Below are 69,998 nucleotides of genomic sequence, written 5' to 3'. Positions count from 1 at the left end.
TTGGCATTGCCCATGGACACAGACTCCATGTCAGATAGTTTTTTTCCACCGTCGGGTTCAGAAATGCGTGACCAGAGCTGTGGGATTAAGGCAATTTGTGAACACCTCCTCCACTGTTTCCGGTCTTCTTTTCATTTTAATTGCACATTAAGTTGTAAATTCATCGCTGTCCTGTCACCGAGATTCTCACAGCACCGACACCTCAAACACCAGCTCAATGACTTTCCCCTGGAAAATAGTGGATTGGTAATGGAACGGATGTGGTTTCAACATTGCCCCTGCTGCAGAGAGAAATTCCTCTAGTCTGACCATCCGCAGGTGTGTAATTTGTGCTTGTCCCTGGACCATCATGATACCACAAGCAAGGCCTGCCTGCTGTTCCGCTCCTAGAAGACTTTCCCCCACCTTCAAGAAGGGTGCCGGACACATCACAGGATGTCCAGGTGCTCCACGAGGGAGGACCCAGACATCATCAGGGAACAACCCATCCATGCCACCCGCCAAATACCACCTACACCGAGGTTGATGTCAAGACAGGTTGAATCCAATCTGAGGACTCGTCTACATTAGGGTTTTCATACTATAAGTCTATCCGGCTTCAGAAAAAAGCACAGTACGGAAACCGCCCTACTTGCCGCAACAGACGACATCCGCACCTTACTGGACAAAGGAGAAACAGCAACCCTCATCCTGCTTGACCTCTCAGCGGCCTTCGACACAGACTCTCACCGCACCCTAATATGCAGACTCCACGACGCATCCAAGACCCTCGACTGGATCCGCTCCTTCCTCTCCGGCAGAACGCAGTGTGTAAGACTTCCCCCTTTCCTCTCGGACCCTACACGTACCACCTGCAGAGTCCCCCAGGGGTCCACACTCAGCCCTATGCTCTTTAACGTCTACATGACTCCAGTTGCCCCTATCCTTAGAACCTATGGATCCAACATTGTGTCACATGCAGACGACACCCAACTCATCCTCTCCCTATCCAACAAACCCAACACTGCCAGACACAAATTTCGAGAAGGCATGGAAGCCGTCGACAAATGGATGAAAAACAACTGCCTACAACTAAACGCGAACAAAACAGAAGTACTCATCATGGGCCCAAACCCCGACGCCTGCTACGACACCCTGCCCTCGGAAGGAACATGCATGCAAACTGGGAATCATCCTAGACTCAGAGCTCAAAATGGACCACCAGATCAACTCCGTCTCAGCCTCCTGCTTCCACACCCTCCACCTCCTACATAAGCCCTTCAAAAGGATCCCCCTCGAACACAGAAAGACCGTCACTCACACCCTGGTCACCAGCAGGCTCGACTAAGGCAACGCACTCTATGCCGCAATAAACAAAAACCTCCCTGCAAGCTAAAGAACATCCAAAACACCACCGCAAGACTGGTCCTCAACCTGCCAAAACACTGTCACATCTCCCAGCACCTGCGCACACTCCACTGGCTCCCCATCGAGGCGAGAATCACCTTTAAGATGCTCACCCACGCACACAAGGCCCTCCACGGCACCGGACCAGCATACCTGAACAGCTGACTCAAATTCCATGCACCCAAAAGGACCCTATTATCAGCCCAGCTCTCCTACACCGTGGTCCCACGCACCAGAAAGACCAGTTCGGGAGGCCGCTCCTTCTCCTTCCGCGCGGCCAGAGCCTGGAACGCCCTTCCGATCCACCTCAGACAGACATCATCGCTCCACATCTTTGCAAGAAACCTCAAAACCTGGCTCTTTGACAGCCCCTCTCCTTGATGGACTGGAACTGTGACCCCCCCCCAGTGCCTTGAGACCCTTACGCCTGATTGATTGATTGATTAGTAAGACCCCATAGCACATCTGTAAATGGTCAGACAGATTGGCCTTACCTCCTCTACAGAGCGGAGCTTGGGGTCTTGGCAAAGACAAGAGGTTCACAGGGTTGCAAACCCGAAGGTGGGCGATGTAGATCCTGCGGCAAGTAAATGATACATTAGGGGGTGCCAAAGTCCTGCAGAGTGAACCCCTCTTGTTCTATGCAGAAGTATATTATCAGCAGTTACAACTGAGAGAGGCCCAGTGTGTGTCATTCTTCTAACTGCTCCCACAGATCCACTGACTTGGGATAATGTGTGTTACACACATATCTGGACATTCAAAAGTTTCCTTTCGAACCTTCCCCACCCTGGGAAATATATTCCCTTTTTGAGAGAAAAAATAGGTTAGCGTGCCCATTTCTAAATTCATATGCATAATACATGTGTGTATATATATATTTTTTAATTTTTTTTTATTGTTTTTTCCACAAGGCAGTACATAGAACATGCATGTCATCATCAGGTAGCAACCCCGCGCCCCTAACCCCACATCCCGCCCTCCTCCGTCAAAGTGCAAATTTCCATCATCACAGTCCAAATGTTCATCCATCACAGTTCTCCCTGTATTTCCCACCCATCATCTTGATTCTCACGGCTTTCCCCACTTCTGCTGGCCAACTCGTAATTGTTTTGGGTCCCTTCAGAGACCCCCGTCCAGGCCATGATAACGTCTCCATTTACCCCACACTTTACGGAATTTCCTCGGATAGCCTATTGCTTTATATGTAACCCTTTCCGCTGCCAAGTAGATGTCTAGTCCCCTCCTCCATTCCCATAGCTGGGGCGTGTCGGACGCTCCCCACTTCCTAGCTATGTCTCTCTTGGCCACCACCAAGGCTAGCATCAAAAAGATTAGTAGTGGGCGGGCCAGATTTATATCATTGGTCATTCCCAACAGGACCAGCTTCGGTTCCAGTGTATGTCTATCTCAAGTATTTTACTCAGTTCCGTGGTGATTGCGCTCCAATAGGCCTGTATATTTGGGCATGACCACATTATGTGTAGGAAAGTCCCGTTCTCGTGTCTGCAGCGTAGGCAGCTGGGGTCTGACACCCTCCCCATTTTACATAGCCGCACTCTGTCATAATATACTCTGTGTAAAATCTTAAACTGGATTAGGCGTAAGCGTGACTTGATTGCTACTTCTCTAGGGTGCATCAGTACCCCCCTCCCAATCTACCTCATCCATCTCACCCACTTCCTGTTCCCATTTGTCTCGGAGGCCCGCCAGTGTGTTCGGTCTATTATTCATAATTGTTTTGTATGTCAGGGAGACCGCTTTCCCTGGGATCTTTTCTTGCAACAGACGGCCCTCTAGCGGTGCGTATTCGGGGAACGGCTCTCGGAGTGCCCCTTCCGCCAAGTAAGCATGCCTCAGTTGCATGTATTTAACGAATTGAGAGCGCTGTAGCCCAAATTCGGTCTGTAACAAGGCAAAGGGTTTTAGTGCTCCATTTTTGATGATGTCCCCTAGTGTAGAGATGCCGATGTCGTCCCATCCCTTGAACCCTTTCAATTTGCTTAGCTCCTTGAGCCAGGAGCACTCCCATAGTGGTGTTTGCTTCGTAGCCCTGTGTGCCCATCCGGTGACAGTCGTGGCTCTGTTCCATTCCCCCAGTGTAATCTTCGTGGCCGTCAGTAATCCAGCCTGTCCCTTCCCCTCATATATGTAGTGTAGGCTTGAGTGTGTACCCATTTGGAATCGTTCTAGGGCATATGTGGGGTGAGCGGCGGGTGTGTGAAGCCAGTCATTAATGGGGGCTAGGTGTTCTGCCCAATAGTAGGACTCTAGGTCAGGAAGTGAGATCCCCCCGTCATATTGGTGTCTCTGCAGCGTTGCCAGTGCGACTCTGGGGTGTTTCCCCAGCCATAGGAATGACCGGAGGTCCGCATGTATGTCTCGGAAGGTCTTGGGCGGTATCGGGAAATATTCATTTTGGAAGGCATAAAGGAATTTTGGGAGAGATATCATTTTGAACATCGCTGCCCTACCAAGTATTGTCAAGGGGAGGGACTGCCACCTACCCGCGTCAGCTTTGAAATCATGTATGATCCGGGCGATATTACGATCATATGAGGCGTTTCTGTCAGCAGTGACAAATATCCCCAGGTACTGGAAGCCTTCTTCGGTTGTCTGTAGATTTTGTGGCAGTTGAGGCCATTCCTTACGCCCTTGGGGGTCATAGAGTGTCGATTTGTGCCAGTTAATCTGGTATCCTGACCTCGCGCCGTATTTTGCCAGTTCATCAAACAGCGCCGGTATTGTGCTTTCCGGCCGTGTGACATAGAGGAGGACGTCATCAGCGTAGAGGGATAATTTTTCATCTCCTGTGTCTGCTTGGCTTATACAGAACCCCGTGATCCTCTCGTTTTGTCTGACCGCGGAGGCCATTACCTCGATTGTCAAGGCGAATAGCAGGGGTGACCGGGGGCATCCCTGTCGGGTACCCCGTTGTACGGGAAAAATCCTCGATGCCACCCCATTGACCCTTACCCGGGCTCTAGGGCATGCATATAGTAGACTAATTTTCCTCCTGTATTTGGGTCCGAAACCCATTCGTTCTAGTACTCCCTCTAAGAAGGGCCAATGAACAGCGTTGAACGCCTTTTCTGCGTCTAGGGACATGAACCAATGTGGCTCTGCTCTATCTTTTACCACATGTAGCCAATTATGTGTCCTCCTTAAATTATATCTGGTAGCCCTTTCGGGAATGAACCCTGTCTGATCCATATGTATCAGGCCTGGGATGACTCTTCTCATGCGCAGAGCCAATATGGTTGCATATATCTTGGCCTCCACGTTTAGTAGGGAAATGGGACGGTATGAGGCGCAGTCCTCTGGTGGTTTCCCAGGTTTGTGGATCGGGACAATCATGGCCTGTCTAAGATCTAGGGGGAATTGTCCCTCCTCTTCTGCATCCTGGAACATGCCCAGTAAATGTCGTGTCAGTAGGTCGGCCATGTTCTTGAAGAGTTCCGCAGGGAAGCCGTTAGGACCCGCGGCCTTCCCTGTGTGAAGTTTGGCCAGCGCCGCTCGGACTTCCTCTTCCGTGACGTCGGACTCTAGTTCCGCACAATCGGTCTCCTCAAGTACCGGGAGGGTGATGGGCGCCATATATTGCAACGCCTCTGTTTTGGAGCCTAGATCTCGGGCCTTGTATAGATTTTCATAAAATTCGGCAAACGCTTCAGCTATCTTATCGTCGGTGCCGACCCAAGAGTCAGGGCCCAACCTTAGTTTCTCTACCCAGCGTTCGTCTCTCTCCTTCCTACTGAGCCAGGCCAATAGTCTCCCCGATTTATCACCCACATCATAAATGAGGTGTAAGGTAGCCAGCACTTGCGTCCTGGCCTCTCCCGTCACTAGCTGTCTATATTGTGCCTGAGTATCTGTAAGGCGTTGTTGCGTCCCTATGTCTCTTGTGAGTAAATGTTCCTGCTCTAGTTGTAGTATGTGTGCTTCTAGGGTCTGTACCTCAGTCTGGTTCTTTCTTCTAGCCTCTGCTAGTCTACAGTGGGCCTTATCATGAAGCACTACTTTGAGTGCCTCCCACAGGACTACTCGTGAGTCTACAGATCCCACGTTTTCCCTCAAGAACCCCTTCACGTCTGCCCTAAGTCCCTTCCTAATATCCGGGTTTTGTAAATCCCAGGCCGAGAGTCGAAGGGTCGCGGGACACCTCCTCTTTCGTTTACCAATCTGAATCGCTAGGGGGGAGTGGTCAGACACCCCTCGAGCATAGTATTCCGCCGAGTCCGACACTTGCAGCGCCTGTCGTGCCATGAAGATATAGTCCAGGCGAGAATAAACTTTGTGCGCCCCAGAGAAGAAGGAGAACGCCTGTGTGTCTGGAGTATTTGGATCGTATCCGATGTATTGAGAATTATGTCTGATATCACCTTTATAGTGTCTGCCTGTAGTTTGGGCGGGCATAGGCTGATATGATTGTGTATTCCCTTCTTCTCCATGACCCACGCACCCCTACATAGGTGCCCTGTCTATCAGTCCAGATTTGTGTCACTCTCATTGGTGGGTTCTTTTTAATGAGTATTGCAGTCCCTCTAGACCCCGAGGAAAACCCTGCGTGTGCCAAAACTTTGTATTGTCCCCTTGCCAAGAAAGCGCATCTATTGCCTTGTAGGTGTGTTTCCTGAAGGAGTACAACGTCCGCCCCAGACCTCTTGATGTAATTGTTTACCAAGCCTCGTTTAATCTTACAGCCTAAGCCGTTAACATTCCAGGTCATCACCCTAATGCCCTCCTCGTGGTCAGCTCCCCTCTCATGATCCCCCATAGTCATGCTGGTGGTGAGTTAGTGGTAAACCCTGTATCTCCTGTGACGGTGTCCAGTGTGGAGCAGAAGTCAACAGTCGACGTGATGTGCTAATTAGTGTTAGGTAGCCTCTGACGTGTTTTGACGGGATGTGTTGCCTGTCGTGTGTGCCTGCCCGACATATGGTCGTGAGACTCAGATGGAGTGCCTCACTCCCCCCTCCCCACCCAACTGCCCCAACTCCCTCGCCCTCCCCCCTTGCGCTGTCCCCATTCTGCTGCTTCAACATAGCTGAATTCCCCCACCTTCCCCCCACCCCACCTCCCTCCCCTTTCAGTCCCATCCCTCTGCAAGGCAGAACTGTCAGTAGGAGAAGGTCTATCGCCCTCCCAGAGGTCCCCCTCCCGTTCAACCTACTCTAACAAACTCAATGCAAAACATGTAGCGCATTCCCCATTAAATAGTCTTAAGAGTCAAAGGCAAAAAATGCGTACAAAAGAGTCTGTAGCCATTAAAAACCAATAGGTATAAGGAGGGTGTAACTTGCATGTCCTCTTAGCGGCGAGCTGCAATCTCGGCTGCCCAATCTGCCCTTGTTCAGGAGTGCGAGTCCTGCGTGTCTGGACGGGGGTCCGTCGCTTGCCCTGAAGCGTCTTGTTCTAGTTCACGAATCGCCTTTTCCAGTGGATGGACGGAGTGCGCTCCTCCCTCTTCCTCTCCCGATGAGCGGGCTTCGGAGTCTTCTCTCTCTTCTCCTTCCGATCGGGAGGTCCTGCTTAGACGACTGAATCCAGAACCCGTTGCGCCTCTCCCTCCGGGTGATGCCGATTGTCCTTTTCGTCTGTTCACCTGGGTGCGTCCCGGGTAGGGCGTAGTCTGTGTCTGTCTCCTATTCCTTTGTGCCTTTTGTCGCTGGGCCTTCGGCCGTTCCCACTGTGGCCTGTGAGGAGTCGGCCTATCTGGTCCGCCCCCTCTATTGTTTTCCTGTCTGGAATATGGGACGTTCCTCCAGCCATTGCCAGGCATCCTCCGGATGGGTAAAGTAGTGCGCTTTGTCCTTGTAGGTCACCTTCAATTTCGCCGGGAAAAGTAGCATATAGGTAATGTTCATGTCTCTCAGCTTTGCTTTGACTGCGTCAAAGGAACGGCGTTGCTTTTGCACTTCCTGGCTATAGTCAGGGAAGATCATAATAGTTGCGTTCTCCATGCGTATTTCCCCCAGCTTTCTGGACTCTCGCAGTATCAGGTCCCGGTCTGCGAAGTTGAGGAAGCGCGCAATGACGGGTCTGGGTCTCGCTCCCTCAGGTGGTCGTGCCAACAGGGCTCTATGGGCCCTTTCGATGATGAAACAGGTTGAGAACTGCGTCATTGGGAAGGTCGTCGTCAGCCAAGAGTGAAGAAAGGCCACCATGTCTGTCCCTTCAATTCCTTCTCTAAATCCAACAAAGCGCAGGTTGTTGCGTCGCGCCCTATTTTCTGCATCGTCAACCTTCCACAATAGCTGACGATGCGAGGCCTGGAGCTCTGCCATATCCTTCCTCAGCGTGGAGAGTCTTCCGCCTCCCCTATTCGTGTCTCCGCCGTAGTCACCCGGTCTGTCAACTTCCGGAAGTCTTGTCGCAGTAACGTCACCTCCGACCCCACTTCGCCAATTTTAACCTCCAATGCTGCCCTGGACCTGGATGTCGGCCCTGGACGCCTGGATGGCGGCCATCAAGAGGTCTGTGTCTGAGCGCGGGCCGTTTGTCGTGGGCGCGGCCTCGGTGTTCGACCGTGGCGCAGCAAAGTTATCCATGGGGCCCTGTTTGGCAGTTTTGGGGAGCGTATCTTTCATCCCCATGGTTGGTGACGCCCAGCAGTGCCATCCGCGCGGAGCCGTTGTCTTTCTCCACCTGTGCTGCAGGTCTGCGGGCTTGAGACTTTTACCTCGCAGCTCGTATCCTCAGTCCCGTTTTGCGCCTTGTTCTGGGTCCCGACCTCCGCCCGCAGTCCACTGTCTTCTTGCCACCTTCTGCAAAGTTTGGGTCGTATGGCACACACTCCCCTGTGGTATATTCGGATGAAGCGACGTGCGTGCCCGTAGCGCCTCGTTATATCGTGCCTCTCCCCCACCTTGTCCTGTCCCTTCTTACCGGTCCCGTCGTGCCCAGCGGCAGACGTAGCCTGTTGATCGAGTGCCACTCAAGCGCTGCCACCCTTAGGTTCTCACAGACTAGGCCTCCACCTCCGGCCCATATAGATCAGCCCACCTCCAGACTCTATTCCGTGGTCGCAGTGAGGCCCAGGTCTCGTAATCCTCTCTGCGTCACCACCAGATTCCTGTTCCAATGGCCAGGGGGTGGAGAACCAACACTGCTCCGCAGGGGGGCGTGTGGCAGGCCCGCTCAATCTGTCAAGTCTTATCAGGCCCGTGGGGGCTCCTGGCGGGGTCCTACAATGCTGTGCGTATGTTTGTGAGCCAGGCGCTCGCGTTGTTTTAGTGGCTTAGGAGCTCTCCCTACCTCCCGGCAGCCGATGATACTGCGGGGTCCTGTGAGTGCCGCGCCGGTTGTCGTGGGTGCGGTCTTCCCCTTACAGCGGGTGCCGTCTCCACTCCTCCCGCACCCGTGCCACGGTGGGGCTCAGTCCGGTGTCGGCGTCCCCGTAGCCCTTCAGGAGAGGGTGTAGTGGTCTCGACCGGGGTCCGCCGCCAAATACCGGTAATTCCAGGAGCGTCTTGTCTATGGGCGCTGGTCACTTTCCCACATCCGCGATGAGCTTGTAGGAGGCCGGAGGTGCCCGCCTGTAGTTCATTTGCCTATGTATCGGCCAGATCAGCTCTCCTTCTCCGGGCAGAATCCAGGCACTCAGCGCGCCGCCGCCATATTGATTCCCGCGGCCAGGTTTGTTTCGGTCTCTGTTTTCGCCGTATTCAGCTAGTTTCGCCGTACAGCCGGCAGATTGCCGTTCTCGGGGAGGTACAGTGGTTCACTGCTTCTTTAAAAGTCAGTTTTCGGCTTTGTGGCATCAGTTTTTAGTCGGATTAATAGCAGCTCGCCGGAGCTACGAGGAAACACGTCCTAGCTGGCCATGCTGCTGGCCACGCCCCCCATGTGTGTATATTCTTGGATGTGTAAAGTACCTGTGGAAACATGAGGTTATAGTAGGTTTTTACTTATTCCCAGGAAAACCTTTGTGAAGTGCTGGAAGTTGTGCACCAATGAGAGAGTGTAACGCTTGAGCCAGGCCCTTGGCCCTCCGTAGCACTGAGCTCACTCCAGACTGAGTCTCGCAGGAAGTCCTTGAGTGGAAGCACACCCACACAAGGCTCAGAGAGGCCCTCTCTGGTTGACAAGAGAACCACTGGAGAGTGAACATCTGGTGTCGGTTCTAAGGCAAGACTGCCTGACTGCTGAGCCTAGCGGCCACTGCACTAGAACATACTGTGGTACTGAAAATTCTGGACCCGTGTTATAAACATCATCGTATCATGACGATTTTGGTATCAGCAGACCGAGAATGATTAGAATACTATGCACAAGCATTTTCGTCATATTTGGGTGACAAAATCACCCTGAAATCAGAGTTTCCGTCCTGAACCCTCGGGTTCCATTTTGTGAACGGCAGCCATTTTGTGATTGCCCTCACATAGGCCAATGACTAAGGCCAAAAAAGAGTCCGAAGGACACGTACACCTTTGCTGACTCCTCTGTGACCTGGGCAAGCTGACTCCACTGCCTGAAGCCAAACCTGTTCGGCCAGTTCCTTTCCCAGTGGCCGAATGAGATTAGTATCAAGGCACAACATATCATAAACCTTTCATCGCACACAAACCATGCCTAATCTTACACACACCTGTCCCTGTTTCTTTCTTTATGACTTGCTTTACGAGGAGGAGGTGCCCGTTTTTATTGGGGGTCCGTCGATATCTGAAGAAAATACTGGGCCTTGCCGGGTAATTGATTGTGGGCTGGACAAACTGAAATATGGGCTTGTCACCATGACTCTGCTTTTCCTTTGTAGTGAAAATATGTGAATGGTCAACTGTAAAATAAGGAATGTTGCCTAAAGCATAATATTTTGTATAAAAAGAGAAGGCTGGCTTTGTAAGATTGAGCAGTCTCCTGAGAATATACATTGTGTTGTACTTCTAGGATACCTGTTACTGGCTGCAGCCAATAAATACGATCTTTGACTTCACCAAGAAGACTCTGTGTTTCTGTAGTCTGAAACAGGAAGGACTCGAAGTCTTAGGGTGTGTTCCCTGGGACCGCTGGGTTCTTAAAAACCCAGTACTTCAATACATGGCAGGGATCTGTGTATGATTGCATGATCATGGGGTTAAATACTTGCAGATCCTCTATACCTTTCATCCTTCAAGGGTTGATAAAAAATGAGTGTCACAGATCTGAGCCACAATAAAAATCCATTATTTGTAAATAGCACAGAAAATACCCACCCTTCCCTTCCCCTGCCGTGAAGGACTTTGCATCAGATACATCGGTTAGCCTTTCGTGCTGCTTAATAAAGAAATCACAATTAATAAAATAAAGAAATCAACATACCTTCAAGGGAGACTTACTTAGCCTGTCCACTGCAAGTTAAACGTTTATCCCATTGATTTCTCATTGTTCTCTTTTCCAGGTGGTGTCTTTCATTGCTGCGATAACACGGTAGGTATCTTAGCCCATGACCTGCCTGCAATGAACCCTGGTACAGATATCAGCCTGTACCAAAATGGCCGACATGCTGTGATGTGGAGTGGGTCTTTAGTGTGACCCCTTTGCCCTGGCATTGATACCCCAATGATGTAAACCTGGTCTCCGCCTGAACCCTCTCTCGTGGGCTCCAGCTGCAGGTGGGTGCTGGACCTCCAGGTCTGGATGAGGAGCTTGCAGAGTTTGAGGCACTGGAGGTCTGGAGAGGAGGAGACTTTCAGATCCATGTCCTGGCTTTAGGCAGCCTGGATACTGGATTGATCAGTCTTAACAGTCATCAGCTCTGTGGCCAATCAAAAGTTCCTCCTTACACTAAATAACGCAAACGCTGGAACAAATGGGCTAATAAATCTGGAAAACAGAGAGGGGCACCAAGATTTGGACCATACATTCAATAAATATTTATTGGATTCTCATATACACAGTGCACGGTAAATGCCTAAACCAATGAACACAGATGTAAACTTACAAAAAGGAATACATTGCAGCCCAGGAACCATTATGAAATCATGAGAGATGCATATATACATTTACTTGGAGAATTACAATAGCATGTGTGTCAAGTGTCATTTTAACATTGGCTTTTTTCTGAATTGAGCTCTAAATGTGCATAAATAATTCTCTTGTTGATAAAACTCCTGCAGGGTCAGTAACACCGATTTACGAACAAAAGAGGGAAAATAACCACAGCACATATAACATTCACAACAGATGTACACTTGGTGCAAAACAATAGAGAATGACATGCACAATTGGTATTTGCACATGTAATTACCCCAGACAAATGCTATGAAAAGGTAGTTACGCCTAGGTAAAACCTAGTGGCAACTGCCGCTTAAATATAGGAGCTGAAGGCACGTTGAACTCCGCGCCAAATGTAAGTTCGTGCTCTAAGATGCAGAAACACAATTTGTGATAGTTCGATCACTAAATCATGAGGCCTAAGGACACCGGTGCGGGATTCAGCGAGGACAACTGACTTACTTCCTGTTCACAAACCACAGAAAATGGGCGAGAGTATACGTGTGCACAAGAGTAAATACCTGAGGTGTACTTGAGGAGAGTCTCTTTCATTAACATTTATTTTTCCTCAGTGATACTAAATAACATTTCTAGGAAAAAGTAATCATTGTGCCTCGTGCAGTGCCAAAGAGAAAGCTCCTCTAGACACCACTCAACAAGCTTCTAGAAGGTTCCCCATGATGTGTGGGGCTTCCTCCAACATCAAGAAGCAGTGCTGGAAAGTGCAGTCACACATCACTGTGCCTGGGAAGTTCCTGTGTGGCACAGACAAATGTTAGACTCTTGACAAGATTTACTTTTGGAGAAACATGCAAGACACTTTCCACCAGTGCAGGTGAGAAAGTAAAGAGAAGCACCTTTCTTTTTGACCGGTCCCAATAAAACTCCTACTTTGCCTTCCCGGAAGGATGACTGTTTCTGGAGGACGAACCTTTTCGACTTTTCCATATGTCTATTATGTTAGCAGCATGTGAGAGCCCTTCCCCGACGCCTCGGATAATATCCACAATAAAGTTCTTGTTCTTGGCTTCGCTGACCTCGTTCCTCAGGGTGGAAAGTTCACTCTCCATCATCTTGGCCTTTTCTTGGAAGCCCTTCTCCAGCATCTCCTCATGGAGCTTTAGTTTACTCTCTAGTGCCTTCTCCGCTTCCTGCTTGATGTTCTCTGCCTCCTCCTCCATCTTACGCTGCAGTTGTGCCACGCTCTCCTGGTGGCTGCGCTCCTGGTCTCTCAGCAGCTGCTCCGCCTGCAAATTCTTCTCCTCTGCCACCTTTTTCTCCTGCTCGATCAGAGCCACCTTCTCCTTCTCATCTAGTAATGAAATGGTAAAGAATGAGAAAAGACTGGTGAAAGCAAATTTCTTGAATCTTCTCAACACCAGAAAGGTCATAAAAGGATGTATAATACACAAAATTGCTAGAATTGCATAGAGTAGTCAAATTTTACATTCAGAAACTTTGCAACACAGAAGTTGTACATTGGAAATAGAATAGTTTGCTGTTAGGACATGGCCCTTTCTGCAAGGTCATCCCCATACGTTTTGCCTTCGCCCTCCTGTTTTTCTTGCCTTGTAAGACTGTACGGTTTACCACTGCTCAACAGTGGTTAAGTGCTTGTGCTCTCTCCTTAAAACATTGTAGAATTGGCTTACACTCATTTGGCACATTTAATTTACCTGAAAGCCCCTAGTAAAGTGGTCCTGTCCATAGGATAACATCGGAGTTACCTTCTTACATTTAATAACTTGTAACTTCCCATTGGGAGCAGGTACACAAGTCGAGTTTGGTGTCTAAAGTATTGTAAGTAAAGCCCTTTTCAATGGTAGTCAGATTTGTAATGACCGTTCTGAAAATGCCAATTTTAGAAAGTTATTTTCTAGTCCTTACCATTTTGTCCCTGCAACCTGATGCTGGGTCACATGACTAGGTGTAGCCAGCAGTTTGGCTTTGTTTATTGCGCCCAGACAGTGAGACAAATGAAAGAAAAATGTTGGCAAAATTGCCACTCCGAGTTAGCGAGGGGGACGAGCTGTCACCCACCATACTTTCACGTCCCAATGGCTATGCCTGAGCATCCTCATAAAGGGTTAGTCACCAGTCTCTTGTGACCACAGATTAACTGGGGCCAGGACAGGGGTGCCTGACACCATAAGGGGATGGAAACCTCAAGAAGTGTCCTCCACTTCAACGTGGAAACCAGGTACAAATATTAGACCTCAGACACACACTTTTCAGTACACTTCTGAAACTGTGGGGATTCTTCCAGGAAGAAGCTGTTCTGTGCTGCTGTAAGGACTGCCACTCTGCTGGATTGCAGCCAGCTGGGTAGACCTGCTGTTCTCTTACCTGGGTGAGGACTTGACCTGCATCTGTTAAATCCAGGATCCCAGGGTGAATTCAAAGGCTCCAACCACCTTTAATCCAGCATCTGGACCCTGCCATCTGGGAGTCCTACTATGACAAGTGGTGCCACCCCAGTCCTGGACCCTTGGAAGTGGGCCTGAAGGTGCTCTTCCAACCCACCTGTGCAACACTGAGCAGAACCGACACATTGTCTCTGCAGCAAGGATTGTTTCAGTGCAAGGACTCTGCATTGACCTCACAGCCTGCATTGGAACCACCACTGCATAACGTCTTCCCAATGCAGGCGCTCGCATCGCAAATCTCATATTGGATGCCAACCTCAGCGACGACACAGGTTCTCAAATCACAGCCTTTCAGGTCCTGTGAACAAACACACCACCTTGGTTGTGCAACATGATACCAGACACCAGACTTCACATCGCAAATCCTTGCCGATGGGATCCTCAATGACAATGCATGCTGTACCTTGCATTTCAGCAATTGAGAACTGGTGCATCACCTCAGCTGAGGGACACATACTTGACGCACAACCTAGCACCGCTTTGCAACCAAGATTTAAGCTACTCTTGTGCAATAGGCCTAGCTGGGACCCTGAATCTGGCCTCCACTCCATCACAATATTCTGAAATTGTGACTTTGTCTCGCTCCGATGCGACCAGTTATCCATATTTTGCACTTTGTGCTTTTTGGGGCTATTTTCACTTAAAACTTGCATATCTCCTGTTCTACTGATTGGAAGTTTGTTGTTTTGCTCTGGTTTTATTTATTAAATTGTGATCTATGTTTCTACATTGGAGTGAGATTTTCCTTGAGTTTTGGTTTCACTTATTATTGTTGGTGTGCTGCATAAATACCTTACACACCGCCTCTACGTTAGGCCCGTATCCTCTGTGCCAAGCTTCCAGAGGGTTGAGCAAAGGTTAATCTGGGGCTTGCTTGTTCCTCACCTTGACAAGGAGTGTGGTTGCTGCTTGAGTAGAGTTTCACCCCCCTCAACTAGTAACCCAATTTCCTACATTAGCCTACTGTTTATTCAAGTTACAGACTCCTGACCAGTGATAGGGTTTAGACAAATGAGCCAGAGTTACCTCAGATGCACTGCACCCTCAATTGATAACAAAACTGTTTGATGGCCCAGGTCTGATAATACCGTATCTGGGTCAAGAGGGGGGTCACGACATGTAAATCTAAAATGAAAAAGATCCACAGCAAGTGGTGAAGAGTCAGATGCAATTTGGTTGGAACATGATCACGACAGTATTGTTCCCTATATTTATATCTTCTGCAGTCTTGAACATTTTAATCATTCCATCCTTCTGACTGAAAGAAATGGGAGCAAACAGTTTGCTCTGGTTCCGCATCAGTCATTCTTGGCCGCTCCGTCCCGGTCAGGTGCTCTACCATTTCACTCTTTCTGTACTGAGTTTTGCCCCAAGATGTCCTCCCGGGATCTTCCTGCTTTAGAAATATATTGCCCTGGTTAAACTCTTTCGTTCATGGTGACACCAGGTTTAGCAGAGGCTTCATGGGCCCACCAGCATTCACCACCTCTGTTTTTCAGCTTAATAAGCACATTTGAGTGTGTATTCAAGATTCCCGCCACCCCTTCGAGGACGCAGCATATAGGAAATGGCCATCAGAATATATACTTGGAAGGATGAAGGCAGCACCCCTGAGTGGATAGGAAAGAGTGCAGAAAGACCACAATGTCGGTCAGCATATCTTCCTCATCTGAAACAGCTACACTGGCTCCCAGTGATAAAGCAAATTAAATAGAAAGTCCTCACATTGGCTTTTAGACCAATCACAGGATTGGGCCCTCTTTACCGGAGGAATAGATTGGGCCTCTCCGAACAAGAGAGAGTACTGAGGTATAATAATCTTTGTTTGATGCGTATTCCTAAATTCTTTAAGGCCCGATGGGGAGGCAGAGCCTTCACAGTACTCACGCCAAGCTTTGGAATGACTTAAGCTGTGTAGGGCTGAGTCAGCAGCCATTTTTAAATGAGCGATAAAAACCATGCTGTTCAATGTGGATTCGTTTTGCGGATGATGCAGTGTGATTTCAGTCTTCACTTTGAGAGCCATGACTGTTCTGCTGAGGCAGACGCATGCTTAGCAAATGCTTTTGATTGATTGAATATGAGATTAAGAGAGTTGTCATTTGATAATATTTGTTCATATTTTGTGTTCTAAAGATGTATCAGCATCTCTAAAATCAGCAGACTCTAATTTGGCATATTTTGAGATGAGATCTACAGTTCTGTGCTTCAGACATTCATCCATCTTGTTAGTCGAATATAAGTTCATGCGTTTCATTCTTTTTCCCACCTCAACAACTTACCAGCAAGTTTTTTCTGAGATTCACTAAGGCTTTTATCTGCTTTTAGTACGGCTTCGGCTTCTCCCCTCTTACTGACCAGGAATTCATCCAGTGCCTCCTGAGCCTGTAGAAAAAGTCAGATATGTCAGGGTACGAGTGCCTGTACATCGATCACTTCTGAAGCTTCATGGAACGGGGAGAGAGCTAGAGAGTCAATGGACCAATTCTAACTAGTTCTGTATCACCTTATTTAGATCTTCAGTTCTCAAACATTCTGAAAACATACACTTTAAATACAAATTAATGTTCAGTAGGAGCTTATGAATGAACATCCATGATCCTAAAATATATCTAAGCATATACTATAAAGAATGTATTTTTAATGCTCGCCACAAACCTGGTCAAGTACATCACCACAAAGTATGTCATTTCCTACCTCTATTCTTTCTTGCCACACCAGAAACCCCACCCCATATGTGACAGGGTTATTGAGCTCAAACTTAGCTCACTCAACATCTGGCAAGAAAATCAATCAACAGTAAAGATGTTGATAAAAAATATATACGTCAACTCTATTAACTTTATATTTACTTTTTTAATATCAGCAATCTCTAGTCTACAATCATCATCAAAAAGTCAAGATTTCAAAAGATTTTTGCAATATTTCTTTAAAGTATTTTAGCTAATGGCAAGGGACGCTCTAGTGCTTGCGTTCCCTGCCCTGGCGGGCCCTTTAAAGAGAGACTGTGGAACTCGCGTGTTCAAATACTTGAACAGTTAGAATTGCGAGTTGCTCCTGCTGCTGACTACCATTTTGCACTCTGCATCCTTTTAATTTTTAATGCCTCCGTGATTTGTAACCTTTTAAAAAACTGTGGGAAATATTGCCTTTTGGAATTTTTATACTTTACCTGTGTGTACTTGTGGGACTTTCGTTTTTGTCCCCCCCCCCCCCCGCCGGTCCATCGCAGTCAAGAGCTGACTGTTTGAGTGGAGGGAGGCCAAGGGGAAACTTTGCGCGCTAATTTTTTTACTCACTTCCGGGTTGTGCCATTTGCTGCCACCATCTTAGGCAAGGGACACTCTAGTGCTTGCATCCCATGCCCTGGCGGGCCCTTTAAAAACAGCCCATGGAACTAGCCCATGGAACTAGCGCGCAGTAGGCGCGCCAAAGGCAAGCCCGTCCGCGCCAAAGGCAAGCCCGTCTGCGCCCGTCCGCGTCAGGCCGGGACCTGGGGCCCAAATCCCTGCCGCTTGTAACCCTCAAAAACAATACCAAAATCAAGTTCTCCTCTACTCAACCTTCGCACTTACCCCCGATCAATGTGTGTCTGCTGGGATGCTGACACCAACATCTCAGTCTTCTTAAAACCCCCCCACTGACTTTAGTCACACCACTACACCCAGCACTTATGCATACATGCCTATCTAATCAGCCAAGAAATGTAAGCCAGCTATCCCAAATAATTTCCTATTTTTTAACATTAATTGGCGATCCCTCCCCAAACATCAGGCAGACATCTTTGATCTCTTGGTGGATCTCCAACCCAATGCCATCTTCTTAACGGAGACATGGCTCAACAGTTATTCGGGACCTGATGTGGCCAGAGCCCCGCCCCCGAACTATGTGATTGTAAGAAAAGATAGAGGAGACAGGGTGGGCGGAGGAATCGCTATTATTTTTTTTTTAAATCTGTGCTGCAAATTTGATGAACTATCAATTCCTGATTGTGAAGCTGCAACTTTTAAACTGACTGACACCACAGTTCACCCTGTCTGGACTAGTGTATCGCCCTCCAAGCCCTGCTGGTTCATGGGCTTCTAATTTCCCTGACTTTGTCGCCCGCTTCTGTTACACTAATTTCACAATCATTGGTGATCTCAACCTCCATCTAGAGGATCCCAATTGCACTATTGGTAGCACCTTGGTTTCTGATTTAGCAGCTTTGAACATTTTACTTCAAAACTGGGGGCCTACACATAAAGCCGGCCATCTCCTTGACCCTATTCTCTCCAATTTGCCTTCTTTACATTGCCCAGCGGCCATTCCACTTAGCTGGACTGATCACTTTTTAGTGGGCTTTAATGTAGTTGCCCCCCACCTCGCACCTACAAATAGCAGCCCCATGGCTATACCCTTTAGGAATTGGAAAAACCTGGACATGACTAAGTTTAATTTATTGCTGTCCAATAATGTCCCTAAGCCCCATAATATTTTACTTTGGACTTGTCAGCGTTTCGCAACTGGATACAGACTACCCTTGATATCTGCCTCCCACCTTCGACCAAGAAGCTAAATAACCACCGCCCCCCGCCCCCTGGTTCAATGATGAACTAAAAAGGGAGAAAACTAAATGTAAAAATTCTGAACGTCGATGGCGAAAAATGTACTCATCTGAAGCAAAATTTGCTTATCTTACCATTAAGCGCTCTTACCATTCCCACTGCAGGGCTGCACGCGCTAACTATGTCTCCTTGTCTATTACGCAGGTGAATAATTGTGCTAAAACCCTATTCAACCTTGTCAAGGATTAATCGGGCGCTACCACCCTGCCACCACCTCCTATTCTCAATACCACACAATGCGAAGAGCTTGCTCAATTCTTTCTTAAAAAAGTAGACACTATATATTCGGCTCTGGCTAGCACTGCCAACCCCCCTCCCTTCCTTTGCTGAGTCCTCTATCTGCTCTTCCTTAGCACCTGATAATAGCTCTGTTCCAACACAGACAATGATTAATCTTGACGTCTGGCCACTTCTGGACATGAAATCTCTCATTCAACATCTCAACAAAATTAAATCTGGATCTCCTTGTGATCTATTGCCTATTACAGTTCTGCGACAAATTGAATCACCTTCTCTTGATCATATTCTTCAGTTGCTCAACTCATCTCTTACGAACTCAACTGTTCCTCCCGACCGGAAACATGCTATGGTTGTCCCATTATTAAAAAAGGCTAATGCCGACCCTTCTCTTCCTTCCAATTTCCGCCCTATTTCACTTCTGCCTTCTCTCTCTAAGATCCTGGAGAGACATATCAATGGAACTTTATCTAAGTTCATTGAAACGAATGGGCTTCTGCACCCTTCCAAGTCCGGTTTCCGGTCCGGCTATTCCACAGAGTCCACTCTCCTTGGAGTGACAGAAATGCTGCGTCTTAAGATTGACGCAGGCGAAACCATGGCCTTGATACTACTTGACCTTAGTGCGGCCTTTGATACGGTTTCTCATACGTACTCATTAAGGCCCTTCAATCATCGGGTATCACCGGGGCAGCCTTAAACTGGCTTAGGTTTTTTCTCACTGGTCGCACCTTCCAGGTCTTTTCCACCACATCAAAATCAAAGACTCATCCCTCTCCTCACGGTGTCCCCCAGGGTTCGATTCTCAGCCCTCTACTATTTAACATTTATGTTAAACCACTGGCGGCTATTGTAGAGGAGTCCGGTCTGTCGCTTTTCTCCTACGCCAACGATACCCAGATTCTCTCTTTCAGCAGGTAACACCACCCATCCCTCTGCTCTTAGATCCGGCCTCTGTAAAGTTGTGACCTGGATAAATGCCAATTTTTTTTTTCCACAACCAGTTTTATTGAGCAAATGAGCAGTGAGAACGTGGCATCTCCAAAACCGAAGATCACCACGACAATATCAATACAGCAAATCACGTAGGCAGCAAATGATGAAACAGACTCAAGAATAGGCTCAGTATAGAAACCCCCCCAGTGGCCCACCATATGCCACAACTCCACCCCCCCAGCTCCAAACCCCCCCCCCCCAACCCTCCCTACCACACGTGTATAGAAAGCAATAGAGTAAAATATGCAGGTGTAGTGCCACCAGAGCGTCGCTGCTTCGGGCCAACAATGTCACTGTGGTCAAATGTCCTCCTCTCGCTCCGCCGGGGGATCCAGGGACAGACCCCGGTAGTCGGCCCATCGCTTCCATATTTTGTAGTGTTTGCGCGGGCAGCCCCTCGCTTCAAAGATCGGCCTCTACAAACCCATGAAATAATGCAGCCCAGCCTTCCATGCAGACAAGGGGGGGGGGGGCCCTCACCGCTTTCCATGCCCGGGCCAGATCCCGCTTAGCCACGACCAGCCCCAAGAGCAACAAGTGGCGTTTATATATGTTACCCCCCGCCCCCTCCATAATGTGCAGCAGTCCTAGCCGGTGGGTACGGGGAAGGTCCCATCCCAGGACCTCGGACAGACAACTCCACACACCCCTCCAGAACCCAGTCAGCCGGCCACACATCCACACAGTATGCATCAGGGACCCAGGCACCGACCCACAGCGCAGGCATTCCGGAGATGCAATCAAACCAGCTTTCCACAGTCGTTCACGCGTGTAGTAGGCGCGGTGCAAGTATTTAAATTCGATGAGCCGGAGCCGGACAGCAATGGCGGTTCCACGTGGGGATTCCAGCGCCTCCCTCCAATCGTCCTCATCAAGAGGGCTAACGTCCACTTCCCACGCCGCCCGAAGAGAGTGCAGGGTAGAGGAGCAGTGGATAACTAGCGTCTGATATATCCTGGGGACCTTTCTGTCCCCCAGATCTCCCATAAACACTTTAGCTTCGACCGGGCTAAACTCTGGCAAGGAATCGAGACCGGCGATGCTCGGGGTGAGGGCATGGCGCAGCTGGAGGTAGCGGAAGAACTGGGACTGAGGCATTTGGAACTCCGTGCGGAGCTCCTCAAAGGATTTGAGGGTGGTGCCGGACATGACCTGGCCCAATTGTGTAACACCTATGGCTTCCCAGCCCTCAAAGCCGGTCAGGGCCGCCAGCTCCGGGAGCAGACCATTATGCCAAAGCGGCGTTTCAGCCATCAACTTGCCCCACCAGCCCATGCGGCGCAGTGCCTGTCGCCACACAGCAAAGACCACCCTGGTAACCGAAGGCAACCCACGGCGCAGGCGAGCCGAATATAGGATGGTGTGGAGCGTGCGATCACCCATGAGCGATCGTTCCAGGGCGTATGCCGGGTCTCCTCTATCGCCGTACCACCATTCGTTAAGAACAAGCAGTTGGGTAACCGAAGGCAACCCACGGCGCAGGCGAGCCGAATATAGGATGGTGTGGAGCGTGCGATCACCCATGAGCGATCGTTCCAGGGCGTATGCCGGGTCTCCTCTATCGCCGTACCACCATTCGTTAAGAACAAGCAGTTGGGAAGCCTGGTAGTAGGAGAGGAGGTCCGAGGTGGCCAGGCCACCACAGTACGTAGACAAAAAGCACGTCTTCAATGCCACCCTGGCCGCACCGCCATCCCACAGGAAGCGGCCCAGCACTGAGTTAACCTGACGGAACCACTCCTGGCCAATGGGGTATGGGAAATTCTGGAGTTGGTATAGGAGACGCGGAAGCGCCACCATCTTGAAGATGGCCGATCTCCCAAAGATAGTGAGCGGCATCCTGGACCAAGTCTTGACATCAGCCTGGACCCGCTCCCACACTGGCAGGACTCAACGTGCCCAGGCCACGACCCGCGACTCCGAGAGGAAAATGCCCAGATATTTCAGGCCATTCGTCGCCACTCGCAACCCGTCAGCCCAGGGGTCAGCAACCACTCCGCCACCCAGCACCCACAGGGTCGATTTATTAAGGTTAAGTCGAAGACCCGAGACCTCGCCAAACGCACGCATGATCTCCAGAACCCGGGGACCCGAGAGCCGTAGGTCGGTGAGAAAGAAGAGGACGTCATCCGCATACAGCGCAATCCTATCCACCAGGTCCTCATTCCAGACAAAACCAGGCAGCTGGGCATCCGCTCGCACCCGCGACGCCAGGGGCTCCATGGCAAGGGCAAATAGGTACGGGGACAGAGGGCAGCCCTGTCGAGTACCCCGACCTATATGGAAGCGCCCAGAGGTAGCTCTGGCCACTCGGACCGAGGCTGTTACGTTAGTGTAAAGCAGGCGGACGTACGACAAGAAAACCGGGCCTAGGTTGAGGCGGCTAACAGGGTAAACAGGTATGCCCAGCTCACAGAATCAAAGCTCTGTCCATATCCGCCAGTAGGAGTGCCGCCTGCTCATCTCTAGTACTCATAGCATCTACCGCCGCCTGTGCCCGTCGGATATTATGCCGAGTGGCCCTACGAGGCATGAATCCAGCCTGGTCGGGGTGGACCAGGTCAGCAATGTGGGGCAACAGGCGGTTCGCCAAGGCCTTAGCCAGAATCTTGGCCTCGATGTTTAAAACGGAAATTGGCCGGTAAGAGTCGTGCCTGTCTGGCGCCCTGCCCGGCTTCAAGAAGACCACGATCTCGGCATGGCGCCAGTCCGGTGGCAGTTCCCCCTGGGTCCGCGCCGCCTCCAGTGCGCGCCGATAGTGAGGCCCCAGCTGGAGGTGAAACTTTTTATAGAATTCGCATGGGTAGCCGCTCGGGCCCGGCGCCTTTCCAGTATTCAATTGACCAAGGGCCTCCCCGAGTTCCTCAGCTGTGAGCGGGGCGTCCAGAGCGGTCCTGGTCTCATCGGGGACGGCCTGCGGTAGCAGGTCATCAAGATAGGCGGAGATCTCACCCGTCTCCAGGTGATCACGGGGGGCGTATTGCATCTCGTAATAGCGGGCAAAGCTGGCCGCGAGCAAGTCCGGGTCGGTCATAACCGAGCCGTCTTCCGCCGTAAGACCCGGCAACACAAGGGGCTGGAAGGTCGCCTGGCACAACCTGTGAAGCATAGTACAGGACTTGTCGCCCCACTGATACACCCTGCTGCGCGTGGCGAGCCACGCCTGCCGGGCTTCGTCGTAAAGGACGGAGGCGTACAACTGCTGGGCTTGCAGAAGCTGCCGTACTATGCCTTCGTCGCCCCCAACACGGCCACGCTGCTCCAACTCTTCCACGCGGGCGGCGGCGGTCACAATGGCCTACCGATGCTTCCGCCGAGCAGCCACGCACCAAGCGATATCAATGCCCCGCAACGTGGGTTTCAGCGCCTCCCACACCACCATTGCATCCACATCTCCCACTAGGTTCTCTCGCCAATAGTGATCAATCGCCTCACGCAGGTGATGCACATACTCAGGCTGTTGCAACTGCCAAGACGACATCCGCCAACGAAACGGCTGTCTCTTTGAGGGCAGGGTTATGGTAGCCAGAACAGGAGAGGGATCAGACAAACCTCTGGGGAGTATCACAGCATCCTTGACTCGACTCAGACAGGCACCCGGCACAAACAGATAATCAAGTCTCGAGAAGGACCCATGCACCGCCGACACATATGTGAATTCACGCGCAGCAGGATGAAAATGTCGCCACACATCGACCCAGCCCAGGCCACTCACAGTTGCACGCAGTTTGGTGGGAGCAGCAGCAGGGGGGGGATCCACTACAACCGGCACCCGCCTCAGGCGATCCAAGCCCGCATCCATAACCTCATTCCAATCGCCTCCTACCAGGGTCAGCACCTCCGGAATCTCGTCCCACAACGCAAACAGCCGCTCAGACAAGGCCCATTGCAGGGGGGGGGGGGCGTACACGCTACCAAAAACCACCTGCTCGGTACCCAGCAGGCCCTTGATGAAAATATAGCAGCCCTGAGGGTCAATCCAATGCTTTTCATGCACGTAAGCCACCCTGCGATGGACCAAGATAGCCACCCCCCGCGAGCCCCTCGTAAAGCCCGCATGGTACACCTGCTGAAAGCCGAACCTCTGGAGGCTAAGGGCCTTAGAGCCCAGCATGTGGGTCTCCTGAAGCAGCAGCACATCCACCATCTCTCTTTTCCCCCAACGTAGCACGGCCCCACGCTTGATTTTATCCAGAATCCCTCTCACACTCCACGTCACAACACGAAGGGTCTTATGAGGAGACACAGTCAGCCATTATCAACACAGTGCCCAGCACCCGGCCCTCCGCACCACCCCGGCGCACCCCACAAATCAACAAAATCAAAAGCAATATACACGTGTGGACCCACCCCCCCAACCCCAACACTCAGCAGACCCTTCCAGACCCAAACCCCCCCAAACATCAGCAACAGAAGAACACCCCCCCACGCCCCGCTCCCCCCACCCCAATACCTCAGAGAACATTGAAGTATCTGTCGCGGCATGGAGAGACCCGGGTCCAAAACGGAGAACCCAGGGCCCGCCATACCAATGGATCCCAACACCCCGATTAGCACACACTCACCACCCCCCCCACAACACCCACAACCGTGAGGGTCTGAGGCCCACAGAAGGCGCCTCCCGAGCCCCGTTGCGTTCCCGCTAAAAGTCATAGGATTCCTCAGATGTGTATAGACTGGCATAAAGAAGTCATAGCAGAACAGTCTCACCAGCCAATGTAGGGCAACTCAGTACCCGGCAAACAAGGTCCAGTCCCCTTCTATGTTCAGCTGCCAGTATCAGAGTGTTCCGAGTCCCTCACACCATCCGTCTGCGATGCACTGGCGGAGGCCGACCTCTTCCGCGATAGAGACCTCCGGCGTCGACCCTTCCGGTTCGGGCGGTTCGTCCGCTCCGGCGACGATCCCCGGGACCTGCCCGGGTCCAGCCCCGGCTGGGCATGTGGCCTGAGTCGCACCGCCTCGTCGGTCCAACGAAACACCTCCTCGGGCGAATCAAAGAAATGTGTCCGGGACTGGTACACCACTCGCAGGCGGGCCGGATACAGGAGGGAGTATTGGAGCTTCAGGCCCCGCAACTTGGCTTTAGCGGCCAAAAAGGATTGTCTCTGCTGCTGCACCATCTTCGTGTAATCGGGAAAGATCATGATGGTATGATTTTCAAAGGTGAGCGAGCCTTTGTTCCTCGCCTCCCGCAGTATAACATCGCGGTCATGATAGTTCAACAGCCGGGCGATGACTGGCCTAGGACGCTCACCCTCCGGCAGCCGCTGGGTCAGGGCCCTGTGCGCCCTCTCGATCACAAAGCACGTGGACAGCGCCCCTTCGGGGAGCCAGCTCTCCAGCCACTGGGTCAAGAACCGCTCCATGCCGTCCTTCTCGCACCGCTCCGGAAAACCAATGAAGCGGAGGTTGTTCCTCCGTGCGCGCCCTTCGGCGTCCTCCACTCGGGCCGCCAGCGTCTTCTGGACACACTCCACCTCCGCCATCCTCTTCTTCAGGGCGCCAATGTCCGTTTCGGTCACCGTGATTCGGGATTCGGCCTCGGTGATCCGCTCCACCGCATTGCGGAGGTCCTGGCGCAGCAGTGTAACGTCCGCTCCTACCGCCCCAATTTTAGCATCAAGCATGTCCCGGGATTGGGTGATGGCCGCCAGGATCGCTGCATTGTCTGGCCCAGGGCCGCCGCTGCCACCAGCCGCCCCAGAGCCACCACTAGGCCCTGTGAATTTATCGATAGGGCCATGCTTAGGCGGGCCGCCTCCTCCAGCCCTGGTCATGGCCGATCGCGGGCTCGCCGGGACCGCACACTGGGCAGGGCGGGCACCACTCCCAACAAGGCTCAGGAACCCCTGGGAACTGCCACGAGCGCTGGAGGCCCCAGGCCCCGGGATGGAACGTCGATATAGGAGTCCCCAAGAAGGAAGTGGGCAGGCCGGCACAGGCCCGAGGTCGCGAAACTCGAGGTCCCGGCTTCTCCAGGGCGGGACAGGCCTCCACCAGGCCTCATCGCCCACGAGTGTCCGCCCAAGGCGCAGGAATGAGTGGCATCGCTGTGGTCCGTGGGCAACCGTAGCAGTAGAGCTGAGCCAGGAGCTGCGCAGTGGATGCCACCACCACCCGCGAGCCCGCAACCACCACCGGGCGTCTCGAAACTCGAGGACCCCGGTCTCCAGCCGGTCACTAGGCCGCGCGTCGCCGTCGCCTCTTCTTGATCTCAGGAGAGATAAAAGCGCAGGATCGATACACCGGAGCAGGCAGGGGACTCCACCGGATCGGTGCCAGTCACTGGGTACCAACTGCGGGCTCGGGGGCCAGGATAAATGAACGGATTAAGTCCGGGCCGACGGGAGCTCTACAAGGCTGCGACCGCCATCTTCGCCCGCCAAGCCACGCCCCCCATAAATGCCAATTTTTTAAAGCTCAATGGTGATAAGACTGAGGTCCTGCTCCTGGGTAAAGATCGAGACCTCTGGGGCCCCCAACATTGGCCACCTGAGATGGGTCCACTCCCACAGCCGTCCACCCACGTACGCAACCTGGGCTTCATTGTGGATGACTCTCTCTCCATGCGACAGCAAGCCACCAAGGTTGCTGCCACATGTTTTACCATCCTGAAATGGTTGAGTAAGATTGTGTGGATGCTCCCATCTCACGCCCAGCGTACCGTAGTCCAAGCCCTTGTCACCTCTAGGCTGGACTATGGGAACATACTCTTCCTGGGGGTTAACAAAGAGGTAATACGAAAACTACAGCGAGTTCAAAACTCCGCGGCTAGACTACTCTGCCGCACTCCCAAATTTACACCCACAGCCGGACTGCTGGCTGACCTCCACTGGCTGCCTGTGGAAAAACGGGTCAAATTCAAAGCCCTAACCTACATGTTCCGCATAAAACATTCACAGTCGCCCAGCTATTTGCAACTTTTAGTTTGCCCTTATGTTCCCTCCAGTAGTCTTAGATCCTCTACCCAAGGAAAATTTCGAATCCCAAAAATCAAGCTTTCTCGCATGGGGGGGGGGGGGGCGCTCTTTTGCCTACTTGGGCCCCACCCTATGGAACACCCTGCCATTGCCCCTCCGTCTGCAACCCAATCTTCTTTCATTTTACAGTTCCTTGAAAACATGGCTTTTCAGCCAATAGACTGCTCTACTTTTCTGCTGTTCTTGTACAGCGCCGGGAAACCCTCTTGGGTAGCTGTGTGATGATATACAAATTCAAAAATAATAATAATAATTATGGATGAAGCCTTATACCCGCTCTCCTTATTCGTTAGTATAAGTGCCACAGGGTGGCCCGAGACAGTGGCACAAGCACAAACAGATGTTATGCTACTTCATATTCTAAGAACAGTGGGCCCACATGATATGAATTGTTCTGTTCAACAAGCTATTGATATAAGACCTGCCAGACTGGAGAGTGGATGCCTGAGGTAGCATCTTTTACTTGCCCTTCTCAAATTATAAATGTATTCTGCTGTAAGCATATGTGAGCAACATCACTTCTGCCTGAAGCACCAAGTGCCCTTGATCCTGTACATAAAAAAACCCAAAAGTTTCACTTGTTTGGTTATCCCTGCAGGTCTCACAACCACGCCAACTCTACACAAACTGTAGCTCTGCAGCATGATAGTTGAGTGGGTGTCTTGGGCTTATTTAGACTATGGGGCGAAGGGCCTAGTGTTGCCAGGCTCCCATCATGGATCCCAGAGGTCTTATAAACAAAGAAGACATCCTAGAATATGGTTCATTGGAATGCTAAAGCAAGTACAATAAAAAGCAAAAGTAATATACAGGACCTACTATGAGAGACTGTGTGTAGTCAGTTGTATTCCCCCTCTGCTACTATTAGTAAGTCATATTTAATTACATTACAGCTGATGATGTACTAGAGTTAGGTCTCATTAGCTTGGAATGCACTACATATCCTTCAGGGTTACCGAATCAAAAACCAGGGTCTGACACACAAAATGTAATTTTTAAGATGTGAAAAAGATGTGATGTTAACTGAAAAGAAACTAAACGCTTCGAGCTAAAGATTGAACATGCTGAAGAAAGATACAAAGAGAACAAACTGCATATTTATGGTTTCCCTGAAGGAGCTGGAGATTCACAGATGGAATAACTGATGGAAAATTACACAGGCCGAACTGATGGAAAATTTATATATGTAACAAAAAAAGGGTTTGGAACAGATTTGACAGCTCCAGTCTTCAAAAGAGAACATACATCATTTCTGCTACAAAGTATATGACCTGACCTGTTTCAATCTGTTGTTGTCAAAAGGCTTTTCTTCAAAAACAGGGGCATTCTATTGATGAGAGTTGAAAGGACGACGCTCTTACAACCCAGCCAAAGTATGCACTTTCTGCGACTACGCACAAGCAGATGTACAAAAGTAATAAATAAAGCCAAAAAGGAACACAGGAATCGCACGCTAAAAGATGAGGTTTGCTCAAGAATTACTGTCATTCTGTGCTCCTGAGCACCATACAGAGACCTAAGATGGCAAATTAGACGTATGGGAGCGGGAAATAGAAAGATCAAGAAGGCAATAGACCATAAAGAGCTTGATTACAAGTGGCCAGTTAAATTGACACTCCAGTACAAACACCTGTATGCTTTATTATTGGATGTATAGGTGGTGAAATGTTCATCGTAACTGCTAATTGCCAGCTGCGATAAAGTTTGCACTGAATATTTTTGCCCATCTAACCTGTCGCAATTTAACGAGAAAAAAGTTCTTATAATCCAGACTGGAAACTCTTGAACTCCTAAGGCCATTAGCTATTATCAGCAGAATGTGTAAATTAGGGAGAAAACAAACAAACACACACACACACACACCTTTTCTTTGTAATTATTGAGGGAGCTTATACAAAGCATATAATTTACATAAATGGATTTTTAAATTAAATTCAGTAACTCCACCAGTTAAAGCTCTTCCCCAGAAAGGTAAAGTTAGCTGCAGAGTAATACTTTACTAGTCCGGGCTTTTACAGCAAAGTGGGAGCGTGTACTATGGGCAGAGGAGTTGCATTGCCCGACCTGTGTGGATCAAAAAGAAACCATTGAGCACATTATCATTTTCTGCCAAATCTATGTGTCGCAAAGGAGGTATTGGATTATTTAGCTCTGTCAGAAATTGGGAGTTAGGGAACATAAGGAAGCACTCAGGACTCTGAGATACAACACACGCAGGTTGTCAATCTTTGCTATCGCTCGTTTTCTGATGAGTGTGTGGAGAATAAGGTACAAGTTAAGCAGCACTTAAAAGAAACTTGTATACGTGGCAAAAGGTAACATTGCAGCTTTACAATCGTTGGAGAATAGGAAGGGTAATACTGGTTGTATAACAGGATTAAGATTAGAGTTTCATATCCTTTTAACCTTTTAGCAGGTGTATATCCTATTTTATTGCCTAGAAAGTCACATTCGCTTAGCTTCAGGATAGCTGAATTTGTAATTATGTTAATAATTAATTTAAGCCTAGGGAGGTATTAAGCACCACCAAAGAAATTGCATTAAATCCTTGCGCTGTTCACTGGTAATATTATTGTATTGAATTTTGTACATTTATACTGTGAATGTTAAATATTTTATGTATGTTTTATTCCACATGATTTTATGGCTTATAAGCCGAAATGAAGTTTAGAAAGTAATACTGGTGCCTGACCTTTGGTGGGCGCAAGGTGGGGTAGAGGGGAGGAACCTTCTTGTGCTTGAAGTAGCCTGTGAGAGAAATGTACCCAATAGTGGCCCTTTGAACAGAAGCAGGTTGATGGGGACCAAGCCTGCAAAGCCTACAAGCTAGGTCGTAAAATATATTGTGAATGTCAGTCACATCGGGTTTTATAGAAGATCACATCTTTTGAGCATATCAAAGACGAATTGGGTTTGTCCCACGAAGATTTTGTCCTTGTAGCTCAGACATGCTCTGTGAGTACTGGTAGGGTAAGAAACATATCTCTAGTCACTGACTGTAAGGGCAGAAATTAGAGAATTAAGCAGAAACGAGAGCTCAGCGTATCTCCCTTCAACCAGAAGGATGAAAAGCAAAGAGCCTTCAAGGTGGTATCCATTAGCATTAACCGTGATGAAACCATGCAAGGGCAACACTTTATGTTCATAAGGAAACATAAGGAGGGTGAGATCGTATTGTCTTCCTGTGTTGGATGGAGTAGTGCTCCTTTAAGAAAGTTTGGAACCTGCATGGATCCTTCTTATAGTCTAGGATTGCCTAAACTGAGCCTCTTGAACATATTAACAGTAACAAACATTCCAAAGCATCAGCAAGTTTTACTTTTTGCAGAACATTTGGATGTCAGGAAAATGTTGGGGGTGAAAAATCAGACACTGAAAAGAGACGATAGACCTATGTTGTGGTCTCTTGTTAAAGATGAAAAGAAAGACAAGTAACAATTCAGGCGTATCCCCGGGCAAAAATCAGCTGCTCCTGCCAAGAAAATGGGGAGAGGAGCATTTCCGGTGGAGGCCTGCATGTCCAACCAGAAGTGAAATTCAGACAAATAAGCCAAGAAGAAGAAGAGTGTGTTTTTAAGGGCCTGATGTGGTTAAGACATCTGTACCTAAACATGGCTAAAAATGTGGGATCCTAAAAAAAATTAAAAAAATTGAACAAAACATAGGAAGCTGGTTTGAAAATGCTATTCTTCCTTGGACTGAAAGTGACACAACTGGACAAACATGTCTTAAACTGGGTTAAATGTGAAAATAGAAAAGAAGAATAATGGCACAGAAATGAGGACAAGGGAGGTGATGCGACAAACCTCATGAAAAGACTAAAATAGACTAGAACAAAACCCATTCACTACATAAACTTTTCGATAGAAGTAAAAATAAAGGCACATTTAAGAAGAGGGCAGCAGATTAACAAAAAAAATGTATTGCCTGCAGACAGAATCCACTCATCAATGTGCCCATGCTACCCTCCGAGGGGGTGCCATAGTAACTAGCGGACATGAGTTCATTGATGCTCGATTCTGCCCATGCCACCCTCTGAGGGTGCCATAGCAACTAGCGGACAGTAGTTCACCGATGCTCGCTTCTGCTCAAGCCACCATGACAACCTCCTAGGGGTTCAATAGGAACTAGCGGACATTAGTTCACTGATGCTCAATTTTACCCATGCCACCCTCCTAGAGGTGCCATAGTAGCTAGCATACATTAGTTCATTGATGCTCGTTTTTGCCCATGTCCCCCTCCTAGGGGCTCCATAGTAACTAGGAGACATTAGTTCATTGATGCTAGCTTATGCCCATACCACCCTCCGAGGGGTGCCATAGTAGCTAGCAGACATTAGTTCATTGATGCTCGCTTCTGGTAATGCCATTCTACAAGGGGTGCCATAGTAGCTAGCAGACATTAGTTCATTGATGCTCGCTTCTGGTAATGCCATTCTACAAGGGGTGCCATAGTAGCTAGCAGACATTAGTTCATTGATGCTCGCTTCTGGTAATGCCATTCTACAAGGGGTGCCATAGTAGCTAGCAGACATTAGTTCATTGATGCTCGCTTCTGGTAATGCCATTCTACAAGGGGTGCCATAGTAGCTAGCAGACATTAGTTCATTGATGCTCGCTTCTGGTAATGCCATTCTACAAGGGGTGCCATAGTAGCTAGCAGACATTAGTTCATGGATGCTCGCTACTCCCTATTCACCCTTCTAGATTTGTAGTAATAGCTACGGATATCAGTTCATCAATGCTCACTTCTGCCTATGCCACCACTCCTACGGTTACATCGTAAAAAGCAGACATTAGTTCATCGATGCTAGTCTGCTTGTTCTGGCTCTTTTCACCCCAAGTCCTTCAGTTCCTCTTACACTAACATGTATCTTCAGTTGGAGACAAAACCACTGGTCTCTCAACTCTTAAAAAAGCTGATCTCTTCTCCATGGCTTGACTCACCTTCACACCCTTGTTGGGGCTGGCTTGGAACTGCATCACCACCTGGTCTCGGTCACGGATGTAGACCTCATACCCACCAGGCTGGGCGTAAGCACCACCTCTCAGGTTGGCCTCAAGGGTAACGGAGAAGTCCCGGAGCAAGGAGCGGCATTTTTGTAAGGAGATATCTTCATTTTTCCCTAAAAGGTTCCCATAGTGAGCTGCTATTTCACACTGAAGAAAGCAAATAAAGCCAAGTCAGACAACTGTCTCCTCATGAAAACATTTGTAGATACAGAGGAAGCAGAAAAGATCACCACTTATAATGTGCTAGAAAAATAAAATTAAAGAAACTAAAAATCTAAAATCTGAAAATAACACTGGTGTTAATAAATTACTATAGGGTTATACAAATAAAGTTTTTTGTTAGAAGACATTAACAGAAATGCAGATAGTCTTAATTGTTGGGACGTTTCATAATATTCATAAAGATTTACAAAGTATTTATTGTTTTAGAAACTTTTGTTTTTTAAAGATTTTACTTGGGGGATGTACAGGAGTGCCTTAGTCCACCCCCATCGCCTCCATCTGAGACCTTTATTCTGCCTTCTCAGCCCTATTTTACCCTTATAGATTTGCCAGCGGAACTAAATAAGAGGTTAATCTGCTTCATAGGTGGACCTTGGGTGTTTATTACATTTATTAGAAAAATATCAGATCAACACAAAATCCAGGCTTAGGGGACTGTTTGAGATTTCACGAAATTGACAAACCAGATTATGGTAAATGTCATCCACACCCAGCCTTTTTAATTATGCATTTGATTTTTAAGCTACTTTTTATAACATTATACAGAAGTTGTATTCCCCATCTGCCACTATTAGTCAGTCACCCTTAATCCTTACACAGATGCAGGATTTACCCATCTTTTACAGTGGTTTGAAAAAGCAATTTATTAGTTAATTTTATTTTTTTAATGGGTTTTTATTATTTTCTTGGCTGTGTTAACAAGAACCCAGATAAGCACTTTACACCTCACAGACATCGTAAGAAACCAAACCATATGTTAACTTTTTCTACAGAGGTGATCAAACACCTACCTGGCCAAAGAGCAAAGCGGTGAAGAGGAGTTGTGCGGTGAGGTAACTTTGGAAGCCATACTAAGGATGACAGGCCAGACATCTCTTCCTCTGGAGTCAGTGTGGACAAGTGCAACCTGTACTGTCTCATGCTAAGAGGCATCCAGACAACCCCAGAAGCCTCAGCCACACAGCCAAAGCAGCTGCAATTGTATATGGATGATGAATTGTAGACAGGTGGGGTCTCTGCATGCTTTGCTTGGTTGCAGCTTTTTTGAAAAAAGCAGGGTCTGATTCCCTTCATTAAAGCTTTATTTGCAGAAATATACATTCAAATAATTAAGGAGGTGCTTTTATAGTTTTATAGCTCTAAATGGGTCAATATTTGTCATTGTGTTTTGAATTTTTAAAAACCTTTGATATTAACTTTTCTAAGGAATTTGTAATATTAGATATTTACCCTACAGTATTTTAGTACAATTGACCTTGACTTACTTCTGGAGAAGGTCGTGCTAAAATAAACTGAATTGATAAACATGTATGAACCTGATTTTAAGTTATCCTTTCCTCCATCACATCCCCCTCTGCTGCCTAAATATATCATATCAGTCTGCCTTCTTTAACATGGTATTTTAATGTTCCTTGTTTTTTGTCACAGTTTTGCTCTCTGTACTGAGACCCAATAATTTATATCACGCTTAATAAATACCTAAATAAACAAATAAAATATATAAGGGACACACTGCAAAAATAAGGAAGGGGGCACTGAGCTACCACTTATCTTCAAACCGTCTGCTTCAAGGAACATTTAACTCCTGCAATTTCTATTTATGGCCATTTTTGGGTGATGTTGACACGATTTTTTAGTCCAATTACTATGTTAACCTGTAAATAGGTCTTTAAAAATGCTGCAGAGGGGCGTGGTCAAGATGGCGGGGTGAGCGGACGCTTCCTCCCGTAGCTCCTCCGGCCCGGCTCAGCTCGAGCCCCGTTTTTTGCGCTTCTCTCCCCCCGCTGCTGCTCAGCGGGCGAGAGGAAGGTGCCGGAGTTCCTGGTGCACACATTGATGCCACTTTGGCTCTCATCGCCTCGGAGGAAGCACTTCGAAAGTTTGTTCAAAGATCGCAGCACGGAGGAGAGCCTAGGGGGCGGAGCGAACTGCAGTGCTGTCCAGGCGCCTCGGCTGGGCCTGGTGCTGAAAGCTGACGATCCGGAGGGGATCGGACCCGCCGTGCTCCAGGGAATAACAGAGCCCTCCGGCCGGTGTCTTGGTGGCCGGTGTCTTGGTGGCACAGTCGACTTTGGATTTGAGTTGGCGCTTTGGCCCTCCACTAGCGACGGAGATACACGGTGCGGTGCGTGCCCCGGCCCCGGGGGCGACGGCCGGGGGCCTCGGCACGGGGGCCGGCCTATATGGGCCCTTCGGTGGAACTGTGGGACATTGGCTGCGGACTTTCTTTGATCGCTGTATCCCGGGGGGCCGCTGGTGGTCCTGCCAGCCCAGGCCGCTCTACCTGGCCCCGCCCTGCCGCCATCTTGCCCCTGAAGAGCTGGCGTTGGGGACCCCAGTCCGTGCCTCTGGCTGGCGGGTGCTTGCTCTCGCCTCTGCTACTGGTCTAACTTCCCGAGAGACGCGCTGCGGAGGGACCCCTGCTTTGGCTCCCGGTCGCCGCCCTGGTCGGGTGTCGCGACTGGCAGTGCCCGGGCCGGACCGCCATTTTGTCGCTTGTGACGCAGCACTCCTGCTTTCAGTGCAGTCTCCACATCTGGCGCCCACGGGCGACTGGGCACCCCTGAGGCAGTCTGACTTGAGCCTTGTCCACTGCAGCAGCCACGATGTCTGGGAGAGGCGGCTCGAAGAAGGGGGATCGCACCCTGCCGGACATGCTTGGCAGGGCCCAGCAGTTGCGGGATAGAACACAACCGTCGCCGGGATCCTCCCGGGCCTCGGCAGATGTGGCTGGGGGCGAACCACCGGTCACGAGGTCCTTTATGGAGGAATTATTTAGTTCCCTCAAGGAAGACTTTCAGACATTGAAGAGGGAAGTGGCCAGCGAAGTCCGCGAAGTGCGCAGGGAGGTGGAGGGCCTTGGCGAGCGAGTTGAAACTGTGGAGACGGCGGGCCAGCGCCGAGATGAAGAGATAGTCCATCTTCAACAGGACGTTCTCCGCCTCCGGGAGCAATGTGTCGAGCTCCAGGCCCACTCCGAAGACCTCGAGAATACGTCCAGGCGGAACAACATCCGGGTGCGGGGTGTCCCGTCCGCGGACGAGGGGACCGATCTGGTGGCCTATCTACAGGACTTGTTCCGTGAGATCTTAGGGGAAGATACAGACTTCCCGGTCCGCATCGACAGAGCGCATAGAGTGGGCCGACAGCGCCAGTCATCGGCGCCCCCTCCGGACATTTTGGCGTTCTTGCCCGACTTTCCTTTGAAGGAGCGCATCATGGCGGAGGCCCGAAAGAAGCAGCCTTTAACTTTCAGGGAGCGGCCTGTGGCACTCTACCAAGATCTGTCCGCCATCACGCTGCAGAAGCGCAGGTCCTTCAGAATCGCCACTGACTTTCTGCGCGAACACGAGACGCCCTACTCCTGGGGACACCCTTTCCGCCTGATCTTTAGATGGAATGGGGCGCTACACCAACTGCGCTCCCTACAAGACATCTGCGGAGTGTTGGGACTCACGGCCACGGAGGAGGACGGGGCTACGCCGACATGGAGGCGTCCAGAGAGACGGAGCCGACGGAGGTCGACGAGGAGACAGTCACCGGCGGGTGCGAGTCGCCCTGATTCCCCCACCATCAGGGCGGATATGGCGGACGCTTTGAGAACAGCGGCCAGGAACTTGCCCGACGCCAATGGCGTGGCCATGACGGCCTGACTTCACTCCGGGGGGAGAGATTCTTAGCCTCTGCGATGCTGAGTTGGGGCCGGGAGTTGGGAGGGAGCGGTTGGAGGTGAGTGGCTGAACGTCCACTTTGTTGGTTTCTACGGACTTGCCCGATCGGGCCTGACTGAGAAAATGGGGTGTTTCCATTTGTTTTTGTTTTTGGCTAGTTGCCATGAGTGTGTTTTGGGAGGGTGTAAGGGTTGTTTTGTTGTTGGGGGGGTCCCGTCCGATGTTGCCCATGCTCACGCTCGGCCTGCTCTGGCCTTCCCCGCGCGCCTGCCCCATGCGCCCTGCCCGCTGATCCCTTGCTTGCTGCATAGCGCTTCTGTTCCCCGGGTGGAATGCCGTCCTTAAAGGTAGTGACCCTTAATGTTAAGGGTCTGAATAACGCCGTGAAACGTAGAGCGATCCTATCCCTGTTGGAGGGGACGCAAGCGGATATATGCCTTCTGCAGGAGACCCATTTACTACCCAAGGATTGCCATAGGCTGCGCTCTGCCAAGTTCCCCACTCAGTTCTTCTCCTCAGCAGCGACCAAGACTGCGGGCGTAGCCATTCTTTTAGCTAGCTCCTTTAGAGGCGAGGTTCTGTATAAATATGCCGAACAAAAGGGGAGGCTTCTTGCATATCGCATGCGACTAGGGGGAATAGCTTTTACGGTTGGCTCCGTTTATAGCCCAAATGATCACCAGGATCGCTTCCTGGATTCAGTGTTGGTGGACGTCACTGCCTCGCCCGATCGCCACGTTGTCCTAGGGGGAGACATTAACATCGTCTTCGACTCGGCTATGGACAGGTCGGCGCAACGCTCCCCGCAGACGGGGGAACTCTCCCGCGCAGTGAAGGACCGGATTGTGGAGATGGATTTGCACGACCTCTGGCGCACTATGCACCCCACCGATAGGGACTATTCCTATTTCTCCCATGCGCACCGCACTTACTCGCGGCTGGACTACCTCCTGGTGAGTGGCCCACTGCGTACTGCCGCCACGGCGGCGGACATCGGGGTCCTGTCCCTGTCCGACCATGCACCAGTTTCCGGCGTTTTCAAATGGCCAGCGGCCTCTCCCTCTCGGGGGACGTGGCGGCTCCGTGACACTCTTTTACATAAGAAGTCTGCGGTGAAGCGCGTAGGAGAGGTCATTCAGGATTATTTGGTTCACAATGGCAACTCCGACACGTCTCAAGCAACGCAGTGGGCTGCCTTGAAAGCGGTCCTCCGCGGGGAATTTATTTCCATCTCCTCAGCCGAGAATAGGGAACGGCAGCGTAAGAGGGACGAACTGACTGCGCAGGTCAGGGAGCTTGAGCAGGTTCACCGCCGCACACGGGCTCCTCGAGTTTGGAGGCAACTGAAGGCGGCGAGGAAGCTCCTGTCGGCGCTAGACCTGGATAGGGCGGAGTATGCCGCTTTGCGCCTGAAGCATGCCTTTTACTCAGGGGGGGACAGGTGTGGTAAGCTCCTGGCCCATCGGCTCAGGGTTGCACAGCAACGTAATGTTGTGAAGGAACTGGTGGGTGCGGACGGGGTTACTGTTTCTGGCAACGCGGGGGTGGCGGAATCCTTTCGTAGCTTCTACGAAGCATTATATGCTGCGGAGCCCTCCTCGCCGCGGGATGCTGAGGACTATTTGGAGTCAGTGGCCCTCCCGGCGCTAGAGCCCGCCCAGGCGGACCACCTAGAGAGGGACATCCATGTGGAGGAAGTCATCTCCGCTATAGCGCGACTGAAGCACGGTAAGGCCCCGGGCCCGGATGGCTACACGGCCTTGTTTTATAAGACCTTCTGCTCCGCTGTGGCACCAATCCTGGCTCGACTGTTCAACTCCTTCTCCGAGCCTGGCGCTATCCCACCGGACCTTCTTAACGCGACGGTTTCGGTCATTCCGAAACCCGGGAAGGATCGGACCTTGTGTGGTTCGTACAGGCCCATTTCCCTTTTAAATGTTGACCTCAAACTATATACGGGGATTCTAGCGTCCAGGCTTGGTCTACACCTACCGGGACTGGTGGAGGCGGACCAGGCTGGCTTTGTACCCGGTAGGCAAACGGTGGACAACACTAAGAGAGTGACGCACGTACTGGAAAAGGCCTCAGGTGTCCCGGGGGAACGGATGTTGCTATCAGTTGATGCGGAGAAGGCCTTTGACAGAGTTCATGGGCCGTACCTTGAGCTGGTACTCAGGAAACTGGGCATCGGTGAGAAGTTCCGCACCATGGTCTTCAATTGTTATAAAAGACCATCGGCGTCGGTGCGGGTCAATGGGTGTAGCTCTGGTAGTTTTGCCATCGAACGCGGTACGAGACAAGGTTGCCCCCTCTCGCCGCTTTTGTTCGCCCTCTACATGGAGCCGTTTGCCCAGAGGATTCGCAATAATCCTGATGCTATTGGGGTTAAGATGGGCCACTATGTCCATACTGTCAGCCTTTACGCGGACGATGTCCTGCTGACCCTGGACGACCCCAGGAGGTCACTCCCTGCTTGCGTCCAGGAGCTAGATGCCTTTGCACGTGTGGCCGGCTTTAAAATGAATATGGCCAAGTCGGCGGCATTGGACGTGTCACTAACCACGGACACCAGGAGAGACCTTCAGCGTCTTTTCCCCATGCAATGGTCCTCGTCTACGGTGCCATACCTGGGGATCCTGCTGGCGCCCTCGCTGCCTGAGATGGTGACAGCCAACTACACTTCCCTCGGAAGGAAGATCAAGGAGGAACTCGGCCGATGGAGTAAGGGCCTGCTTTCGTGGCTGGGCCGTATCGCGGCGGTGAAGATGACGGTGCTGCCCCAGATCCTGTACCTCTTTCGCGCTCTGCCTCTCCAGCCCCCTGTGGGTTGGATACAGCAAGCGCAGGCTGACATCTCCCGCTTCGTTTGGCAAGGCCGCAGGCCGCGGATGAAGAGAGTCCTCTCCACGCTTGCTCCGGAGGCTGGGGGTCTTGGTATCCCGGACCTCCGGAAGTACTTTCAGGCGGCGCAACTGAGATACTTGGTGGAGTGGAGCAGGTGGGAATCCGACAAACACTGGCTTTTTCAAGACCAGGCGGTGGCGGGCCGTACCCTCCAGGAGGTCCCGTTCCTGCGCCGCGCGCATCGCCCGGCTAATCTTTACGCCTCTTTTGTCACGCGGGTCCCCCTGCGGGTGTGGGATGCGGTTTGCGAGGCCCGCGAACTGACTACCTTCCCCTCGCCGTTCACGCCCATAGTGGGTAACCCGGACTTTGCCCCAGGCTTAGAGCCGGGAGCCTTTTCCCATTGGGTGAGCGCGGGCTGCAGGGCACTTTTCCAGATTTACGGACCGGAGGGCGTGATTCCTTTCCAACAACTCCGACAGGAATTCGGCCTGACGGAGATGGACAGACTGCGCTACATGCAGGTCCGACACTGGGCTCTTCAACCCCAGGTGCGCGATGTCGCAGCCCGCCAAATCACACCATATGAGCGGTGGCTGGTGACCCGGGCCTCGGACGCCAAGCTCATTACCGACTTGTATAAATTCCTTCAACCCCCGACGTTCCACTATCATAACCCGGGGAGGGAGCGCTGGCACAGAGAACTGGGCAGGACACTAAGCCACAAGGAATGGGACAAGATCGCATATCGGGCGAGGCATTCTGCATACCACACTGGGCTTACGGAGACCCTTACTAAGGTGTCTACTTATTGGTATTACACCCCGGAGAGGCTATTTGAAATGCATAAACATACCGACAAGGGGTGCTGGCGGGGTTGCGGACAAGAGGGTACCCTTTCGCACATTCTCTGGGCTTGCCCGGTGCTGACTGCTTATTGGAAAGAGGTCTTGGATGAGGTAGATAGGCACTTTGAGATTGAGCTGCCGCGCTTCCCAGCGTATGTTTTGTTAGGCCTTCCCAATGACCTGATGTACCCGTTGAAATCTCGCAGGGGTAGACAGATTGCTATTGCGCTAGGCTCAGCGGTCCAGAATATTCTTGTCCACTGGCGCACCGCCACTGTCCCCTCCATTACTGGTTGGCTACATAGACTCTGGCAGGTATTAGGTATGGAGAAGATGTCGCTTACACTGGCTGGGAATGTAGATCAGTTCGAGGAGCTATGGCAACCTTTCCTGGCACTACTGTCCACAGAATTCCGGGAACTCACCTGCCCGAGGTACCTTCGTCTTCTTAGGCTGACGCCACCGCCGACTCCGGCGGATTAGAATGAATAGGGGATAAGATCTTGGGGGACGGGGTGCGGGCTGTTTGGGGCGGATTATTCTAATACGGGCCATTGGACGGGGGAGTTGGGGTGTAGTTTCCTTTCCCTTTTTCTTTTCGGGGGTGAGGGGCTCGGAGGGACTGGGTTGTGCTCTGACGGATCGCTTTAGCTACTCGTGCTCAGCTTTGGGTGGGGGGTTGGGGTACATGAGAGGGTTATGTGAACTGCCTATTGCCTTACATTTGATGTCTTCCCCTCTGGACCACCAACCTCCCTTTGGATCAACGCTTCTGAAACACGCTTCTTTACTTCACTGTACTGTATGTAACCTTAACCTCCTATTCCCCTTCCCCATGTTTCTTTTGTCTTAATAAAAATGCTTTAAACCTAAAAATGCTGCAAAATTTTAAAACCAATTTTAGCCTGTATACACTTTTACAGAATTATCTTTGCCTCCCTGTCCAGGATTAGTAGCTGTTAATTCAAAAACAGGCCCATCATTGCTTAAAGAGGCTGAACAACAATGAATAAATCCCCCTAGGTATTGGCTGAGAACATCACCATGAGCCGCTTCTGGTACTGCCCGTTCTCATCTTTGAAGGAGCGCTTCATGTAGATCTGGAGGGCTTCAGCTTCACACTTCCCATGCAGATGTGAGAGCTCTTGGACTTCTGCGGGGAACTCCACCAGCTGTTGCATCTGGGAAGCGTAGTGCCCTACTGCTTCTTTGACAGCCGCTTCGTTCTCAATAGTGGCCAGCGAAAGGACGGCGTTCTCCAGGCATGGAACCGCCCCGCTGAGGATGGTCTCCACATAGGTCTTGACTAAGGAGCTGAACACTGAAAAGAGAAGCAAGACAGGAAAATGTACACAGCAGGTCTTTTGGTAGCATCTACTGGTATTAACATCAGAGGACGGCCCATACAGCTAAGGACCTCATCACCGTCCATGGTTGAACTTACAAACAAGAGTGGAGTCTAAATCCAGTGGCTGAGCAGGAAGCCTACTCTCTATTTGTAGAACACAAATTACAATGAAGATTCAAATCAAGACTTTGCATGAATCAATGAGCAGGTCTGTTTCATTAAACAACTCTAATTGATGATATACTTTTCCTGCTTTCATTAACTTACTTCTTCCGTTGAGTTGATAACCGCCTTTCACCCTCTTCACTTCCGCCGTCTGAAAGACAAAGTCACAGAACTTGCGCGTCTGCTGAATGAACTGTGGATCCAGCGCACTCTCTGGAAGAGACTCCATGACATTAATGTCCTTCCCAGATGCAGGGCGGACAAAGACGAAGCAATTTCGAGAAGGGAAGAAGTTCCGTATGCATTCACGAGGAAGGTTATAGTCCACCACTTTCTTACCACAGCCTGGAGGAATGAAAAAAAAGGAGTTTGAATAATGAGCTGCAGTGGGTGCAAGGTTTGCAGACTGGTGCGAGAAAAGGTCTGCGATAGAAGATTGTGTTTAATGGTTGCTCTAGGAGATCTGAAGGCAAAAAAACTGAAATTAAAGGACAAAGATGCAGGGCCCTTTCCTGAAGGAAGTGAGAGACCCAATTCAGATCTGAACAAAGAAAAAGGGTTTCTGCAGAAACTGGCTGCTAGGTATGACACATAGATGGTATTTGTATGAGGCTGGCTTAGTACATGGTGCTCACTTATGTAAGGGGGCACCCGGGACTATTCCAGACAAACCGTCTGGTGATTTTAGTGGTCTCGGACAACCTTAGAAATCTCTGTAAGTGGTAGCTGTGAAGAGCAGCCTTTAGGCTTAGTCCAAAAGGAGTGCAACGCAGCTTGTTTTACCAGCACTTAATTTTATGGTATGAGTTCAGTGAAAAAGAACCACACGGTGTAGTTATAAAAAATAGGTAAATATTATTAGCACTCACTAACACAATGTATTATCCCTTTCCCGTAGATATGAATACAATACACACAATACTTTGTCAATAGAATACATAAATGGCACATAATATAGAGTGATCTACGGGGGGAGGCCAAACTATATACTAAAATAGTGGAATTCAAACCACATCTGAAGTCAATAGTGGAGCCAGAAGAATTAGAAGAGTTGGGCAACCAAGGGACCACCCAAGGTGAATATCTAGGAACCCCACGGGCCGTGTGAAGTGTGGGAACATGACAGCGTACTCAATGGAAGTCTATGGGTAAATTGCAGTTGCTATTTTAAAGAAGGACACTTCCCAGTAGAGCCTGAAGAAACCCCGTGAAAGATGGAAGTTTTGAGAGTCACCCCACCCGAGGATACCCCAGGAACCAGGATACCTACACCAGGGAAACGGGGTGCATAGGTGCAAAGTGACGTTGGAAACTGCCATAGACCACAATGGATGATTTCAGGAAGATGCCGCTGGCAAAGAAGGTGAAAGTGTCCAGTGGAACCAAAGGTTGATTCCAGATAAGAAGTACCTGCAAGCAGAGGAAATAGAGACTATACCACTAAGAAGTGACCAGCAGGCACGGAAGACGAATGCCCACTAATGTCGGGAATGCAGGAGAGTTGACGGTGCCCTTGTAGTTGCAGCTGTATGGACCAGGCGATGAAGAGGAAGACCAGGAGCTGTTCATGAGCTGTTCCACCTCTGATGTAGAGAGCCATGGGGTCAGTGACCGGAGGGGAAACAACAAGCCTTGGCAGTGGCAAGAGGCGCAGTTGTTGAACAAAGTGCAGTGTCCAAGTGACTTACCATAAGCAGGTAAGTCAGAGCAGGCTCCGAGCAAGCAGAGGAGTCCACTGGAGTCGAAGAAGACCCTCAAGAGGACCCACAGGCCAGAGGCACAGGAGTCGCAAGAGGACCTCGAGCAGCTCACCAAAGGATGACGGCTCACGGTGCAAAGGATGAGGTGCAGGTGAAGATCTTGGCTGCAGGAGAGGCTTGAGGCTGGAGATTCTTGGTGCCCAAAGAACTATGGAGGAGAGAGTTAATAAGCCTTAGCAATGGCAAGCCGATGCGGTGCACAAGGGTACTGCTCCAGTGGTTCCGACAAGGGATCGGAGTCCGTAGAGGTTCAGAAACAGCAGACCGACCAGCTGTGTTGTGGTGCCTACAGATGAAGAGAAGTAACTCCCTCACTCCAAGGGAGATGCCTTCAGGTGTCTTGGATGTTCACAGGTCTTGTGAAGAACCTGTTTGAAGCACAACCCCAGATGTTTGCCGCAGAGTTGCATGACGACGAGACCAGGAGCAGTAGGAGTCTTCCAAGTTGCAGTCTCGGTTCCCATAAGCGAAGTCCGAGTGCCCAGATGGTCGAAGTTGAAGTGGTGTTGGATCTGGATCTTGTCCCACAACGAATCTAGGGCCACACCCACAGGTGCCCTAGGGAAAGGGTATTAAGAGCGTAGAGAGTGTTGGCATCGTATCGGAGTCTGGCGTTGTGGTGTGCGCAGGGTCCAGGGGTTCTGGCGCCTGGCACGGGCCAGGCGCAGACGGGCTTGCCTTTGGCGCGCCAGGGGCGCGGCCGCACAGCGGCTGCCATTTTAAGGCTGGGAGGAGGTAGGAGCAGCTGGGAGGCGGGAGCGTGGCGGCGTGGCTGCAGGGGCAACGGCAGGAAAAGCCGGGAGCAGAGCAAGAAGGGGGTGAGGGGAAGAGATGCGAGCAAAGAGTTTAACAAAAACAGTTCAATATGGCAAAATACACAGAATTACAAGGAGGAATTACAGACTGAAACAAACCACAAGACACAGCGGTGATAGCAGGGCACAGGGCACAGCAGGCGCAAACTCGTGCTCGGGGCAGCAGCGGGCGGTGAACAGGTGGAGCTGTTAGGCGGTAGGGGGCGACCTGGCCTGCAAGCAGCCATAGTTTCTAGAAGACTGGTACCAGGAGCACTGAGGTCCTCCCAGAGGAGCTTTACAGTGCATGGAATCATACCTCCCACACCGTTTACTGTGTGGAGGTATGATTTCAACATGTTTGATACCAAACATGACAGGGTTTGTGACAGCCAGTTTAGAGATGGTCATCGCGAATGACACATGGCCACTCTATGTATTGAAATGGCTGATGCATGTTCAACCTGGGAGATTGGCCTTCAAAGGTTGTAGGGGTGCCCTGCTCATGCAGGGATACCCTCAAACTTAGAACGGAGTACCCTGCCTTCAGAATAGAAAGGGCTGCCTCAGCGATGAATTATAGGTTTTAAGTGCAGTGACCTCAGATACAAAGAAAGTTATATCTGCCATAAGTGGTGCTAGCACCAGCTTACACAGGCCGCAATAGCACACCTGTAGTCACAATTTGGGTCTCTCGTGGGTGGCATAGTACATGCTTCAGCCCATGGTAGATCCCTGGTGTACATACGCCCTGCGTACCTTAGTACCATATACTAGGGACTTACAAGGGTACTCCAATAGCAAATCTGAAGGGTACCCAAGTACTCGCCATGTCCAATTTATGGGAGAAAGCACAGAGACTGGGTGTGAGAAAGTGCCCTCTTTCTGCATGGTTGCCCACACTTTTTGCTGATTTGCTGATGTGCTTTGCCTGAGTGTGCCCTGGGCTCCTGCTAACCAGGTACCCAGGGTCTATGTTCTTTCCCTAAAACTGCACTGAAGCCTAAACCCAATTGGCATCTCTGGCCACAGGTCAGTCTAGGTAAATGGTACCACAGGTACCCAGGGCACTGTGTCTAGAAAAGGCCTCTAGGGGCTGCAGCACTTATTGTGCCACCCTTACAGGGAGGGCCTGTATCTTCACACTCACACACTGCCTTTGCAGGCTACGTGTTTTGGTGCAGAACAAAGTGAAGAGTCGATATGGCACACATCCCTGTGTGCCATTCTAAAACCCATCGCCCTGGCATAGATCAGTCACCCCTCTAGCTGGGTGCACTATACCAGTGGTGAGGGTACAGGTGCATGAGCCCTGTACCCTTACAGTGTCTAAGTCCATTCTTAGACATTGTAAGTGCAGTGCTGCCATTAAGAGTATATGGTGTTGGGGGTTTGTCATTATGAACCCCACAGCACCATAATGGCTACACTGAAAACTGGAAGTTTTGTACCAAGCTTCTCAGCATATTAAACTTACATTGATGCCAGTGTGGGATTTAATGGAAAATGCACACAGAGGGCATCTTAGAGATGCCCCCTGCAAACTAACCTACCACTAGTGTCCAGGCTGAGTAACTGCTTTCAGCTGCCACCATCAGACATACTTCTGGACCCCTGGGTCGAGAGCCAGCTGCTCTCGGGAGCCTGAAACTATGCACATCCTGGGACGAGGTGCCAAGCCTCCTCCCACAGGATGGGCAGAGTCCACAAAGAGGAAGCTGCAAACGCTTTACGCCTTTGTGAGTTTCCCCAGGGCACTTGCTGCTTTCAGAAACTGGTCCCCACTGGTTCTGACCCCTACTTTGGGTGGGAAAACTGGCATGAAAAAACAAGCGAGGAAGAGAGGTGTGACCACCTCTGCCTACTCCATCCCTCAGGTGGGGAGGCAAGGTGAAGCACAACTCTCAGCCCTGCCATCTTGCAGATAGAGGGACTCAGCCAACCAGGGAAAGGCTTATGCCCCCTCCTACTGGAGGGTGGCATAATAGGCGGTGTACCCACCCCAGGGAAGGGTTCCATTAGTCCCAACCTTTTACCTACCTGTAATGCCGCATAATCTAGTATTTAGGGGCAACCCTGAACCTCGCGTCCTCAGACCATAAGAAACTACAATAAAAGAAGAAGGACCGATCAGCCGTGCCGAAGCTAACAAGAGGAAGACGCCCACCGACTTGGCCCCAGCCCTAAAGGCCTGTCTCCACCGTGAACCTGCTCCTGCGAAATCCCAATGTGTCCTGCAGCCAGCAGGACACATTGCCCCACAAATCCCCCTTTAATAATGTTTTAATAATGTTTTAGGTTACCTCTCTTCAGCACCAGAGAGTTCTCCAAATACTCCTTTTCCGTCACGTCCCGTCCATCAATCTTCAGCTCCAAGGTGAAGTCTCGCACCACCCAGACGAAGTTTGGGAAGAAACGTGCAAACTGACACTCATCCTCAAAGTCATCATCTGCTTGATCTGGGGTCCCCGTGGACTTCACTTTAATGAGGTCTGTGAGCTCAGACACAAAGCTGGTAACAGTGTTAAGGACTGTACGAAGTCTTACATATTTCGTGTGAACCTAGCTAGGAGGTGATGGAGAGCTGCAATAATCGCATCGTATTGTAAGAACCATGTGACATTCGTTTTAATGACGTCTGTGTGCCTGGATGCAAGGTTAGTCATGGTGCTATGGAACGTATAAGATAAAGAAGTCCAACGTCTGAAAAGATATCCCCTTTGGGTAAATGTCACATGCCAAGCATCAATTTGCCAAGACACTCTTCACACACCAATAAGATGAACAGAGAGGAAATGTAAAAATATAAAATACAAAAAAATATACAAATGTATTCAGTAGATCATTAAAAACATGTAAAGCATAGTATATAATGTAATCATCAGGTCCTTGAGGTCTTTCCCTAGCCCAAATACAATTCTAATCATTAAAAAATAATGACAATAGTTGATCAAAACAAAGAATTTCATTAATATAACGTACACAAAGACATCACAAAAACACTGTACACAATTGGGAATACAATAAGGTAGAAATGGTTCCTATTTATAGAGAGAAGCTACAATAGTCAAACAGGGATCAATTATAACTTATATTCCAATCTTAATTCAATATAATTGTCTCCTCAGACTTAAATTAGTTTCCACTCTCAAAAGCATCAAAAGAAGTGCAAAGAGTTCAGAGTTGTCTATGTAATGAGGTATGTGAACCATTACCAACTCCATATCCAAGTTCACAGACCTCATTACATAGACAACTCTGACCTCTTTGCACTTCCTCTGAATTTCTCTGTTTCTCATGATCTCATAACTTGTACCAGTCTGCTAGAGAACTGCTACTTAAGGTCATTGGATCCTAAGGCTGGATAAAAAAAAAGGTTTATCATTCCACCTTCTGGGAATTCCTCTCCTCAGCAAATGCATGTAGGATTCTCCCCCCGGGGAGCTCCTCTCCCTGGCGGAATACAAGGATACCTATGGAGGAGTCGAAATGGTAATAAACATAACACCCCCTGGAAGAGACACTGAGGACCGAGTGTGCATAACGTATAAAGAAGCGTTTAGAGTGGAGGACCGGATACAATGTGATCACAAAGCAAGCAGTGACTGGCCAGAGCCAGAAAGACCTCAGTTACTCACCCTTTGCTCCCTCGCCCGGTCCCCAGAGATTGCACAGACGTAAGGATACTGCAGCTGCTCCAGTGCGTACTGGTTGATGGTGCCCATACTGTTGTAGACAAAGGTGCTGCTCAGCAAGACGGCCAGTGCGAAGACCCAGGAGTCATTCTTCGAATCACCCTTGAAAATTGACAAACCATTTTTATGAGTTGGGTAGGCGAGTAATGTTTGGCCAACTTTTAAGTGTTAATTATTATACATCTATCCTTATAACTTCTCTCAAACTAGAGGACAGTATGCACTGACACAGCTAGGCCAGCATGCAATGGCTACAACCCCATGTTCTAGTCACATTCTCCCATTCTTACCTTCTCCACGTCTCCCAGCCCCTCGGTGTCGAGAAGCACCAAGGTGTGGTTGGGTTTCTGTGGGTGAGGAACACACCACATCCAGATCCCTTTGGTGTTAGACTGGATGGTGGATCCCAGTGCAAATCCTGGAAAAGACACAACAGGTTTGTGTAAGGAAGGAAGGCACTGAACCCCAAGCAAGATGTTACCTGGGGCTTATTGTTGGTGTTTAGAACAACATGCAGTAGAAACCTCACCTTTCTGCTGTCCAGCAAGCTTGTTCATGAGGTAGGACTTGCCTGTGCGGTAGAGCCCCACAATGGCCACCACCACCACAGGCTGGGTAATGCCTTTGAGAATATCTAGGGCACGTGGGTTCACCTGCAACTGGCAATCGGCATTGTTGTCGATGAGACAGATGGGCGCATCCATGTGCATCGTGGAGGCCATTTTACATCAGTGAGATTAACCTGTGTCAAAAGAAATGGAATGAGAGAACCAGTGAGAAAACAGAAGTTTAGAATCCTCAAATTTCTAACTTCCACGAGGCCGTGTCAAGAAACAAGAAGGGGACAAGCAAATAAGACAAGAGGAAGAAAGCAGACAGGTGCACTGAGGCACCTCACTTTTAAGATAAAACGTCTGATTAAATGGAAATCTGGATTGTGCTGCGATGATCTTGGAATGATTTCCAAATTCTTTCAAGAAGAGGTAAAAAAAAAAAATCGAAAAAAGTGACAGCCTACCTGCAAGGAGAAGGGAAGTATTAAACAGAAAATATTTTATTGTGACAATATCCTCTCAAACATAAGGACAAGTTTAGGGGTGTAGAGTAGTTGGGTCTGGTTGAATACAAGTCAGGCAGGACAGTAAAGCGAGTTCGAACATGTCAAAGGGACAATTCTGGAGAAAGCCTAGAACTCTGCTTTTCCAGCTCACATTAACTACGAATGATTAAAGACAGTTCTTCATCACAACCCAAGTGAGACTAACTGTATCCCTTTGAACTTCTACAAACTCTGCAGGCCCGGAGCCTTTTGTGGGGGGGGGTGTTGCTAGATGTCAATAACCTTGTTCAGATCTCTTGCTTGTATGTTTGTTTCCATGTCTTGAAAAATAATTAACTCAGTCCAAGGATGAGAACACTTACCTGCAATGCTCAAAGAAGCAATTTGTGTATAATTGTATTAATCGTCTGTTATGCAGACAAATGAGTCTTACTAGTCTTTCTAATAATACAAACTGATTTTTTTTATTTAATAAGTGACTATCTATAAAAAGCTGGTAGGGCAACCTTTTTTAGTCACTCCTGGCTTATTATAGCTTGCTTCTGAAGGCTATACTAGTAATTAAAGGCCTTGAACCAGGGTATAACCATGGAGAAGGTAATGGTCCAGTCCATATCAGTCATTGGCTCTCTTGCCCTGTGAATGACGGCATTTTCAGATTACATACGTACACCGGCCTGCAAATGAGTGCGCTTCATTGTCAGGGCTGCTTGGCCAGACTTTTCGTTTTAAATGTTCTCCTTTTATAGTTCCCCTTTCATTTCTTTACTCTCTTCTGTATTGTAATTTGCTCAAGAGGATACTACACTGAAAGAAAGGTGAGGGCACAAAATCCATTGCTTAGTAAGTTTCACCCTGCGTGTCACTTGAACTGGAGTGCAAGCGGGAGCATCTCCCTGTAGTCACACTCCGTAGCATGGAATAAAAAACACACAGACATTAACACATTGACTTGCTCTCTGGTCACATCAAGTTATTCAGCCCTGAGCGCATGCGTCCAAATTCAATTCAATTTTCTTGGTAAGTGACAGATTTTGTGTCCTCACCTCTCTTTCAATTGCACTTAGCTTCTGGGTGTTGATTATGAGTGGTGGTTTATCGATGAAGATGGGCAGATATGGGCAATGAGATAGACCATATGTGCAATATATGGATCCCTTCGAAGGGAATGAAAACCTGCACAGAGTGTGAACAGAAAGCAGGCATCGTTCTGTGGGGAGGAAGACCAATTGTGTTACAGGAAAAATGTTTTTGTATTGTACTTATTTAGGTTGTTTGTCATTTCAGGAAATCAGAGTGTGTATACAATACAAAGTGATGAGTAACGTCATTATAACTTCGATAAATATATCTTGAAAACGTAATTTAATCTTTAAAAGGAATGAGGTAAGTGGGATCTCTAGTCCTGAGAAGGCCGAACGACCCTATGAAGGCGATGGATAACGGCCGAAACATATCGACAAAATGAGCAATAAAGAGGTATGAATGGGCACCAATTACACTCCGAGTCATCCCCATTGTAATTTTATTTTAATCCTGTTTGGGGACTCCAAAAATAAATATAGGTTAAGGCATCCCAGATATACTTTTGTCAACCTTGATTGTCTTTTTGTTCTGCTGCTTGGATCCCAAAATTTGTGTTTGTATTGTCTTCTCCCATATATTTGCTCCATCCCAGGCATTGATCCACGCAAAGATGTTGTAGAAGACCTATGATGAAGCACGCCACTATTAGTGGGTAAGGACATTTTATAAAATACTTGGGTTTTCCTAAGTGTTGCTTCTGTTGTTTGAGAACAATCACATTTCCTCCTTTTCCTCTTTTTGTGGGTATATGAGAATGCCATGGCATGTTGCGGGACACAATGGGGCACACTCGTTAGATTTTGAGATGCAATCACACCTGGGTATGAACATTCAGTAAAGGTCCCATCTATGTTGCAAAAATTCAACAAGTTGATAGTGCTTACCTGCGGAAGAAAGCCTGTGATCGCCAAACTAATACTGGGCAGTTAACAACCTATAAGTTTTACACAACACATGTGGATACTGAAGGCTTCCAACAATACCCAACAACGGTTACTAGAACCTCACACTGTTTCGTCCTCACTAGAATGAGATAGGTATTGTACATCATTTGGTCGCATTTCCATGTATTAAAAAGTACCCCACTGCCCCATGTCCCTGTGATGGCGTCACAAAACAGAGTACCCTCCATTTCCTCCTCATATGTGATTTATATTTGCACCTTCGTATCGCTTTCCTTAAAACGCTGTTCAAAAAGCACGGCACTTTATCTGTTAACACTGCTATGAATTTGCTGCTTTTATTACATGATCCTGATATCTTTTTTTCACTGCTACATATATTTTAAAATCAATTGCTGCTAGAAGGAGTATGCTTTTTTAATATTTTAGCTTTGATGCGGTTATTCACATGTAATGAACTGTAAACGATTTAACTGTTTTTTTATGTGCTTTTATGATTGTTTTGCAATAATCGAATAAAGCTTACTGAATTGAATTGATAGTGCACCCATCCACTTCCAGAAGAAATACAAGGCTGCACCTTTGCCAAGTAGTGTGAGAATTTGGCAATCCACTTGCTGATATTCTCACGCTAGGAAGGTCGCTAAAACTATCATCAATGAGAGCCTCACACATGGAAATGACCCTGACAAAGCCCATAATTGCAGAACCAGTGAACGTAGTTACAAGTGGACTACCCTGTCCCGCAGTCATGGTGTCTGGAGCAAAGGAGAAAACCTGCCGGTAATGTGAAGGGGCTACTCACACGCTGGAGATTGCCCAGCTAAAAGAAAACAATGCGTACACAACTGGAAGTGCTTCCACTTTGCTAAGGCCTGCTGCTCTGTGAATGCGAAGATAAGAAGAACAAATCTGAACAAAAGGACATTCAATGCTGTTGACACAACCCACGCGTGAGAACTCAGCTAAGACATGGATGATGGATATCAGGACAAAGCCATACATGTGGTCTACACCATGGAACAAAAAAAGCAAAGATCTGTCGCCACTGCCAACATGTCAAATCAACACAGGCCAATGTGCCATCTTAGACCCCATTGATAGTGGAGTCACGACTAACATCATGGCCAAAAGCCACTATGAACTTTTCAAGCCTCTACCAGTACTGGGAAAAGCAAAAGAAGTTGCATACAGGAGCACAGAGCCACAGTCAGTATGTAGAAGTTGTGCTTGCAGTTGACTCATGCCAAACACTTGGTATCCACCAAGAGCGGCGTCACAGGAGAAGAGGAAGGGTCGCTGTTAAGCTGTGAATATAAAGAATAATTACGACTTATCCGGTTACTTTAAAGAGTGCACTCACACAATCTATACAGTCTCATCAAGAAGTATAGATACCTATTTAAAGGCATCAATGACCAAGAGAGAAGAATGTAAAAAGACACCTATAGAGGTCTGTTGAACCGATCACCCTTCGACAACAGCGAATAGCCTGAATGTGCTGATATGCGCTTGCAGAACGACACCCAGCTCCCACGGAAGACAATTTGGTCATAGCAGTCAGAGGGTCAAGGTGGTTCTCTAAAGTAGACCTCAGGTCAGGATACAACCAGTGCCTCCTAGAATCAGTTGTAATGTGTTGTTATCTATTCAAACCAAAATTGTCCATACTGCTACAGGAGGCTGAGTTTCCAGCATTTCCTACGTGTTTCATCCACAGAGGCGCAACTAGAGCCAAATTTCGGGAGGGGGGCTAAGAAAAAAAATTCGGGGGGGGGGGGGGCTGAACCTTTAATCAGTAGGCAGAGTGGAGCTGCAGGGGCTGTTAGAAGGGGTGAAACAACTGCAAGACCTAATTCACATTTAAATGGTCCTTTAAAGACCTGTGAAATGTTCGGGTGCGGCTCTGTGTGTGCCCGGGATCTGTCTCAGCCGGGGCTGCCACACACGACGGGGGGCTGATGCCCGGTGAGTCCAATGGGTGTTGCGTGCCTGTTCATCCATAAGGTACTCACAGGGCTGGAGGGCAACACAAATGTCAGCAACGAAATTTTGGTACACAAAGTGACGGTGGAAGAACACCAAGCTCGCCGCAAGGATCTTCTGAGGCGGATTGACCAATGCAGGCTTCCCTAAACTAGAAAAAGTGTGAACACTCCAACATGACATGTGATTCTTTAGCTAAAAGGTTTCTGACCACACAGTAACCTACCCTAGCTACAGGTCTTCCCCCTCTGCCGAACCACGTTACCCCGCCTGGTTGTCTACAGGCCAACCACACCTCTCCTCCCTGCCCACTGCCAACACGTATTCCCCCATCTTGCCCGGTCGATCGCCGATTGGTTTGGACTCACACCCCTCCCGTCCCCGCGTTCATGACCAAGCCTCCGGGCCCCTGCTTTATTCTACTTCTTTGTCATGACTACGCTCTACTGGGTCTGTACCCTGAATCACCACCCCGGACAGATTCTGACCCACACTGGATCTCCCTTTCAACACCTGCCTCCAGCATGGGCTCCCTTACCCCCGTAGCCATTGTGGTTGCGACAGTGTAAGTTCTATCAGCGCTTAGTCCTAGTCCAGCCGACCGGGGCCCCTTTTCTCCCGCATTAGCCAGTCCAACCAGTTGTTCCTCCCGAGCTATGCCTTGCGCCCCTTCACCCCTCCCCATTCGCATGCCCCCGTCTGCAGCAACTACACAGCGTCCCCTGTCCGCCTCCCAGCCCTCACCATTCCTCTTCTCCCCATACAGCACTACCCGAACCGGCAACCCGGTCCTGATGAAGATCCTGAATAAATAGGATTGAAACGCCGTCGACCCCTTTACAGCGTGACTCGTGGCGCACCATCAACTCTGGTTCTCAAAACAAATAATCATCACTCATTGATAGAGGACGAACCATTGTCATTGTATATATTGTTTTTGTCACATTGTCGCCTTGCATCCTTCTCTGTACTCACACACATGTCACTCTTTGCTTCACTATCACCAGTGCACAAAGTCCCCTTGGGTTGCCACCGCATTTTGTGCCTACAGTGCTGTTCCAACTGTCTTGTATGAAATGAGTTTTCAAATATATGATGCTACATGCACTTTCTAAAAACTGAAATTCATAGTCTCTCTCCCTTTTTCCCGGCGCTCTCTTAATGTCTTGTACATATATTTTTATTTGTCCCTCTTATTGAACCCGGTTGAGATATTGTTGTTTAAGAATACATGTATACCCAGATCTCAACTCGGTCTATGGGTTATACTCCTGTCGCTTTACCCTGATTTCTATGTAGCATGTATTCCCGTAGCCCAGCCTGCTGGTGACGAGGGCCTGCGTGATGGTCCTTCTGGTGTTGACTGGAAGCTGTCTGAGGTTCTTGCAAATCACGTGTAGGGTCTAGAAGCAGAGGCAACAAATTGCCTCTCTTTCCCCTCTATTGTGGATTCATTATCTAGTTTCGACTCCTAGAGATACATTTTGATCATTGAAATGAGTCTCTAGAATGTTGCGGTTGTCATAAAGAGTGAAGGAATGACTCCGTAATCTAATTTGGTTGCCCTCCATCTTTTTTCCGATTTAACTATCTCCCAGAATTTCCGAGTGTTTTTTTCTTTGAAAGATGTTTACATCCTTTCCCAAATTTTATATTGCAGCTGCAGTTTGTACTTAATTATGTTTTTGTGTACTTTCCTTTGTTGTTCTCAACTCATCTCCCCTTCTGTATGTCTCAATCTGAGAGCTACGAAAAGAGATTTTCAAAGGCAAGAGGCTGGCACCAATGGCAGAAGGATCAGCTTTTTTAGGTCTGCGTCATACAAGGCCTTTTGATTTTACTGAAATTATGTGTATGACAGATACTTACAGGGGTTTTCAGCCACACATCTTCCTTTTGTCTGTAGTTGTGTCATTCACAACTTTCTTCAAACCAATCGAGCATGCATCAAGGGGCAACGCGTCACCCCTTTTCAGCCATCAACTGACTTCACTATGAGTTACGGCATGCTGCCCTTTCACAAGGAGAGAGAAAAACAAACAAACAAATACACACACACATACATAATGTTCCTTTTAGACCCAAAAACATGTTTGCCTTTAATGTTAAGATTGATGAGCAATCAGCCGCTTCCCAATCAATAAAGTTCTGCAAAAACCATGACAAAACAAAACTGTGAAAAGGCTGGCAGACCTATTGGCTTTGCCAAGGCTTGTTTATATTTGTCTTTACTGGTGTGCCTGTCCTACTGTTTATGAAAGTTTCTAGGTCTCTCAAAGTTAGAGCGCTGCTGGTATTGTGACCAGCAGGTAAGGGGACATTGAAAACTTCCCTTCTCCAAGTCTCATTTCCAAGAATAGAGGGGGCTGTAAGGTCAGTGTTTTGAAGGGCGTAAACTTTGACCCCTACTGCAGGTCCCACAAAAGTCCAGACCGCTTGGACACTCTTAGGTCTGCCAATGCTTGATTATATAGAAGGCACACAATAAGCTGCAAATACATCCATGAGTGTCCCTTCTAGAGCACAGGTCTCCTGCAAAGCATATTTCAAGAGTTTCATGGACACCAGTGACTGGGTGTCATGGCCCCCCCGACACCCCGCAGCACCCTAAACTATTCCTAGGAGGAACACCTTACTGGTTGAGTGGTGGTGGACATGGTTGGTTTGGGATTTGTAGGGATCACCATCATTACTCAATGAAAATAAGACTATTTTTTGGGCTGACACTTTTTAGTAAACCCCATCTTTGGGTATCAGGGGTGACTTGAGCAAAGCAGGGCCTGGGTACCTGTATCCCATACAATGCCAGTAGCCACATGGCTTCTGTTAGACGGACCGGGAGGGTCGGCCGAGGACAAGGGGAGAGGTCTCCGGGGAGAGCCGTCTCCAGCGATCGTACAGACAAGTAACTTCCCCCCCACAGAGGTACACCACACAAGGATAAGGTTCAACGTTACTTTATAAGCAATTCTTTAAGTACGGTGAAATGGTACAAGGAGGTCTGGACTCAGGGGTCCCCTCTATTCTAGTCTCTTGGTTGGGTAAGGGGGTAGCGGGACAGTCTCGTTACCAATCTGGTGGATATGGTGGTAGATGAAATAGCTCACAATCCTCGAGCTCGGCGTTCTAGATGATCGGGCCGCGGCGGAGCCAGCAGGTCCCGGGATGGTTGAAGGTAGCGACGGTCCGCGGCGGAGCCAGCAGGTCCCGATGAAGGAGGTGGTTACAAACGGTCCGCGGCCACGCCAGCAGGTCCCGACGACGATGAAGGTTTCAGAAGGTTGCGGCAGCGCCAGCAGGCAGGTCGATAGTTCGCAAGGCAGGGCTACGGTAGCGCCAGTAGTCCGTCAAGGATGAGTTCTTCACTGCGTCTCTCGACTCCAGGATACAACTGCCTTCCTGCTCTGGAGCTGCCCCAGTTATAGGTCTGGCGCCCTTTGATGTCCGGACCCTCGCACTTGGAGGTCGGGAGGTCCGGGATGAGGGAGTCCAGACACCCAGCAGGGGGGTGGAGCCAGCGCCTGGGGGAGCTGGGGGCGATCGGCACCTGGCGGGGGAGAGCCATCGACACTTCTCTCTCCCATTGACCTGCCAAGTGGTCCGTTCACCTCCTGGGTGGATGGTGGTGCCGGGATGTCGGGGCCTGGCCAGGCCCAGGGTTAGGGTCGATCGGAGGCCACGCGGCCTCGTGGTGCAATGTCCAATATGGCGCCCAGGCCGGGCGAGGGGGCCAGTAGTGATTTGGGCCCATGATGCAGGGATGTCCGGGGCCAGGAGTCCCGTATGAGACGGGGAGCGGGTGGTTACTGTGGGTTACACCTGGAGGGCCGGGCTCGGGCCTTGTCGTGCGGGGAGGGAGCAAGCCCTTCACGTGGCCTGTCCAACATGCGTCCCCCCCAGCTGAAGGCGGGGAGAGTCACCCATCCTCTTGGGGACTCTCCTCGTCGAGGCGGGAAAAGCGTGACAGGCCATCTGCGTTGGCGTGGTCTTGCCCAGGTCGATGTTCCACAGTGAAGTCCATCCCCTGCAGGGAGATGGACCAACGCAATAGTTTTGGGTTTTCCCCCCGCATCTGCATCAGCCACTGCAGGGGCCGATGATCTGTCTGCACCCGGAAGTGGGTACCAAAGAGATAAGGCCGGAGCTTTTTGAGGGCCCACACTACTGCGAATGCCTCCCTCTCGATGGTGCTCCAGCGTTGCTCTCGGGCCAGGAGACGTCTGCTGATGAAAGCCACTGGTTGGTCAAGTCCTTCGGGATTCAACTGGGAAAGGACGGCCCCAATGCCATGGTCGGAGGCATCCGTTTGGACGATGAATTCCCGACTGTAGTCGGGGGCCTGGAGCACAGGGGCGGAGCACATGGCGGCCTTCAGCTTCTCGAAGGCCGCTTGACAGTCTGGGGTCCAGTTGACCTTCTTTGGGTGGTTTTTGGATGTGAGCTCCGTGAGGGGCCCCACAATGCTGCCATAGTCCTTCACGAACCGCCGGTAGTAGCCTGTGAGTCCCAAGAAGGCGCGGACCTCGGTCTGGGTGATGGGGGGCTGCCAGGACTGGATGACAGCGATCTTGAGTTGCAGAGGGGCCACCAGACCGCTTCCCACCTGGTGTCCGAGATAGGTCACTGACCCCTGGCCAATTTGGCATTTGCTGGCCTTGATCGTGAGGCCGGCTCGTTGGAGGGCCTGCAAAACCTCTCGGAGGTGGTTGAGGTGGTCGGACCAGTGGCGGCTGTACACAGCGATATCGTCCAGGTAGGCAGCGCTGAATTCCTCAAGTCCCGCCAGGACCTGGTTCACTAGCCGCTGGAAAGTTGCTGGGGCATTTTTCATGCCGAATGGCATGACCTTGAAGTGGTAGTTGCCATCAGGAGTGGAGAAGGCAGATCGTTCTTGGGCCCGGGGTGTGAGACCGATCTGCCAGTAGCCCGCTGTCAGGTCGAAGATGCTGAGGTAGCGGGCAGCTCCCATGCGGTCGACTAGTTCATCTGCTCGGGGAATGGGGTGTGCGTCTGTTCTGGTGACCGCATTCAAGCCCCGGTAGTCGACGCAGAACCGGAGCTCAGGCGTGGTGCCGGGGGCGGCCGCTTTGGGGACCAGTACCACTGGGCTGACCCAGGGGCTGTCTGAGGGCTCGATGACCCCGAGCGTGAGCATCTTGGCCACCTCCTCTTGGATGCAGGCCCGTACCCGATCTGGTACGCGGTAGGCCCGATGGCGGATAGGGGGACTGTCTCCAGTGTCCACGTCGTGTAAGCACCAGGGGGTGACCCCTGGGGTGAGGGAGAACAGGGTGGCGAACTGCAGCAGGAGGTCTCGGCAGCCTTGGCGCTGTTCCAGGTTGAGGGCCTCCGAGAGTCGGACCCCGTCTACGGAGCCGTCCTTTTCCCGAGTCCGTAGGAGGTCAGGGAGGGGTTCGGAGTCCTCCTCGGCTCCATTGTCTGTTGCCATCAGGAGGCTGAGCTCTGAGCGCACAAAGTGGGGTTTCAGTCTATTGGCGTGGAGGACCCGGAGAGGGTTCCGTGAAGATTCCATATCGATGAGATAGGTGACAGGGCTCTTGCGCTCGACGACTTTGAAGGGCCCCGTCCACTTGTCTTGCAGGGCGCACGGTTCGGTGGGAGACATTACCCACACTTGTTGGCCGGGTTCAAATTCGATGGAGGAGGCATTTTGATCGTACCACCTTTTCATGTCTTCCTGACTGGCCTCCAAGTTTGCTTTTGCCATCTCTCTGAACCGTCTGGTCTGGTTGCGGAGGGTTAGGAGGTACTTGAAAACATCTGGAGGGTTCTTTAGAGGGGGCATTTCCCAGCCTTCTTTGACTAGGCTGAGCGGCCCTCGCACAGGGTGTCCATACAAGAGTTCGAACGGGCGGAAGCCGAGGGACTTCTGGGGGACTTCTCTGTAGGCAAAGAGGAGGCACGGCAGTAGCACATCCCACTGGCGACGGAGGGGCTCTTCCAACCCCCCAATCATCCCTTTGAGGGTGCGGTTGAACCGCTCAACTAGTCCGTTTCCTTGAGGGTGATAGGGGGTCGTGAATCGGTAGGTGACCCCACACTGTTGCCAGAGGGACTTCATGTATTTTGAAATAAAGTTTGTGCCCCGGTCGCTGACGACTTCTCGGGGGAAGCCCACCCGGGAGAAGATCCCCATCAAGGCCCGGCCGACTACCGGGGCTGTCACAGTCCGCAGGGGAACAGCCTCGGGGTAGCGGGTGGCGTGGTCCACCAGGACCAGGATGAACCGATGTCCTTGTGCTGTACGGGGGTCCAGGGGCCCCACAATGTCTATCCCCACCCTCTCGAACGGGGTGGTGACCACTGGAAAAGGTTGCAGAGGTGCTTTGAGCTTGCGGCCGCTCCTCCCGCTGGCCTGGCACGTGGGGCAAGATCGGCAGTGCTGCAGTACATCGTTCCTCATCTTGGGCCAGAAAAAGTGGGTCACCAGGCGACTGTAAGTTTTGTCCTGACCCAGGTGGCCAGCCAGGGGGACATCGTGGGCCAGGTTTAGCAAGAAGTCTCTGAAGCGGAGGGGCACCACTAGCACTCGACTGGCCCCTAACTCTGCGATTCTCTGTTCGCTGTACAACAGGTCATTGTCCCAATAGACCCAATGGGTTCCGGAGGTATCCCCTGCACTCTGGGCGAGGGCTTGTTGGCGGAGTCCCTCGAGGGAGGGACAGGTCTTCTGCTCGTGGCGAAACTGTTCCTGGGTGGGCCCCCCCTCCTGACGCCACTGAGCCAGGTCGGGAAGGTCCTGAGGTTGAACGAGCCCCTCGGGAGTTAGCTCTGGAGGGACGGCCCGGTCGGTGTCTTCTACTGGAGCGACCGGGGGAGGAGGTGCCGGCCATTCAGGTTCTTCGGGTCGGGGGATGGCACGGGCAGCCATGGACCGGGTGGTTACGCACGCCCAGTCCGGGATGCCCAACATCCCCAGGTGCTCTCTTCTCTCTACGGCGGCCCACGGGGAACTCTCAAGATCATTTCCCAGGAGACAGTCTACGGGGGCATCATCTCGGACCGTCACCTTCAACATGCCGGAGACTCCTCCCCACTCGAAGGGGACGCAGGCCATCCGACATAGACTCTCCGAATTGTCGGCTGAACGGACAGGGCAGAGAACGTTCGGCAGGATCTGTTCTGGGGTCACCAGGTGACAGCGGACGGCCGTTACACTGGCCCCGGTGTCACGTAGGGCTTCGGCCCGGCGTCCATTAATGTTCACCCACTGACTGTACTTCCGGGTGTTGGCGGGCAGGGGGACCCGCGGGACCATGTCTTTTCCCCCTAGGCACGCTAGAACCATGGCGGCTGGTTCCCACTCTTGGTGTTCTTGCTCGTACTCCTCTTGTTCTTCGGAGATTTGTTCTTCCCCCAGGGCGGCGGCAGCCATCTGGCGGGGTCTCGGGGTCTGGCTCTGTGGACAATTCGGGTCGTTTGCGTAGTGGCCGACTCGCTGGCATCGGTGACACGTGACATTGGCTCTGTATCCCGGCCGCGCCGGGTGTTGCCCCGGTTGGCCGGGGGTGGGGTGCTGGTAGCGGGAGCGGCCGGGGCGTTGTCTCTTCCTCGTCCCTGGCCCCCTCCTCCTCCTCGGGGACGGTGCTGACCTGGGTTGTTCCGGTTCTGTTCATGTGACCCATTTCGGCCCACTCGGGTAATTTCCCACCGGTCAGCCTCGGCGGCGAGCTGCAGTGGATCAGTCAATTTACTGTCGAGGAGGTGCTGCCTGAGCTCGACGAAGCAGTTGTTTGATAGGTGCTCCCATACCATGAGATTGAAGAGTTGCTCGTAGGTCGTTACGTTGCTTCCCTTGATCCAACCCTCGAATGCTCTGCTGAAATAGTTCACGTATTCCACCCAAGTTGTACCCGGGATCCGGGTGCAGTCTCGGAACCTCTGGCGGTACATTTCGGGTGTGAGCCCATAGCGGGTGAGGAGGGTAGCTTTCATGTGGTCATAGGAGGTCTTCAGATGGTCTGGGAGCTGTAGCAGGGCATCGCGGCCCTCATTGACGAACCTCCCCCATAGACCGGCTCCCCAGTCGTTTCGATCGATCCGGTGGGAGGTCATCGCGATCTCGTAGGCCTTGAACCATTGCTGTATGTCGTCATCTCGGAAATATTCTCGAACGACATCCTTGGGGATGTGTACCTTCTTTTCTGTTGCCCCCGGGGTGCGCGGTTGCTCGGGCACCCCTAGTTCTTTGCTCTGCTTGCGTAAGTCTATCTCAGCTAGTTTGCGCTCGTGTTCATACGCCAATCTCTTCTCTTCAAGCTCTCTTTGTCTCTGCTTCTCTTCCTGTTCTTCTCGGAGCCGCAGATGTTCCAGGTTCAGTTTTTGTTCGGCTAATTTGAGTTCGCCATCCATTTTGAGCCGGGCCATTTCTAGTTCATGTAGTCGGTTTCTTTCTCGTTCTTGGATCTCATCTTGCGAGAGACCCGTTCTTCGCTCCTCGGGAGCCGTGGTGTCCTTCTCTGCTGCTGCGACATTTTGGTCCGGGGGTCTGACGGCCCCGGTTTCTGCCCATGACTCAATGGCGTGCTTGAAATCGTCTTTAGTACTCAGACCGGTGGTAGCGATACCTAGTTCAATGCAGAATTGTTTCAACTCACGATGGCTGTATTCTTCCAATTTCTCCATCTGGAATTTTTCGGTGGATCCGCTTTCTTTGGTTGACATTGTGGTTTTGTCGTGGGGTGAGCTACTCTCTGTACGATTACGCGTTGATTCGGATCGCGCCGCTGGCCACCAATGTTAGACGGACCGGGAGGGTCGGCCGAGGACAAGGGGAGAGGTCTCCGGGGAGAGCCGTCTCCAGCGATCGTACAGACAAGTAACTTCCCCCCCACAGAGGTACACCACACAAGGATAAGGTTCAACGTTACTTTATAAGCAATTCTTTAAGTACGGTGAAATGGTACAAGGAGGTCTGGACTCAGGGGTCCCCTCTATTCTAGTCTCTTGGTTGGGCAAGGGGGTAGCGGGACAGTCTCGTTACCAATCTGGTGGATATGGTGGTAGATGAAATAGCTCACAATCCTCGAGCTCGGCGTTCTAGATGATCGGGCCGCGGCGGAGCCAGCAGGTCCCGGGATGGTTGAAGGTAGCGACGGTCCGCGGCGGAGCCAGCAGGTCCCGATGAAGGAGGTGGTTACAAACGGTCCGCGGCCACGCCAGCAGGTCCCGACGACGATGAAGGTTTCAGAAGGTTGCGGCAGCGCCAGCAGGCAGGTCGATAGTTCGCAAGGCAGGGCTACGGTAGCGCCAGTAGTCCGTCAAGGATGAGTTCTTCACTGCGTCTCTCGACTCCAGGATACAACTGCCTTCCTGCTCTGGAGCTGCCCCAGTTATAGGTCTGGCGCCCTTTGATGTCCGGACCCTCGCACTTGGAGGTCGGGAGGTCCGGGATGAGGGAGTCCAGACACCCAGCAGGGGGGTGGAGCCAGCGCCTGGGGGAGCTGGGGGCGATCGGCACCTGGCGGGGGAGAGCCATCGACACTTCTCTCTCCCATTGACCTGCCAAGTGGTCCGTTCACCTCCTGGGTGGATGGTGGTGCCGGGATGTCGGGGCCTGGCCAGGCCCAGGGTTAGGGTCGATCGGAGGCCACGCGGCCTCGTGGTGCAATGTCCAAGATGGCGCCCAGGCCGGGCGAGGGGGCCAGTAGTGATTTGGGCCCATGATGCAGGGATGTCCGGGGCCAGGAGTCCCGTATGAGATGGGGAGCGGGTGGTTACTGTGGGTTACACCTGGAGGGCCGGGCTCGGGCCTTATCGTGCGGGGAGGGAGCAAGCCCTTCACGTGGCCTGTCCAACAGCTTCTCTTTGTAGCACCTCATGATAGGGAGCTATACAAACATTTGCGGTTCGTTCTCTGGTCAAAAAGCTCCTAAAAAAAAAACACCTGCCTTTCTTGGTTTACGATATTGTATAATGTGTTGTTTTACCTACCTCTTATTTCCTTTTCTTTCGATAAAGTACTTACTGGACATTGGTTGTATTAAAAGTGTCCCATACTGGCTTCCGAGTTTCCCCCACCCTGGGGCGAGCACAGGCCCCGTGGTGCTGCTGCCCGTAGTGGGGCAAGCGCTACGAGAGAGCGCCTTGCATTTCAGAGGGCGTGCAACGGTGTGTGAGAGTCCCTGGGACAGAAGGGGTAAGGCACCTTATCCTGGAGAACAGGCCCAGTAAACCTCTGACTGCTCCAAGACCCAAGAAGAGGCTTCCCTTGAACACCCCCAGCTGAGGGGTATAGGTTTTTGTTTACTTTTATTTATCAAGCTCCTTAGTACCAGAGATTCTTGCCGCTGTATTTAAAACCAACCTTGCGGCTGGGTTAAAGTTGTGCTTTTGCCCCCTCAGGGAGTGCTGTCGCTGGGCCATGAGATGACATCACTTTCCTGGGGGGCTTGTGACTGGTAGCCTCTCTCTCATCAGACACAACATCCGTCGCTAGCGCCTTCCACCCTGGTGCAGTCCGTTAGTAGCCATCCCGGCCTCTAGGGAGCTGAGCATCTTACAACTGTTGAGAGCCACCGCTGGTGGAAGGTAATACTACAAGTACCACAATGCAAAGCAACCTCAAAGGGTCAACTGCTCCGCAGTAACATTAGCGGACCCCCACACACACACCTTCCCCCCCAGCCCCTCCCCCAACCCCTTTAGCCCGACCCCTCCCCGACCTCCCGGTCCGCTGACGTCTCGGAATGGCCACTCGGAATAGGCCCTCCCTATGTAAAACTCTTGGGGTGAGCAGACCCTCCAAGTGTCTCCATGGCACGACTGCCACTTTAATCGAGAGCCGGTTTTTAAGACAACGGAAAAGTGCATTCTGGGGCTTGTAGTTTCGCTTTTAACATCGCAAGTATTGACTCAAGCAGCAGGACTGGCCGAGCTGTTAGTTATGACAGGAGCCACTTGGTAGACATGACAGGGCCACCAGGTAATCGTGACAGAGGCCACCAAGTAGTCGTGACAGGGGCCACCAGGTAGTGGTGACAGGGGCCCCTTGGCAGCCACGAGTCACAGCTCCTCTGGGGAAACCCCCTCTCTCGCTTGGTATTGGCAAACATGGAAAGGGAAGAGAAAAAAGTTTTTAGGTTTCGCCTCGTCGTAGCACTGCGCAGCAGTGCTCGCGCAGGCGAAATCTTTTGATCTACAGTATGGGGTTTTGTCCCGCCTCTCTCTCCCATTGGCTAGCTCCATAAATGGAGGCTAGCCATTGGAAGAGATGGCTGTCAATCACTCTTTTCCCCGTCACGACGCGATTCTTGGGCGTTTCTGGGTCTTTTTTTAAGTCCCGCCCTCTACTCTTCCCATTGGCTGGAATTTTACCTTCCAGCCAAAGGGAAGGGGAGAGGGGGAAAAACACACAAGGAGTCACAAAGAGAGCCGCTGAGGAAGACGAAACTTAACTTACCGAACGTTATGAAAAACTTCTCTTCAGAAAGTTGGAAATCTCCACTTTTTTTCCCACCAGAGGCGGAAGATCAGGCGAACTGAAGCCGAGGAGAATGGGCTGTATCTTGAAGAGAAAGTTGCATGGCGGCGCTGAGGGTTTTTTGGAGGGCTGAGGAGGGAGCGTGGAGAGGCGGACCGAAGACATTGTCCCCTACTGTACAAGGGTACAACAATGGCGGCGTGGAAGATTTTTCTTCTGGATGCTGTGGTAAGGAAGATGGAAAACGAAAGCTTGTTTCTTGGCTTTTGAACGCCGTTTCTGGTTCCGTGGAAGCGCCTACGGGCGGACCTACAAGGATGGCACAGAGAAACCTCTGTTTGGCCCTGAAGTTCCACTGAGCTTGGAAGTGGAGGAGGGGGCGAGCCTACGCGTGAAGGGATGGCCGGAGGCCCCCATTCTGCCCTGGAGGGGATGTCCTGGCCGGGAGGATTCTCCGAGAGGCCGAGGTTTCCCGGATTTCCCACGCCGGCCTGTTGAGGATTGTTGCGCCCCCCTCGAAGCATTGGATGGCACGAGAATGAGATTCGGCCCGCTGATGGGTAGCGAGATGGATGCAGCGCAGGCTGTAGACGGCTTTTGGGGTTCCCTTTACACCGTCCTATGGTGAGTGAGGTGGAACGGACCGGGCCCGGTGGGTTGGTAGGATCCCTGGGCTCCAGAGAGAAGGGTGACGTTACCAGAAGGCGGAAGGATTTGGAGGGGTCCCCCTGGGACCTGGGACGGGTCTCGAGGAGGTGCGACTGGGTCCAGCCGGACTTGCTGGGTTCTTCAAGCCTCCAATGGGAAACGAGGAGGGCCAGCCCCAGAGACACCTCGGGTTAGGTGGATCCCGGACTCTTCCACAGAAGAACAAGGTGGAACATCATCTGAGGACCGTATGGAACGAGGGCGCCCAAAAGCTTGTTGGATTTCGGGGATACTCAGACCATCCAGCAGGAAACAAGGTGGGCTGTTGGGGGTCTGCTGTACTTCTGGTAGAGATGAGCCAGAAACTCTGTACTTTTGCAGTTGTGGACCCCCGGGGTCCTGCCCACGTGAAGAAAAGGACCCCCAAAATATATAGGAGAGAGCAGGTCCTGGTGAGGGGGTTCTGGCTGCTGTGGGTGTTGGTGCTTCTGCTGCCTCAACAAGCGGGTGCAGAAGCTGGCAACGAGACTTTCTACTTTGACCAGTGCAAGAAGACGGCCACCTGCGAAGCCTTGAAGTACAATGCCTGCCTGGGGTCCCACCTGCCATACGGCCTCACCTCCACCGCCCTGGCCGAGGTCTCGAGCTCCCAGGAGGATGCGCACGACAAGCTACTTCTCTGGTCAGGTGAGCCTCCCACATCAGTGCATGCATGGCATGAGTTGTCAATAAGGCCACAGCTGCTGAGTGACCTCATACCACGTGTGTCCTTTTAGCCAAACCCAAGAACAGCTTGCATGCTGGGACTTGTAGGCCCCTACTGTGTGCATCCTGAAGGCTGCAGGCCTGAATCGCTCTGCTGGCCCAACTAGTCTCCTATTCTTCAGAAATCGAGAATGATTGCCAATGAGAGTTATACCAGCATCTTTTTGTTGGATGCACTTTGAGGAGCGAGCAGTGTCACTGCATGTACTCATTATTAGAAGTATGTCGTCTAAACGGCAACAGAACCAATGTTGTGCGAAACAACATTTGTGTCTGTGGGTGCATTGTGCTACAAAACAGTAGTGATTAGTGCCCCTTCACGTGGCTCTCAGATATACCCTAATTTAGCCCAATTCGTCCACTGCATAGCCAGATCCACAGGCCCTCATTTTAACCTCATTCACAGGGCTTCCTTCGTGTTGCTTGCTCGGATAAGCACCCACATGAAGATGCTTGCACACCCCCGCAAACCACTAAATTGCCCAGACTTTGAAATAGCGCCTGACAGTCACATAGCCTCTAGCTGTCCTTCACATAGCTTCCAAAAGCCCCTTAGATGCCAACAGATGCTCGCCTTGTTTCCACCCTCCCCACAGCTCCCTTGAGACCACCACACATCCCCAAACTTAGGAAAGCCCCGAGTGGATCAGACCACTTGTGATGTCTCACACGGCTCCTTACAGGTTGGCTGTTTCTGCTCATCCAGAGGCTCAAAGTGTGCTACTCTTTAAAGAGAGTGATGGCTTAGGATTGACCACTTGCGGTGTCTGTGGGCAGCCTTCAGTTACTTTGCGTCTTTGCTTATTATTCCAAACGTGTGTACGTTAGTCATGACCTCACTCCAAAGACTATAGCCCGCCCTCCAAGGCCATGTTTGTTGGGCCTTGAGGTGCAGCTGAAGTCCCTCTGGCGGTGCTGATCAGGGTATCTGTCACCCAGGATGACTCACTTAGACATACAACGAGCACTGACAGCACCAACAGCTCTGGCCTAAGCAAACCTGCAGCGTTGTTATTTGTCCCCAACATTTGCAGCCGTTGGGGAGGAGCTTCGCGGGCGACCAAGATGGCCGCGTAAGCTCGGAGCTCCGTGGACCGTCCGATCCACCGCAATTATCCTGCTTGAAATCCTGACCCACGTTGGTGGAACTGTAATGCTGGTGGCCTACTGAGGCGGGGACTGCAATCGGCTTCCAAATCGGTTGCTCCTGAGCAAAGTTACGTCGAGCTGAACTCCGCTCCGTGACGGTGCCATTGTCCCTCCGGACTTCGTCACTTCGCCACTTCGCATGATTGGACTGCGTGGTGCCCGCCTGCCGCCTCCTTGGTGAAGACACTGCGTTCCTGTCTTGCCCTCGTCGACCTGGTCGAGACTTCTTGATCCGTCTGTCTCACGGCTGTGGACCCAGACCTGCTGCCGCTCTGCCTTTGTTCTCCCGTACCCATCATGGCGGGCAGAGGCGATCCGGACAGAGCATCGAATAAAGGTGGTCGGGGCAAATCGCAAACACAGAACAATCGCATGGAGCGATATGTAAACCTCAAGTCACCACCTACATCTGGGGCCGTCTCTAAAGGGACCCCGTCGACTAGCCCGCCGGATGGCTCGGATCCTACCCTCATGGACATCATGGGTGCCATTACTAGCCTCCGTGCCGACGTGCAGCAGCAGCACGAGACTCTGTCCCATAAAGTGGACTCCATGGCTATTGACGTTACCCTTATCAGGGCCGACTTGGGCAAGACCAACGAGCGTGTGAAAACTCTTGATATTAAGACCGCCAGTCTGACCACGGATGTCTCCGAACTGCAGATTGAGGTTCGCAATCTGCGGTCGACTACTGATCTGTTCTCAAAGCGGCTGGAGGACTTTGAGGGGCGAGCCAGGCGGCAGAACGTCCGCATAGTAGGGGTACCGGAAGGGTCCGAGAATGGCGCAGCGGACCTGTTTGTGGAGGACTTGGTCAAGACTCATTTGGCGCCCTCTGGACTGAGTAATTTCTTCTCAGTGGAACGGGCCCACCGTGTACCAGGGGGCCCACCTAAAACGGGAGCGACGCCGCGACCGATCGTGGCGCGCCTCCTCAATTTCAGAGACCGAGATGCGATCCTCCAAGCATCCAGATCGCATGGGCCGCTCCACTACCAAAATGCGGAGGTGCACTTCTACCCGGACTTTACCAGGCTGGTACAGCGTCAGCGGTTGAGCTACGCGGGGGTGAAAAGACGCCTCAGAGACATGGGTCTCAAGTACTCCATGCAGTTTCCTGCGAAGCTCCGCGTTGAATACAAGGGATGTGCCTTCTTCTTTGACTATCCTGAGAACGTCAGCGAGTGGCTGGACACTGTTTCGCCTGCGCGGGATGAGCAAGAAGATGATGTTGGGAGCGCCTCGGGCGGAGCGGAGAGGCAAGAATGAACTGGGAGCTGATGCTACCCCTGCCTCGAATGACCGCCGGACTGGTGCTATTGTTGCTTATTATTCTCTCCTTTATTTTCATGGTGGGTGGCGGGACGATTTTACGGGGATTCCTTACTCCTCTGGGTCTTTTGTAGAGTAGTTAATGGGGCGACAGGCACACTGCTGGTTGGGGGGGCTTTTTAGTCTAATGCAGGGGTGCAGGGTGGGGGGTTTGTTGGGCACGTTTATGGTTTGTGTTGTTTTCCTTTCTCTTTCCCTTGTGTGGCACTGGGACAATGTTGCTTCTGAAGTGTTTCTGATGCGGGTGTCTCTGGGTTCTGGGTGGGGCGGGCAGTGGAGGGATGAGGGGTAGGATGTTAAGAATTCTCAGTTGGAATGTTAACGGGTTGGGTGATCGGATCAAGAGAGGGGTGGTGATACAACTGATTAAACGGCATATGCCAGATATTGTCCTTCTTCAGGAGACACACTTGGTGGGCAACGCTTGCAAAGCTCTGAATCGTAAGGGTTATAAAATGGTGGCACATTCGGGGTTCTCTTCCGGCTCCCGGGGGGCGGGCATACTTGTGCGCGCGTCCCTTCCCCTAGAGATAGATACCACCTTGATTGACGATAGGGGGCGGTACGCCGCCGTAGCTGGTAGATGGGAAGGGCGTTCCCTCACGTTGTTTTCTGTGTTCGTCCCCCCAGGGCTCCAGTCTAGTACTTTTCATGACCTTGGTGGTGCCATCTTGTCTATGCCGGTTGGTCGTTTGATAGTGGGAGGTGACTTTAATTCCGTTTGCTCCGGTTTACTTGATCGCCAACCGCCTCGCGACCTACGTGGCCCGCAGCTGTGGCTGCCGTCCTTCCTTGAGTCTATTGGGCTGGTGGACGGGTGGCGACTTTTACATCCCACGCTCCGCCAATTTTCCTTCCTGTCGGGTGCACACGGGAGCCTTTCGCGCATAGACTATGTTCTCACATTAGCTTCGGACGCACTTGCCGTTTCCGAAGCCCGCTTTCTGGTGCGGGGCATATCCGATCACTCCCCTTTGTGGGTCTCCTTTGATTTTGGCGTGACACTGTCGGAACGTCCGGCAGTGATCAACCCATGGTATTTCCGGGATTTCAAGACCCGCTCCCTCCTGGCCAAAGCCATTGATCTTTACTTCTCCGAGAACGTGGGCTCGGTGAGGTCGGCCGTTACACTCTGGGAGGCCTTTAAGACGGTGCTCCGTGGCGAGGCCCAGGCGCTCATCGCTGAGACCCGTCGAACTAGAGACTCTGACATGCTGACTTTCGAGCAGGAAGTACTGCGCCTCGAGGCCCAATTGGGACCCGAGCCTGACCCCTCTGTCCTCCATGCTCTCTCGCTGAAACAGGCGGAGTACCACGCCCTGGCTACTGATGCCGCTCTCATCCTGGCCAAGGAACAGCGGGGCCGTATTTACGATGTGGGCGATAAGGCTGGGAAGTTGTTGGCTTGGCTCGACAGGAGGGAAATGGCCAGTCGTGTGGTGCCCGAGCTCGTTGGAGACGACGGTGTGGTCCTCACGGACCCTAGCGCCATTGTTGACTCGTTCGCTGGCTACTTTCAGGGGGTCTATGAGTCTGCCTCTGATTTTTCGGAGGCGGACTCGTCGGCCTTCCTCTCCGACATTGACCTGCCCAGTCTTTCCGAGGAGGAGAGAGAGGACTTGGATAGAGACATCTCTGCTGAAGAGATTGACCTTGCGATCCGCTCCTTAAGGACCGGGAAGGCCTCCGGGCCTAACGGTATACCGGTGGAATTATACAAAATCCGTTCGGACGCGGTCTCCCCTCACCTCCGTAAAATGTTCTTGGAGTCCTTTGAGAGAGGCTCTCTCCCCCTGGATCAACGACTAGCTACCATCGTGGTCATCCACAAGGAGGGTAAGCCGCGGGACGTTTGTCGCTCGTACCGTCCCATTTCTCTCCTTAACGTGGAACCCAAGGTCCTCGCCAAGTTGCTGGCTAATCGCTTGGTTGGAGTTATCAGCGATCTCGTGCACCCCGACCAATCTGGATTCATCCCCCACCGAAACACTTCCCTTAACTTGCGACGCCTCCATGGTGTCATGGCCAGGGCCCATACTCTCGAGGAGCCGGCTGTCCTAGCGTCCCTGGATGCCACTATGGCCTTCGACTCGCTCGAATGGCCGTACCTTTGGGCAGTGCTGACCAAACTTGGGTTTGGACCTGTTTTTGTGAGCTGGGTGAAGCTCTTGTATGCGGACCCGATGGCCAATGTCACGGTCAACGGTCGCCTTTCGGCGCCATTCCCCCTGCGTCGAGGTACCAGACAGGGCTGCCCCCTGTCCCCCCTCTTGTTTGCCTTGGCCCTTGAACCACTTGCGGCACTGTTGCGTGCGCATCCTGACTTGCGAGGCATTACATGGGCCCCTGGCTTTGAAGACAGGGTCTCCCTTTATGCCGACGATATACTGCTTTACCTGACTTCCCCCTGCAGATCCCTCATCGTGGCCTGTGATGTCATCAGACTTTTTGGGCGCTACTCTGGCCTGATTATCAACTGGGCCAAGTCCTCCCTTTATGTCCTCAAGGGGGATACTCCGCGTCTCCCCAGAGGCTGCGGTATCCAGATTGCCACGCGCGGTTTCAAATACCTGGGCATTTACATCTCTGGTAATCCCAAGTTGAGACACGACAACAACCTGATACCTCCTCTGCAGCGGTTGCGGCGTGACGTGGACA

General features: G+C 51.0%; 1 protein-coding gene across 1 annotated transcript; it reads right to left on the bottom strand.

Moving 5' to 3' along the window:
• Nucleotides 1-11,219: 11,219 nt before the first annotated feature.
• On the bottom strand, nucleotides 11,220-47,711 carry LOC147662836 (guanylate-binding protein 3-like). The gene is made up of 9 exons (XM_086950874.1): nucleotides 47,499-47,711; nucleotides 47,260-47,387; nucleotides 46,962-47,071; nucleotides 45,578-45,786; nucleotides 40,823-41,065; nucleotides 40,251-40,528; nucleotides 31,557-31,769; nucleotides 16,070-16,172; nucleotides 11,220-12,673 (listed from the first exon to the last, which is right to left on the bottom strand). The coding sequence occupies exons 1-9, from the start codon at nucleotides 47,689-47,691 to the stop codon at nucleotides 12,249-12,251; spliced, it is 1,902 nt and encodes a 633-aa protein (XP_086807000.1). The 5' UTR covers nucleotides 47,692-47,711; the 3' UTR covers nucleotides 11,220-12,248.
• Nucleotides 47,712-69,998: the final 22,287 nt, after the last annotated feature.

The sequence above is a fragment of the Lissotriton vulgaris genome, unplaced genomic scaffold (genome assembly GCF_964263255.1).
Source record: "Lissotriton vulgaris unplaced genomic scaffold, aLisVul1.2 SCAFFOLD_2454, whole genome shotgun sequence".
Taxonomy (NCBI): Eukaryota; Metazoa; Chordata; class Amphibia; order Caudata; family Salamandridae; genus Lissotriton; species Lissotriton vulgaris.
The sequence above is the reverse complement of the archived record's forward strand: the minus strand, read 5'-3'. Positions and strand labels throughout refer to the sequence as shown.

What these genes read in the sequence shown, in the direction of transcription:
- LOC147662836 (XM_086950874.1), bottom strand. Translation starts at nt 47,691, where the DNA reads ATGGCCTCCACGATGCACATGGATGCGCCCATCTGTCTCATCGACAAC. An exon ending in AGTACCAGAAGCGGCTCATG is followed by an intron (nt 31,770 to 40,250) that starts GTGATGTTCTCA and finishes TGCTTTCTTCAG; the next exon opens with TGTGAAATAGCAGCTCACTA. An exon ending in ATCTCAGAAAAAACTTGCTG is followed by an intron (nt 12,674 to 16,069) that starts GTAAGTTGTTGA and finishes TTTCATTACTAG; the next exon opens with ATGAGAAGGAGAAGGTGGCT.